General features: G+C 44.6%; 1 protein-coding gene across 1 annotated transcript; it reads left to right on the top strand.

Moving 5' to 3' along the window:
• The first annotated feature begins 32281 nt into the window (after window positions 1–32281).
• RFC3 (replication factor C subunit 3) lies at window positions 32282–66042 on the top strand. The gene is made up of 9 exons (XM_040340417.1): window positions 32282–32535; window positions 36823–36960; window positions 45349–45416; window positions 46221–46318; window positions 48519–48700; window positions 53474–53610; window positions 61353–61451; window positions 61649–61718; window positions 65723–66042. Exons 1-9 carry the CDS (start codon window positions 32449–32451, stop codon window positions 65912–65914), a joined length of 1071 nt encoding a protein of 356 aa, XP_040196351.1. The 5' UTR covers window positions 32282–32448; the 3' UTR covers window positions 65915–66042.
• Window positions 66043–72089: the final 6047 nt, after the last annotated feature.

The raw sequence follows: 72089 nt of genomic DNA, 5'->3' as shown, positions 1-72089 counted from the left end.
GAAGCGAGGGACAACACCGCCAAAGTCCTGAACCTTGTCCACAGAGTAAGCACCACCAAAACACTGTGCGTCTTCGTTAGCACCGACGCCGAAAAGGCGTTCGATCGCGTTAATTGGCAATTTATGTTTCAAACGTTGTCGCATATCGGATTGGGCAGTAAGATGCTCAGTTGGATAGAGGCGACATATACTGACCCATCCGCTAGGGTTAGAGCCAATGGGGTCCTGTCCGGACCGTTCCAAATAAGCAATGGAACACGACAGGGCTGCCCCCTATCACCACTACTATTTGCCCTTACGCTGGAACCCTTCCTACGTCGTGTCAGGCACAACCCGACCATCTCCGGAGTTAAGCTGGGAAGAGGAGAGTACAAGGTGTCCGCCTACGCGGATGACCTGCTCTTCTCCTTAGTTGACCCGATGGTGTCCCTCCCCAGTCTCATGCGAGAATTTGAGACATATGGACAAATATCTAACCTTAAGATCAACATGAGCAAATCAGTAGCGATGGGAGTGGGAATCCCGGACTCATGTTTAGAGCGACTCCGCGGCAGCACTAAACTACAGTGGACGGACACAGCCCTACACTACCTCGGCACACACATCCCCCCGACCCTCGCCCAAACATTTCGTCTAAACTTTCCGCCACTACTAAAAGCTGTCCAAAAACTACTAGACCAATGGACCACCGGCCTTCACTCCTGGTTCGGGAGGTGCAACATACTAAAAATGTCTATACTGCCAAAGTTCACATACCTCCTACAAGCCCTCCCCGTACATATACCAGCAGATTATTTCAAACAAGTCCAGAACGTATTTAGGACCTTCCTGTGGGCCGGAAAACATCCCCGGATACGCAGATCGGTGCTAACTATGCCCAAGATATACGGGGGGATGGCCATGCCTGACATCCGGGCGTACTACCATGCTGCCCATCTCAATCGCCTCATTGACTGGGGTCGACACAGGGACATAAAATTGTGGCCTCACATAGAACAAGCCCAGAGCGAGACTCCACTGCAGACAGCCCCGTGGTGCCTCGCGGCACTCCCCAGACTGGTACGCGACCACCCGCTGATAGGCACCACGATTAAGGTATGTGCTAAATTACTATCCAGAACAGGACCGACACAGGGAGTTTCACCCTTATATCCAGTGCTGGGCAACCCAAACTTTCAGCCAGGTTTACGGGATGGGAGTTTCCAAAACTTGAGGGACCAGGGAATGCTTAGGGCCTCCCACTTTAGTGTGGCCGGCCGCTGGAGAACCCTGACAGAACTGACAGACCCGACTGGAAACTACAGTTTAAATTTCCTGGCAGCAACTCAGCTTCATCACTTCCTTCGCTCCTTGCCACTTCCCGACACAAGGATGCAAACACTGACACCCTTGGAGGAGCTGTGCTCGGGCACTGATGCCCTACCGCATGCCCTGTCCATCTTGTATACCACACTCTTGACGCCACCGGATGGCTACCTAATCCCATGCATAGTCAAATGGGAACATGACCTACACTGCTCATTCTCGACAAAACGAAAACAAAACATATTGACCTTTACCCATAAATCTTCCATCTGCACAAAAGTGCAGGAAACGAACTATAAAATCATGACACGCTGGTACCGCACACCAGCTCTCCTCAGTAAACTATACCAGACAATGTCCGAACTGTGCTGGCGCTGCCAGAGCGAAACGGGTACGTTACTACATATCTTTTGGTCCTGCCCAAAACTGAAACCCTTCTGGTCGGAGGTCAAAAAGATCTCCCAGAAGTTTACGGAACGACAGCTCCCTGACGACCCAGCCTTCTATCTACTACACGCTACTGACATCCCGACCCGTGTGTATAAGAAGTCGATTCTCAGACACCTCTTTGACGCCGCCAAAGCCTGCATTCCACTTTGCTGGAAGTCCCCCGATCCACCGACCGTGGCAATGTGGCTACGTAAGGTGGACGACATTGGAAGATTGGAAGACCTGACCCTATCAAACCAGGACAGACAGGAATCCTACAAAAATACATGGCAACTGTGGAACGTACACAAATACTCAGACGAGGGACAGTCCCTCAGAGGCCCACCGCCCTAGGGCTGAACGCGGCTAACAGCAGCCCCAGCCTGAATGGAGCGGAGGACGATGACCCAAACCCAATATAGATGAATCTGCAAGACAAGCGGGCCCGGAGATGCGGGTGTCCATGCCCGCGAACCCTCCCCCCCCCCCTTTTTTCTTTTTCTACTCTTATTCCCATACTTCCCTCGGGCACTGGTGCTGTCCACCAACCCCCTTTCTACCTCTAACTACTATTTCTTAGAAAACAGGAAAATATGGGCGTATCGGCGGGTCATGTTTATAGGACTTAGATGAATATGACTGTATAACTGATATGCACTTAACTTGCGAGTTTATGCTCACCACTGTATGTTGCACTTTTGCTGTGATCTGTGCGAGATCGCCCGTTGTATTGTATAAATAAAGAATTTTGAAAAAAAAAAAAAATAGCTGTGACCACCACTTTAAAGGCTTTAATATATATAATGATGTAGTGTAGAAAACCCTGATCAGCAGTCATGTATCTGGGGGACATATGCAGGGGATGACTAGGCTGGAGAAAATTTTCTCCCTTGGTCACTAAAAATAAAATATATATTGGGGTGATGGTCCTGAGTGCAATTAGTCTCTCATTCCTCCTCCATTCAGGCCTCAATCAAAATGGGAACGGCATCCAGTGTTAGGTATTATATAGCTACCAGCTCCCCGTTGAGATAAGAGATCCCAGCACCTGGCAGAGAGAAGTCTACCAACATAACCTTTATGGCTCTGACATGTGACTGAGCAAAGAGTGCTGCAAGGGAAGTCAATGCCGGAAGATGGCAAAACTGTAAAATGTGTTGTGTTCATCTGTCGAAGGAAGCTAAATGATAAGAACTTTTTGGGATGATGGTATCATATTATGTATTTTATTTAGGTAAGGCCATATTACAGAGCAGTAGTTATTTTGATTAGCTCATAAAGTAATTCATCATTTACAATTCATCCCTTAAATCCCTATTTTTAACAGCTTCAACTCTTCTGGGAAGTCTGTCCACAAGGTTTAGGATTGTGTCTATGGGAATGTTTGACCATTCTTCCAGAAGCTCATTGTAAGGTCAGGCACTGATGTTGGACAAGAAGGCCTGGCTCGCAGACTCCGCTCGAATTCATCCCAAAGGTGTTCTATTGGGTTGAGGTCAGGTCAAGTTCCTCCACCCCAAACTTGCTCATCCATGTATTTATGGGTCTTGCTTGTACACTCATCCAAATATTTGGTGAAGAGGGGATTATGGTGTGGGGTTGTTTTTCAGGGGTTGGGCTTGTTGGGCTTGGCCCCTTGGTTCCAGTGAAGGAACATTTAAGGCGTCAGCATACCATAACATTTTGGACGATTTCATGTTCACAATTTTGTGGGAACAGGTTGGGGATGGCCCCTTCCTGTTCCTACATGACTGTGCACCAGTGCACAAAGCAAGGTCCATAAAGACATGGATGAGCGAGTTTGGGGTGGAGGAACTTGACTGGCCTGCACAGAATCCTGACCTTAACCCAATAGAATGGTCAAACATTCCCCTAGACATGCTTCTAAACCTTGTGGACAGCATTCTAAGTTGAAGCTGTTATAGCTGCAAAGAGTGTGTCAGCTCAATATTGAATGCTACGGACAAAGACTGGGATACATTAAAGTTCATGTAAAGGCAAGCGTACCAATACTTTTGGTGATATAGTATATATATATATATATATATATATATATATATATATATATATATATATATGTGTGTGTGTGTGTGTGTGTGTGTGTGTGTGTGTGAGAAAATGTGTTACAATGAGCCAGGTTCTTACAGAAGAAGAAGCCCAGCAAGAGGCTTGAATCAAATGGAACTTGGATGATGTCCACAAGCACAGAGGCCTGCCAAAAGGCTTGAATAGAAAGCAGCTAGGAAGAAGGCAAGCAGCACAGAGGCACAGGGGCCCACCAAGAGGCTTGAATCAAAAGGAGCTTGGACGATGGCCACCAGCACAGTGGGCCACCAAGAGGCCTGAATCAAAGGAGCATAGATGATGGCCACCACTACAGGAGCCCACCAAGAGGCTTGGATGGAATGGAGCTTGGATGATGGCCACCAGAACAGAGGCCCACTAAGAATCTTGAATGGAAAGGAGCTTGGATGGTAAACCTACAAGGAGCTATTAGTTCAGACTCCTGATTTGAGAAGGGGAGTGTCACTGTTAGTGTATGAAATCAATGTGATTCTTAATATTCTGGGTCCATTTTACCAATATACATATTAGGATATTGTTAATTTCTCCTTATACTAGCTCATTTTTAATCGGTGCTTAGAGAACTATGATACTCCTTCCAAAAACTACAAACAGATATTTTAACTTTCAATTAGGTTAACATGTACAGTATGTAAACCCAAGAACACACATTTATATTTGTGTTATGTGTATGCATTATTTAGGTACTTAGATTTACTTAGGTGTGGTGACTGCATTAGCTTTTTTTATACATTCTTTAAGGATGCGAGAGCTTCACTAGAACAGGAAAGACAATAATTTGGTACAACACATAAAGTAAGGATGCCAAACCGCCAAAATGTTGACAATGCAAGGCAGTTCCTCAAATCACAAAATACAGACTGAACATAGCACGGTATGTGATTTAACAGCAGAATAAGAAGTATCATTGGCATAAAATGTTCTGTGAAACAACTCAGGGCCTAACATGGGACAGTGGAACGAGGGAATGGTATGTGGTTCAACCTGAGGGAGCGCAGAACACTAAGAACCTATTGATGACATAAAATAAAGGAAGAAAAAAGTGTGTGTAAGGGGATAGCTTTCCCTTTTTTAGGCTTTTTTTCCTTTATATTCATCTTGTCACACTTTTGCCTCGTACACACGACCGGCCGTGTGTATGCTCCATCACAGTTTTCCCGACAGGAAAACCTTGGGGGGTAAAAAAGAGAACACGTTTTCTTTTTTCCCCGCGGGATTCCAGGTGGACTTTTTCCCGTCGGGAAAACCGGTCGTGTATAAGCTTTTCCGAGGGGAAAAAAAAATGCATGCTCAGAATCAACCATGAGACGGGAGCGCTCGTTCTGGTAAAACTAGCGTTTGTAATGGAGATAGCACATTCGTCACGCTGTAATGGACTGAAAGCACAAGGCTGAAAAGCGCAAATCGTCTCTCACCAAACTTTTACTAACATGAGGATCAGCAAAAGGAGCCCAAAGGGTGGCGCCGTTTGAATGGAACTTCCCCTTTATAGTCCCGTCGTACGTGGTGTACGTCACTGGGGCGGTATTTGGCCTGAAAATGTGTATGCAAAGCAGGCTTGAGAGGAATCCCGTCGAGAAAAACTTGGGTTTTTTTTCCTGCCGAGAAAAACAGTTGTGTGTACAGGGCATTTCTGTCCTAGGGCGACAACATTCACTCGCTGTATTAAATTCATGAAACTTTATCACCATAGGGCAGAAAGTGTATTAGGATTACAGGATATCTCCCACTTTTTACTTCTCCATAACATGTGGGGATCAATTCTCTAATTCATAGAGTTGAACTAAGCAGGGCTTATGAACTTAAAACAAGACTGCAGACTGCACTAGACACAGGACAGCAATGTATTTCTTGAAAAATGAATAGGTATGTTTAGCTCTTATCAAACAGATGTAACAAATCACTATTAGTTATATATTTAAAACGCCAAAAGGGAACAAATAATAGAAGTCCGATGCAAGTACAGTACTTTATTTGGATTCCAGTACATTGACAGTCACATGTAGCACGAAAAAATACATCTTCTCTTACAGAAAAAGAGAAAATATGGCATTCTGTAAAAACAACAATATCTATGATTGTGTTAGTGTTCTGAAAGATGGATGATAGATGTATGATTTCATAAGTGAACTATTCTAGAAATGGAGACCTGAAATCCTGAAATCCAGATGTCATTATTAATCTATAAATAAAAAGCGTGGAGCTCATAAAGATGCAGCCTGTAGATATTCTACTCTTCTCTGCACACTTGTATGTGTGACTCATCATACTGAACTCTTTTCTCTTTTATTTTGCTCCGTTTTAGAACATCTAAGCTCAACTGAACTTTTATTTTAAATCAGCTAAATACATTCTAGGTCCATCAAGGCAAAAGGTGTTCATCGGTCAATTTTCTTTCCAGCGGTAGAAAAACTTGTCCCCTGCCAGAAGCTGTGGTACTGTGGTTTCCCAGAGGGTTTTAATTCCAGTGTCCAGCAGCGGGTGTCTCCCAGCTGCCAGCAGATCCCAGTAATCTCTACCTGGTGCTGGCTGCTGGGAGGGTATTTAGTCCCTTTACTAGTGCCTCTCGTTTTAGTGTTTTGCTTTGCTGCCAGATACTGTTTACCATTTATCCTGCTCCTGATCTTGCTCTCGCTCTGCATCCTGCTGCCTTATATCTTCTCCCCTTGTTCCTGATCCTAGTCCTAGTCGCCCCTCCTCCTTGCATCTCCATTGTTATACTGTTTATTCGTGTTTACCATTTTTGTACATATTCATACCTCCCAATTTTTTGAGATGGGAATGAGGGACACCTATCAGCAAAAGTATGCAGGAATATTACACACCCCCTGCTATGCCCCCTAATGGATACTTGTAAAAAAAAAAAACAAGATTGGTTAAACCCACTAATATTCCTTTATATTGGCATTTGGAATTTACAAATGCAGCCATTTTGAAATTGGATGAAAGGTTTAGCACTGGAAAACACATTTTGATAGATAAAAAATTCATTTTAAATACATCTATATAAATCAGACCAAAATGAGGGACAAATGAGGAGGAATGAAGGACAGAGGGACATTGCTCCAAATCAGGGACAGTCCCTTTAAAATCAGGGACAGTTGGGAGCTATGCATATTGTATATAGTCAGTTTGTTAGTTAGGCTTCCTGGTACTTAGGTTGCTAGTTAGGCATTTTAATTATATGGTTACGGTTCATTTGTATCTTCACGTTTGCTGTGTTTCCAGTTTTCTGATATTTGGATGAATTTTGGATTCACTGTAAATAAATACCTAAAGCATACACAGTCTGGTCTCAGTTTTCTAAGTGTAGCCACGCATATCTAGCCATCCATGCTGCTGGTTCCAGACATAACACTGAAGTCCACTAATGACCACATTGGCTGCATTTGGGAACTGGGAGATATGTGATTCAGTCTCCTGTGTAAAAGTTAAAAGTCAGCTACAACAACTATAGCTGTTGACTTCCTCTATTTCCGGAACCTTAAAGTGTTACTAAACACACAACAAATTCAATTTGTATATGCAGAATAGCATGCTTGTTATACTCACTGTGGAACTTAAGGGGTTGATCCTCTGCATTGTGTAAAAAAGTTATTTGATCCTGTATGAATAGATCCTTCCCTCCTGCACTGTCTTTTTGGGGAAGGCCAGCAAACACACAGGCAGGGTAGGCAACCTGCACATGCTTAGATGTGTCTTTTATGCTGGAGAGAACATTTCCTTGTTCTCAGAGATAGACAGGTCACATGATATTGACACCACAAATTTGGGCGTGTATGCAGGCTATAGTAGAAATCTCCTCCTACCTGAACACACAGCTCTGGAAAAACTCTGCAGGTTATCATGTGACCGTGGTATACAGATTAGCCAAAAAGGTACAGTATATAGTAGCAGTATTTTAATGTAAAAAGAAGATTTATAAGCTGTGGGCACTGTAGGTGGGCAGATTAACTATTTTCATATTACTGGGTTTAGTAACACTTTAACTATGTGCACCCAGCTGTGACAGTGAGTGTCGCTGTGCAATGTGAATGGTCAGGGGGTGGCAAGGAGAAGTTCTGCTTCCAATCGCCTAGGGGGTAGGAATGAGAGTGGGAGCGGGGCACCTGTCAAAATTGGGTACCCGCTCCCCCTTTCCTCCCCAGAAGCTCTATTTCACAAACAGGAGCAGGGAAGAAAAGCCTTATGCCGCGTAGACACACGATCGGTTAAACCAATGAGAATGGTCTGATGGACCGTTTTCATCGGTCAAAACCGATCGTGTGTGGGCCCCATCGGTTATTTATCCATAAAGCAATCTTGTTTTAAATTTAACCGATGGATACCTAACCGATAGAAAAAAAACGATTGTTTGTAGGCACGTCCATCGGTTAAAAATCCACACATGCTCAGAATCAAGTCGACGCATGCTTGGAAGCATTGAACTTTGTTTTTTTCAGCACGTCATTGTGTTTTACGTCACCGCGTTCTGACACGATCGGTTATTTAACCTATGGGTTGTAGGCGTGACGGACCATCAGTCAGCTTCATCGGTTAACCAATGAAAATGGTCCATCGGTCCGTTCTCATCGGATGGACTGATCGTGTGTACGCGGCTTGAGAGCCGAACTTCCCCTTTTGTGTGGAACTCCACTTTTAGATGCATCTAGGGGAGGCTATTTGTTGTGTCAAATTGGCCTTGGTGGATAAAGACTAAGTCGGTCGATTTTCATCTAGATAAATTCAGCCCTCGGTTTAAGTACCAGGGGCCAGATTCACGTAGCTTGGGCGCAGCGTAACGTAACCCGTTTACGTTACACCGCCGCAAGTTTTCAGATTTAGTGCCCGATCCACAAAGCACTTACCTGGAAATCGGCGGCGGTGTATCGTAAACACGTCCGGCGCAAGGCGGCCCAATTCAAATGGGGGGGTACCATTTAAATTAGGCGCGCTCCCGCGCTGGACGTACTGCGCATGCCCCCGTCGCAAATTTCCCGACGTGCTTTGCGCGAAATTACGACGCGCCGATGTTTTGAGAATCGCAACGTCAACAAAGCACTTACGCCGGGAAAAATAAAAAATTAAAAAAAAATTAAAAAGCGACGCGGGAAAGACGGGCATACTTTAACATGGTGGAGTACTTTTCCACCATGTTAAAGGTGCACTATCTTTGCGACGGAAATCTAACACTTGCGACGACGTAACGACGGGAAAAACCTTTGTGGATCGCCGTAACTCCTATTTTGCATACCCGACGCTGGTTTACGACGCGAACTCCCCCCAGCGGCGGCTGCGATATTGCATCCTAAGATCCGACAGTGTAAGTCCATTACACCTGTCGGATCTAAGGGCTATCTATGCGTAACTGATTCTATGAATCAATCGCATAGATACTCTGAGAGATACGACGGAGTATCTGAGATACTCCGTTGTATCTCTTTTGTGAATCTGGCCCCAGATTCGCTACTCCATCTGTCTAAAAACATTAGGGTGGCCTATATTTTATTTGCACATCATGGGGAACAATTTTAACTACCGGTATGTACATCTCCCTGATTGGTTGAGAGCAGATATATTTACATTTCTGATTCATTACTTTTACAGGTTCATAGAAGCAGATAGATGGCAAAATAGGATTGGCAAGAGAATGCGGCACTAAACAAAGATCTTCTGAAACAACTTTTTGGTCTGGCAATGGGGAAATGATGTAAAACTCAAATTATGGTTAATGAAGAGTCCTTTCTGACTTAATGCAATTGCTGTGTTTCCAGAATGTCTTTAAAATTGAATTTAATTATTTTGCATGCCTGGATCTTTTAATGAATCCCAGAATTCACAGTGGGTCCGTGCTTATTTTCTTTCTTTCTTAATTTTTTTTTTTAAAGACCAAAAAAAAAGGAACATATTTACAAAATTACTGTATCTAATGCATAAATTAAATAAAAAATCTTAGTACAAATATAAGAATTAATTAGTGTAAAGACAAGTTGTGATCACAGGAAATTAACTACACATTTCAATATTCTTACCGTTTACGTTTCATATGATACAATTTCAAATTATTTTTACATGCATGAACATCTATGAGAGTGTAAGAGTTAAAAAGTTTAAAATATAAGTAAGATGAGCTCATCCAGAGAAAATATGCAGAGTATTTCTTATATCAGAGAATGACAGCATTCACAAATCGACACTGACAGGTTTTAACCTGCAAGTTACAGCACATGTCTTCCAAGAATCCTGAAATATTAACCTCCTGAGGAATGAAAAAAAAAGTCTTGTTGGCTTGAGTTCCATATTGGCCGGGCATGAAATGTTACATGAAGAAAGTGCATGATGGGTAAAAGCAGGATTACTTTCCTCTTACACTGAAACAATGATATTTCATATTGAAACCTTATGATGATGTCATCAACAAGGCCATGATGTCATTTCTCATGCATGTATTTTGTGAACAGCTGTCCAAATACTGCAGGCAGCTTACAAATTTGACAGACTGCATCTTATGATAACACTAGATTACCTATAGTTCTAATTTACAATGGTGGTCTTGTATTAGTGAAATTCTAAAAACAATATTAGTAAAAATCCTACTATTTAAAAAAAAATGGTATTCTGGTAACTGCATTTGTTCAATATTTGTAATGATATTCACAATGTGAATTTCTTTTTTGTTTTTATTTATAATATTTTCTACCTTTACATGCAGACCTAACAATTACAGAAGTGGTCATTTTTTTTATTGTAAAAATATAAAACCTCCAGCATTGTGTTTTTTATTTTTTAAATGCCCCTTGCTTGAATAAAAAGATAACATTTGTTGTAATATTATCTAGACATGTGCACACTGAAATATTTTGTTTTTGTCCGAAAAATGCATTTATTTAGTTATTCCCGAAATTCGTTTTCATTTATTTAGTTTTTCGTTAAAAATTGCAATCGTCCGAAAATCCAATTAATTGGTAGAATCTGTCATTGAAGGCTTATGGTGTCTGTCGAATGTTCAAAGAAGATTCGACGGAGCAGCTAAACTGTTCGATGCCGCAATCGTACATTTCTGGTCAAATGTTCCGCCTACAAGCTATAGTAGAATTCTAATGTTGTATGACTAGTAATAATTATATTTATTAATTATTATTTCTAGTCAACCAACATTAAAAATTTTCTATAGCCTATGGGCGGAGCATTTGACCGGAAATGTTCAATTGCGGCGTCGTAGAGTTTAGCTGCTTGTCGAATCTTTTTAGAACTTTCGACAGACACCATAAGCCTTCAATGACAGATTTGACGTGTGTATGTTTTTCGCTGCTTTGTCGAATCTTCGTCGTTCATGTTGAATTGTCTACCCCAACAGTCAGCCGAATTTCACATTCGTTTCTCCAAGTGCAAACTTCTAGCTATTTTACTGCTCCTCCTCTTTGGTTACAATCAGCCAATAACATTCATCATCATCATTATTTTTATTTTACTTCCCCCACCTAATTCCAGCAGCGATCTTTTCTCTCTATAATGTCAAATCTTTTCTCTCTATGTAGAATAATCTCGGACTAATAGAGTTAAGGTTAGGCACATTCGACCACAGGTTCTATAGATACAGATTATTATTTTCAGCGTCATGTTGAATCTCCTATCTATATCGAACTGTTGTCGCAACGAAAACAAAAATAAAGCATTTTTTTATGTCGGATCTTTCGGTTTTCGGATTCTGCGCTTTCATTATCGTTTGTTAAAACGATAACGAAAATACCTGAAATTCGGACGGAAACTAATGCACATGTCTAATACTATGTGGAAAATAGGAAAAAAGAAACTGCGCTAGGATGCAAACTAACTGTTGGAGTAAACGCAGCCTGAAGTTATTAATATTAAGCAGCAACTAACCTGAAAACAAACAGTGAACAAAAGTGAAAAAAATATATATAGTTGCGCTAGATCTCAAACAACCCTTGAAAGGGGATGGTTACTAAATTACTACCACTCTAAGGCCTCGTACAGACGGGCAAACATGTACGATGAAAACGGTCCGCCGGACCGTTTTCAGCGTACATGTCTGCCCGGAGATTTCTGTATGATGGCTGTACACACCATCATACAGAAATCCGCGCGTACTCGATACGCGGCGACGAGGCCGCGCCGTCGCCACGAAGATGACGCGGCGACGTGCGCGGCCCTGGCAGTTCAATGCTTCCACGCATGCGTCGAAGTCATTCGACGCATGCGAGGGATGGCGGCCGCTCGGACATGTAAGGTAGGTCTGTACAGACGACCGAACATGTCCGACGGACAGGATTCCAGCGGGCATGTTTCTAAACATGTTTAGAAATATTTGCCCGCTCGAAAAAGGCCCAGCGGGCAAATGTACGCTGGAATCCTGTCCGCTCGGCTGTACAGACGACCGAACATGTCTGCTGAAACTGGTCCGCGGACCAGTTTCAGCAGACATGTTCGGTCGTCTGTACGGGGCCTTAATGGTATCAAATATAAAGTGTAAAAAACATACAGTGCAAAACAATAAATGTAGACCATGCAATATGCAAAAAAAAAGTGGCAACAATGAAGTGACCATATAGAAATGCATGAAATTAGAAATGAACATAAGAGTCCATATGTGACTTCAGTGTGAATGTACACCCATGTGATGATCCAAGATGTGAACTGGACTCTCTTCACAGAGTCTAAAAACCAAAGTGAAATCCACCACCATCTAGTAGGTAAACTGCTTACCAGAGCCAATGGTGCCCACAGAGTACACAGGAATAATAACACGCCGGTTGTCCCCTCCCCCCCCCGGCTCACAGGTTGATGGTCCGCTCCAGGGGGCTGCCATTTGTCTGCTGGGAGTAATACACATGCTGGTTTGAGTCCTATGTCATAAGGCATGGGTCTCCAAACTTTTCATAAAAAGGGCCACTTTATTGTCCTTCAGACTTTAGGATGGCCGAATTGTGGCCAGCAGGGGCAGAAAATGTCATGGGCCCAGCATCAGTGAGAATAAATATGGCCTCAGGGTTGGTGGTTGATAGGAGGAGTATTCCCACTATTAGTAGGAGAAATAGTATCCCATCATTGGTATCTGTGTAAGATATAGTGCCCCATTGTTGGTGTCAGTGGGAGGAATAGTGCCTCATATCAGTGGAAGGAATTGTGCCCCAAGGGCTGGATTAAGGCTAGCAAAGGGCCACATCTGGCCTTCGGGCCGCAGTTTGGAGACCCCTGTCATAAGGGACCATTGGCTCTGGTAAGCAGTTTACCTACTAGATGGTGGTGGATTTCACTTTGGTTTCTAGACTCTGTGAAGAGAGTCCAGTTCACATCTTGGATCATCACATGGGTGGACATTCACAATGAAGTCACATATGGACTCTTATGTTCATTTCTAACTCATGCATTTCTATATGGTCACTTCATGGTTGGCTCTTTTTTTTAGCATATTGCATGGTCTACATTTATTGTTTTGCACTGTATGTTTTTTACACTTTATATTTGATATCTATAGAGTGGTAGTATTGTCCACCTCCAGTTCCAGTCCCCTTCTGGGTTGAATGGCAGTAGGAAGGGTAGGAAGGACACTCCAGGGGTAGCAGGACTGGTGTTGGAGCTGGAGTTTCATTTTTTTTTTTTTTTTTTCACAACAAAAAAAGTAAGGTGAGATCTATGAAACCAGATAAGATAAGATGAAGGATTTAAAAACTAAAAGAGGCAAGAAACAGAAGGTAAATGAGGAAAACGTATATATTTTTAGGCAAAGTGGTAGGGAGTGGAAGCACCCTTGTCAGTGTTAAATGGTTTGTCTCATCTTTATAACTGCAAGAGCGCTTTAACCACTTGCTTACTGGGCACATATACCCCCCTCCTGCCCAGGTGAAATTTCAGCTTCCGGCACTGCATCGCTTTAACTGACAATTGCGCGGTCGTGCGACGTGTCTCCCAAACAAAATTTACGTCCTTTTTTCCCCACAAGTAGAGCTTTCTTTCAGTGGTATTTGATCGCCTGTGCGGTTTTTATTTTTTGCGCTATAAACAAAAAAAAACGACAATTTTGAAAAAAAATACAATATTTGTTTACTTGTTGCTCTAATAAATTGCCAAATTAAAAAAAAAAAAAAAAAAATTCTCAGTTTAGGCCGATACGTATTCTACATATTTTTGGTAAAAAAATGTTTTACTAGTACTGGCGGCGATCTGCGATTTTTATTGGGACGGCGACAATATGGCGGACACATCGGACACATTTTTGGCGCCATTCACATTTATACTGTGATCAGTGCTATAAATTTGCACTAATTACTGTATAAATGTGACTGGCATTGAAGGGGTTAGGAAGGGGTTAAATGTATTACCTATATAGTGTTCTAACTGTAGGTGGGGGGGGGGTGGGTGACTGGGGGGTGACCGATCTGTGTCCCTATGTACAAGAGACACAGATCGGTCTCCTCTCCAGAGACAGGACGCTGTCTCTGTGTGAGCCGGCAATGAGAAATGATATGTTTACATATGAGATCATCTCTCATTGGCCACACAAATCGCAAACGGCCACTCTGATTGGCCGTTCGCCGCGATCTGTGATTGGCTGTGTCCGGGAACGCCAAAAGGGGCGGACGTCAATTGACGTCCACTTGGATTTTCAGGTCCGCGCTGTAGCCGTCATTCGGCTATAGTGCGGGCCCCAGGTGGTTAAAAACAACAGACGTACTGACTGGATCACCAGATGAAAATAGAAGAAAGAGAGCCTAATAACGAAACAAATGCAGCCATCACATCTAAGAATTATTAAGCTGCAATATAATACATTTTTGCTTTAGGATTTAATACGGCTGCAAAGTGGTTCTAAAGCCTAAATATTTTCTACCTTAATGCATTGCTTGCATTAAAGGAACACTAAAGGTTTGTTTTTTATTAGATCAATTGATTGCTGTAAGCTAGAGCATTTAAATATCAATTACTTTGTTTTTCCTTTTGACCTTCAAAATACAGTAATCCAGGTTTTAAAATGCCATTTCCTGTCTCTCCTCTTCTTGCTTTCCACCAGCATCTGAGCCGTTTTGCATGGTGGAAAGCAGAATGTGCTCACCCCCTCCCTATGACTACAGCCCTGCGTGAAGATGCTCTCTTATCCCTCACAGGCATGGAGGCTAAGCCTATGGGGAACTGTAGTTCCCATTAGGCCGTGATGTAGCAAGAATGAATGCGCACCGCAAACCAGGAAGTAAGTGAGAATAATGATTCAGGAGTGACGGAGGTGAATAAAACAGCTTGATTTCAACAGGTATCAAACTAGTTATAATGCAAAACATTACTTTTTACTTTATCAGCTACTGTCAGACTTTAATTTAAGAGGAAAATATTTTTGTCTTTACAACCCCTTTAAGGTAAAAAATGTTTAGTCATCAGTATCCCCCTCACCCCCCGCCCCCTTTTACTTTCCTGAGCCCTCATTCAATCCAGTGCTGTGCACGTCTGCAGCTCTTCTCTCCCCTCACTTCCACTGGCTCCCGCTCCTGCCAATCAAAGCCAGAGATGATGGAGTGGGGGCGGGGCCAAGTCTCGCTGTCTGTGTCGGCTTGTTTTTTTGGGGACACTTGCTGGAGGTTAGGAGTCGGGAGTTCTGGTGGGAGACACGAGAAAAGGAGTTAAGTATAAATCTGTATGTTATTTAAAAAAAAAAAAATGCATTTACAGTAAAAGTAGAAAACCACTTCAGCCCCGGAAGGATTTGCCCCCTTAATGACCAGGCCATTATTTGCCATACGGCACTGCGTCGCTTTAACTGACAATTGCGTGGTCGTGTGACGCTGTACCCAAACAAAATGTATGTTTTTTTCCCCCACAAATAGAGTTTTCCTTTGGTGGTATTTAAGTACCTCTGCGTTTTTTATTTTTTGCGCTATAAACAAAAGAAGGCCGACAATTTTGAAAACAAAACATTTTTTTTTACTTTCTGCTATAATACATATCCCCTCCAAAAAAATGAAAAAAAAAATGTATTCATCAGTTTAGGTCGATATATATATATTTTTTTTTTTATACAACAAAGGAATGGGCCCACATGGAGCCCCACAACAACACAGCCAGTTACAGAGGTATATATACAGACACAGATAGTGTACATTTCAAGTGAGTCCATCCAATCTCGGGGCAGCACCTCCGCGGGGGGTGCCCTCCAACGGGCCCGTGGATCCACCAGCCCGCGAGTCAGGTCCATCCGCAACAGGGCCAGGCCACAACAACCCAAAACATCATCATAGCATATACCACTACAGAGCCCCTTATCCATCATTAGCCTACACACCATCTAAGCCGTGCCGCTGCGGCCCCACGGGCCCCGCCCCCTTCTTTTCCGAAAAACATAAGAGAAGAAAGAAGAGAAGGAGGAAGTAGGAATATAAAAAGTATAGCCCAGATGGGCAGGGGGAAAGGATATAAAACGGGAGTGAAGGGGAGGGGGGTAGAAAGCAGGTAAGGTGTGGGGGGGGGATTCACGAACATGGATCACTACAGCCAGAGTTCGATATATTTTCTTCTATATATTTTTGGTAAAAAAAAATCGCAATAAGCGTATATTGATTGGTTTTGCGCAAAAGTTATCGCGTCTACAAATTACCGGATAGATTTAGGGATTTTTTGCTTTTTTGCTTTTACTGGTAATGGCGGCGATCTGCGATTTTTAGCAGGACTGCGACATTGCGTCATTGGACACTGGTCCCCAAATGACACTTTTTGGGGACCAGTGACATTATTACATTGATCAGTACTATAAAAATGCACTGATCAATGTAAAATGACACTGGCAGGGAAGGGGTTAAAGCTTTTGTTAACCAAAAAAAAAAAAAAAGTATCCTGCTCCTTTAAAGCATGTTATATGACACAGTGCTTGTCCTGTGTCATTTGGCCGCCTGTAACACCTAAAAAACCTGGCTAATCCTGCCAGTTTCTCCCCTCCCCTCTGTCAGTTTACGTGCCTCTGTCACCAGCCAGCCTGCTCTCCTCTCTCGGCTCCTGTGTCCTCCTCCCTCCTCCCCTCTCTGTCTGTGTGTAAGCCGCCCCTCCCCCCTCCTTCTGCTCTCATAACACTAACCTGTATACACCATCAGCACTGCCTTCTATTGCAGTGTCCCCCTCTGTGAATGATTTATAAATATAAATGACATAAATACCTAATTTAGGAGCCGATATTGTGATCACATGACCACCTAGCTCTCTCCTCCCCTTCTGATTGACATCAGCAGAGGAAAATCAGCTGCATCTCTCAGAGGAGAAAAGGAGAAAGCGGTCATGTGATCTTGGCAGGAAAATTAGGTATTTGCAGCATTTATTTTTTATAAATCACACACATACTACAATAGGAGGCAGTGCTGATGGTGTATACACATTAGAGTGGCTTAACAACCACTTTAACACTAGGGGGCGATCAAGGGGTTAAGTGTGTTCCCTGGGTGTGTTCTAACTTTAGGGGGAATGAGCTCACTGGGACATGACAGAGATCACTGTTCCCGATCACTGGGAACAGAAGATCTCTGGCATGCCATTAGGAAGAACGGGGAATCGCCTTGTTTACATAGGCAGTTTCCCATTCTGCCTCTGTACACAGCGATTGTGGGTCGCTGGCAGACATCGAGTCTACGGGACCCACTGGGACGCCCCCTATCCTCTTTGCACAGACCGACGTACACATACGGCTGTTTGCGCAGGAGAGCCGACCTGACGTAGTAGAATGACGGCGCCTGGTCGGCAAGCTTGTCCAAACAATCTATTTCCATTGCAGAATGATGCTGCCGCTGCATGGGCTGTATTTGACTGTGGTAGCGTAGCATTAGCTACATACAGTAAGTGGCGCTATATGTACGGGCAACTGCCTGTCTGTGGCATATAAAGAAAGTCGGGCTTAGAGCTTCTCTACGATTTAGGACACACCTTGAATTTTTAACAATGAATGCAAGGCTTCCTCTGATTGTCATTGTAGATATCATGACATTATTCATCCACCTCTCCACTTTGGTCAATCAGAGAAAGCCTTGTATTCATTGATTAAAAATACAAGGCTTCTGAATAGTGTAGAACAGTGGTCTCCAAACTGCGGCCCGGGGGCCAGATGTGGCCCTTTACTTGATGTTATCGGCCCTTGGGGTGCTTTTTTATTCATTGGGAACAATGATGGGCAGAATTCCTCCCAATGACCCCAATGATGGGGCAGAATTCCTCCCAATGATGGGGCAGAATTCCTCCCAATGACATCAATGATGGGGCAGAATTCCTCCCAATGACGGGGCAGAATTACTTCCAATGATGGGGCAGAATTCCTCCCAGTGATGGGGCAGAATTTCTCCCAACGACACCAATGATGGGGGATTTTGTTCTCCTGGTGGCCACAGTCCAGCCCCCTTAAAGTCTGGAGGACAGTAATCCGGCCCTTTGTTTAGAAAGTTTGGAGACCCCTGGTGTAGAAGCTCTAAGCCCAACTCTCATAATATCCGACTGCAGATGGGAAGTGATCTGTACTGCTGCTGGAACGGCAGTGCTGCTTACAATATGCAGCTAATGCTACTACAGTTCATTACAGTTCACACAGGGACCACATCATTATGTAAAGGAAATCATTTGTTTGAAAAGTGATGGCAGAAAAAAGACCAGGTAGTTCATTGAGTCTGCTCGAATTTTTTATTTATTATTATTTATATATTGTTTTTGTTGAACTTTTTTTTTCTGAGCCTATTAGCTGGATTCAGGTAGGGCGGCTTAATTTTGACCCGGCGTAGCGTATCGTATTTACGCTATGCCGCCGTAAGTCAGAGAGGCAAGTGCTGTATTCACAAAGCACTTGCCTCCTAAGTTACGGCGGCGTAGCGTAAATGGGCCGGCCTAAGCGCGCCTAATTCAAATAAGGAACAGGGGGGCGTGTTTTATGTAAATTATCCGTGGACATATACCAGTGTGCATTGCTCCAAAGTACGCCGCAAAGACGTATTGGTTTTGACGTGACCGTAAATTACGTCCAGCCCCATTCACGGATGACTTACGCAAACTACGTAAAAAATTCAAAATTTGACGCGGGAACGACGTCCATACTTACTGTAACATTGGCTAGGCCAGCTTTTTGTTCGACTAACTTTAAGCCGGAAAAAGCCTTACGTAAATGACGTATAAAAATGCGCCGGGCGCACGTACGTTTCTGAATCGGCGTATCTAGCTCATTTGCATATTCTATGCCAAAATCAACGGAAGCGCCACCTAGCGGCCAGCGTAAATATGCACCCTAAGATACGACGGCGTAGGAGACTTACACCGCTCGTATCTTAGCCTAATTTAAGCGTATCTGGTTTCAAGAATATGCTTAAATTGACGGCGTAGATTCAGAGTTACGACGGCGTATCTACTGATACGCCGCCGTAACTCTCTCTGAATCTAGCTATATATGTTTGTCCCAAGCATGTTTGAATCCACTTACTGTTACCTGACTCACTACCCCTTCTAGAAGTCTATTCCAAGCATCAACTACTCTTTCAGTAATCTAAACACTTCTTAAGTCCTGTACATATGATCGGAATTTCCGATGGGATAAAATCCGATGGAATTTTCCACCGGAATTCCGTTCAAGCTGTCTTGCATACACACTGTCCAAAACGCGGTGACGTAAAACACTACGACGAGCCGAGAAAATTGAAGTTCAATGCTTCCGAGCATTCGTCGACTTGATTCCGAGCATCCGAGCATGCGTGTTTTTTTCGGAGTTCCACACAGATGATCGGAATTTCCGACGAAAAAAGAGTCCGATTCTGATCGTGTGTACAAGGCATAAGATTAGTTTTGAACTTCCCTCCTGCTAGTTTGAGGTCATGTCCTCGTGTTCTTGATCTTACTTTCATATTGGAAATACTGCCCTTCTGAACCTTGGGCCAAATTCTCAAAAGAGATACGCAGGCGGAACTGCTGTTCAGCCTGCTTATCTCTGTGCCTAACTTTGGAAACGATCCTCAAAAGGATTTTTCCAAAGATAGTCAGAAGATCTGACATCTGTAAGACACTTACACTGTCAGATCTTAGGATGCAGTACCGCATCCGCCGCTGGGGGCATTTCGAGTCGAAATGCCGGCTAGCGTATGCAAATGAGTACTTAAGCAGATCCACAAAGCATTAAAGCATTGTGGTTTCTGCGTAAGTTACGATTTGCACGCGTTAAATTAGGGCTGGTTTTACAATGTGTAAAGTTAGTACACCATGTAAAACCAGACCTTTTTTCCGATCGCCGCGATTTTTTTTTAAATTTGAATTTTTTTTCCCTGCGCGTATTTTTTTTTTCACCCGTCGCAACTTTATTGTCCCGTCGCAATCCACAAAGCCCGGCGTAAATTACGTTCGCGCGCTGCACGTCGGGAAAATTACGTCACACGCATGCGCAGTACGGCCGGCGCGGGAGCGCGCCTCATTTAAATTGTAATCGCCCCCCGGAGAGGAGGACCGCCTTGCGACGGAGGCACTTAAGTTACACGGCCTGAAATTTCTAGGTAAGTGCTTTGTGGATCGGGCACTTAGGTAGAAATTTAACGCCTGTGTAACTTAACTGCTGAAAGTTAAAGCGGTGGTTCCCCTAAAAATAAAATTGTAACATTGCTTTTCCCAAATAAATTACAATTAGAATCGGCCGGTTTTATAAAAAAATACATACATCGCGTCATCTGTAAGACACTTACACTGTCAGATCTTAGGATGCAGTACCGCATCCGCCGCTGGGGGCATTTCGAGTCGAAATGCCGGCTAGCGTATGCAAATGAGTACTTAAGCAGATCCACAAAGCATTAAAGCATTGTGGTTTCTGCGTAAGTTACGATTTGCACGCGTTAAATTAGGGCTGGTTTTACAATGTGTAAAGTTAGTACACCATGTAAAACCAGACCTTTTTTCCGATCGCCGCGATTTTTTTTTAAATTTGAATTTTTTTTTCCTGCGCGTATTTTTTTTTTCACCTGTCGCAACTTTATTGTCCCGTCGCAATCCACAAAGCCCGGCGTAAATTACGTTCGCGCGCTGCACGTCGGGAAAATTACGTCACACGCATGCGCAGTACGGCCGGCGCGGGAGCGCGCCTCATTTAAATTGTAATCGCCCCCCGGAGAGGAGGACCGCCTTGCGACGGAGGCACTTAAGTTACACGGCCTGAAATTTCTAGGTAAGTGCTTTGTGGATCGGGCACTTAGGTAGAAATTTAACGCCTGTGTAACTTAACTGCTGAAAGTTAAAGCGGTGGTTCCCCTAAAAATAAAATTGTAACATTGCTTTTCCCAAATAAATTACAATTAGAATCGGCCGGTTTTATAAAAAAATACATACATCGCGTCATCTGTAAGACACTTACACTGTCAGATCTTAGGATGCAGTACCGCATCCGCCGCTGGGGGCATTTCGAGTCGAAATGCCGGCTAGCGTATGCAAATGAGTACTTAAGCAGATCCACAAAGCATTAAAGCATTGTGGTTTCTGCGTAAGTTACGATTTGCACGCGTTAAATTAGGGCTGGTTTTACAATGTGTAAAGTTAGTACACCATGTAAAACCAGACCTTTTTTCCGATCGCCGCGATTTTTTTTTAAATTTGAATTTTTTTTCCCTGCGCGTATTTTTTTTTTCACCCGTCGCAACTTTATTGTCCCGTCGCAATCCACAAAGCCCGGCGTAAATTACGTTCGCGCGCTGCACGTCGGGAAAATTACGTCACACGCATGCGCAGTACGGCCGGCGCGGGAGCGCGCCTCATTTAAATTGTAATCGCCCCCCGGAGAGGAGGACCGCCTTGCGACGGAGGCACTTAAGTTACACGGCCTGAAATTTCTAGGTAAGTGCTTTGTGGATCGGGCACTTAGGTAGAAATTTAACGCCTGTGTAACTTAACTGCTGAAAGTTAAAGCGGTGGTTCCCCTAAAAATAAAATTGTAACATTGCTTTTCCCAAATAAATTACAATTAGAATCGGCCGGTTTTATAAAAAAATACATACATCGCGTCACGAGATGCCGAAAGAAGCCGAACGTCGGTGCGGCTCTATACGGCGCATGCGCACCGACGTTCGGCTTCTTTCGGCATCTCGTGATGCGATGGATGCGTCGGTCGGATGCCTGTCCATCAATTAGGAACGCCCACCGCCGGCATCGTACCTGGAAGTGGCGGTGGGAACGAAAACAACAAACGGTATGTACGGACCTTTTTTTTTTTATAAAACCGGCGATTCTAATTGTAATTTATTTGGGAAAAGCAATGTTAAAATTTTATTTTTAGGGGAACCACCGCTTTAAGTTAGGCGGCGTTTTTGAGAATTTGGCCCCTTATTCAGACAAAACTTAGGGGTTGATTTACCAAAGGCAAATAGTCTATGCACTTTGCGAAGTGCTAGTGCACTCTGCAAGTGTAGTTGCTCCAGAGCTTAGTAAACAAGATAAAGCTTCACTTTGCAAAGAATATCCAATCACATGGAAGGAAAATTAAAAAAAATGAATGATAGAAGTCAGCAAAGCTTTTACTCATTTACTAAGCTCTGGAGCAACTGCTCTTGCAGAGTGAAACTGCAGTCAATTTGCCTTTAGTAAATCAACCCCTTAATGTATTTAAAGCGGAGTTCTGCCCAAATTTCTGTTTTTAAAGTCAGCAGCTACAAATACAGCAGCTGCTGACTTTTAAAATATGGACACTTATCTGTCCAGGGCACCCGTGATGTCGGCACCCGAAGCCGATGTGTCCCTCGGCACTCGGGTGGAGGCACCGCCATCTTTGGTAAGGGAATCAGGAAGTAAATCCTTGTGGCTTCACAGCCTGGTTCCCTACTGCGCATACGCAAGTCGCTCTACGCGTCCTCACTGGTCCGTGCTGTCTTCTGGGACTTGTGTGTCTCCCAGAAGACAGCGGGGGGGAATGGAGGAGGGGCCAGACATGGCATAGATATCCGAGTATACTGCGGCTATCTATGCCCAGAAGTGGGAGCAAATACCTGGCTTTGACAGGTATCTGCTTCCCCCTGAAAGGTGCCAAATGTGACACCGGAGGGGGAGAGGATTCCGAAAAGCGGAAGTTCCATTTTTGGGTGGAGCTCCGCTTTAAAGGTTTCAAGGTAAATATCTGTGGAAGGGGCTATAGTCTTACCTGGATTCTTTTGCTGACAATCTTGTCGGAATCCACCTCTTTTCCTTCTCCTCTATTTGATTAATGTGGGCTGGGCTCCGCCCCCTCCCATTCCTCCCCCTTCATCCTCCTCTCACACAGCACGCAGCTCAGATCGATTCTCTTAGAAACAGCCCTTATCTGCACACTGTGTAGCTGCCTGCTATGCTGCAGTTCTTACCTGTGAAGTTTACAGATTAAAAAAGGCTGTGCAGCATAGCAGTTTGTAGAAAGAGGCTGTCTGTAATAGAATCACTCTGAGCTTTGTACTATGTAGGAGAAGGAGAAGGGGCTGTGTTGCCTGTGCCCAGACTGTGCGCAATACTACGATATGAGCAGGGGCTGACTGGCAACTTTTGGCCCAGGTGGCAAGTACAACCCAGAGGCTAATAATGGCGCGATTCAGCCCCCCTCCTGCTCTCCCTCTTCTCTGCCTGCTCCTGACCCCCATCCCAGGCTGAAGCTCCGCTCCAGGTATTCTCTGCTTACTGGGCAGGTCAGGCTGGACAGCGCCTGCTGCACCAGCTCCAGATTCCTGAACTGGTTGGTAGGGGGCGGCCGGGGCTGCAGGAGGGAGCCGGGGAGGCTTGGTTTGGGAGGAGAGCCTCTGGCATTTTTACGGGGCATCAGGCATAACTGCATAACGAGGGCATTAGGCATAACTGCATAACAGGGGCATCAGGCATAACTGCTCCTGGATGCAGTTATACTTACCTGCCATGTGTAGAAGTTTTCCACAGAGTAGACCAGATCCTCCTCTTCTTGGGTCCCTCTTCAGCGCTCCTGGCCCCTCCTTCCTGCTGAGTTTCCCCACAGCAAGCAGCTTGCTATGGGGGCACCCGAGCTGAGCCTCTTCTCTGTGTGTCCATTTAGACATGGAGCCACGGTTTAGCCCTGCCCTGTCTCCTGATTGGCTGATTAAATGTGATTCACAGCAGCGGAAGCCAATGGCGCCACTTCTGAATCTTGGTCAATCAGGAGGGAGAGGAAAATAATGGCAGAACCTCTGACATAAAAAGCGGCAGAAAAAAATGCATAGTGGCTCACGTTACACAAGAGTTTAGGGGAGTTTACGGGTATTTGCTTTTTTAATTTTTTTTTTTTCAAAACATTACCCTCTGCTTATTTTTCATGATAATCAGTATACACTTGAGAATGCCAAACGCTCCTAAACAAGTTTATGAGCATTTAGCATTTTTTTATGCCTGAAAACTCCTCTCAAAAACAGACTTGTGATGTTTTTGTTTTCTGCCCCTAAACTCTGCTTTTGAACTATGCTTTTATAGGTAGATCAGTAGATAAGTCGACCTAACTCAGAATCTACGCCGACTTATGTTTAAGCGTATGCTCAAACAGAGATACGCTTAAACATAACTAAGATAAGACGGCTTTTTCGGATGGCCGCTAGGTGGCGCTTCCATTGCGGACGGCGTAGAATATGTAAATGAGTTATACGCCGATTCACGAACATACGCCCGGCCGCCACAGTAGTTTTACGCCGCTTCCGTAAGGCATTAGCAGGCTTAAAGTTATTCCACCTATTAGGTGGAATAACAATGTTAAAGTATGGCCGCTGTTCCCGCCGCGAGCTTCAAATTTTTTACGTCGTTTGCGTAAGTTGTCCGCGAATCGGGATTTACGTCGTTTACGTCCATGTCGAAATCAATAGGCCCGTGCGGGGTACGTAGCCGCAATGCACACTGGGAAATGTAGGCGCCAAACGTCAAAAACTTGAGGTCAAGCCTCATTACCATTAAACACGCCCCCCCCCCCAACACATTTGAATTAGGCGCCCTTACGCCCGCCTGATTTAGGCTACGCCGCCGTATATTAGCAGGCAAGTATACTGAGAATCATTACTAGCCTAGCTAATTTACGGCGGTGTAGCCTAAACACGCTAAGCTACGCCGCCATAACTCTATTCCTATGTACCTGAATCTACCTATTAGTGTGCACGGACACGCCCTAATGTGCATAGACACGCCCAAATGTGCACAGACACGCCCAAATGTGCACGGACACATAGGATAACATTGAGCTGCTTCTGCAGGCAGGAGGAAAAAAAACGCAGCATTTTTTTAGGTCCAGTGTGCATGGGCCTTAAAATTCCCTTGTTGGAACTGAACCTTAGACAACAATGTTGCAAGAAAAATAAAAAGCAACAATAAATAAATAAATAAATAAAAATACAATAACACATGAGGTCTGCTTATGTGTACTGTATAAATGGGAAAAATAACAAATAATTACCAGTATGATATAATAAAATATAATAGTATAACAAAATTACAAAATAACAAATAATTACTAGTATGATATAATAAAATATAATAATATAATAAAATAACAAATAATTACTAGTATGATATAATAAAATATAATAATATAATAAAATAACAAATAATTACTAGTATGATATAATAAAATATAATAATATAATAAAATAACAAATAATTACCAGTGTAGTGCTGTAGATACATACACGCCTAATATAAGCTGCATTGAGATTCTCTCTAGTGAAAGCAGAACAGACAAAGGACGCAGCATGCAATTGCTCTGATCAGCCTGACATTCACAAAGATCTAATATGCGCAAAGAAAATAATTCTTCCAGGCGTTCCATTATTCCTTTCTGGAGGGTTATTCTGCATTGGCCCCTCCTGTGTTGTATTTAAATGCATCTTGGCAAATTCCACGTATACACATAATACGACACTACAACATAAGACAAATAAAACAGCAGATTATGTATTGTAAAGATGTTGCCTTTTCTACTATTGTTCTTGTAATAATGGATGAAACAGTAGTTCTTTAAAAGTGAAATTGTGCCATCTAGTGGCCGGAAAGAGACATGTCACTACCACTTAAAGCTGTATTAATCCCAAAACCAAAATTTTAATATATTGCACTTACCAGTCATTAGATGTGGCGGCTGCAGGGGCACCTTTAGACAGCAGCATTGTTAATCTGAGGAAGGGGAGTGTTAGATGGACTAGCAGATGTAGCTACACTAACAAAATTAAAGCTAAACTCCAGCTCACACTGCAGTTACACACGCAGTTGCAACAGTTTTTTTTTTCTTTTGGGATAAAGGTTTTACATGAATAGAAGCTGATAATTGCAAGCACCCCTGTCAGTGGTAAATGATTTGTCCTGACACTCTGAAGAGCGGGTAGAGCGGGGGCTCGGTCTGCTGATCAGAGCGGAGTGGGCGGATGTTCTATTGACCAGCGGGTGTAAACCGACTCCACTGTCCATTTACACCCAACTTCCCTCCGTTCTGATCCGCCTAGGCCAAGGGTGTCAAACTCAATTTCATTGTGGGCCGCATCAGCATTATGATTGTCCTCAAAAGGGTCGGTTGTATCTGTAAGATTAGATGTCCAGCACATCCCCTCCCCTTACATTAGATGTCACAAGCCACACCACCATCAGAAGTTGAGTCCCCCACCCTCACTTACATCACAGTGAACCCCCCTTACCTTATGTTGCTGCTGGGAAGAAGATCGAGGCATTGCTTAAAAGTAGAAAGTAGGAGGAGGACCAGAGGAGGGCTGGAGCTCTCCTGCAGCTGCAGAAGAGGTGCGAGGGCCACATAAAATGACCTGGAGGGCCAGATTCGGCCCGCGGGCCTTGTGTTTGACACCTGTGGCCTAGATGGAGGGTGAAAGATCCTCTTATTGTGCTGGCATTGACAGCTGGCACTGATATTAAGTGACAATGGTACTGATGAGCTGCACTAATGAGCACTGGTTAATAGGCCTAGGAGGCACTGATAGAACCCCCAGCCCACCCTTCCTCCCAAACAGTTAACCCACTTCAGCCAGTACACTGAGCTGCATGTATCTGTCCGACTTCCCCAGCAGCATGCAGAGGCAGAGCTTATATGTAGGGCGCTTCCTCTTTGCTTGCAGCGGCGCTGCCCACACTCCTTTCCCACCAGCCTCTCGGGCCGGTGATCTGCCGATATGGTTACAGCTAACGAGATGGTTCCTGTACGGACTGCGCAGGCGCAATCCGTGCCGACGGAAAAATCTCCGAACCTCGGCTGGCATCCAGGGCGACGTGGAATTTGAGGAAAGTGGCCAGTCGGCCTCACGTCCTCACTTCGCTCGGACGGCTCGCTCAGCCTCCTGGCTCTTTTTTTAACATCCTCCGATCCACAGGGATGTTAAAGAATGAGCCTGGATGCCAGCCAAGGTTCGGAGATTTCCGTCGGCAAGGATTGCGCCTGCGCAGTCCTTACAGGAACCATCTCGTTAGGGAAACCTTAACGACAAGCCACCGGCCTCTGGATGACGTCATGTCACCCGGGACGTCAAAGGGAGGAGCGCGCTCAGCCTCAGCGCACTAGTACAGAGGCTGTGCAGCGCAGCGTTCTCTGCAAGGCACTGTATGTAGTGGATGCCCCCGCGGGCTGGCTCACTGTCTTGGGCCTATAATTCAGCTGTCTGGTGAGACTGCAAGGCAATGTAGCAGCTGACGGCCGGACGGTAATTGTGTGTAGAATCTCTGTATTGGATCGAAATTATGGTAGGAGCTGCAGCTCCAATAGCTCCTACGTGATCCGACCCTGGGAAGAAGAGACCCTGGTAAGTCAGTGCCTTGCTGCCCACTGCCCAGCCACTCACAAGCGCTCCCTTCATATGGTGCTCATGGCACTTGCCATATGTGCCATACCCTGAATACGCTACTGGCAATCCTGTTGTGAGTAAGCATGGAACTTGTTTTGGGAGCTTTAAACTCTGTCCGCAATGATTGTAAAATCAAATCCACTACTATTCTGCTTTTCTATTCTATTACAATAATCAATGAGACATAGTTCATGATGATGTAATAGCAGAATGGTGGAAAAAGCATTAGGCTATTTATTGAGCTGGAATAAGTGATTCATTATAGTTCAGCTGGAGATTGGACATTATGCCATGCAACTTTTTGAACTTTCGGTATAGTTGTTATTATAATTTGGATAATTTGAATGTTGTTGATTTCTACTGAGCTCAATTTAGCTTTCCCTGGACCTGCTATTATTAAATTAGCAACCCTAATGTAATTTGTATTGTTGTACTCTGTCTACTCACCTGTGCATTGTGCTCTCCTGACTCCTGCTCTCTGTGTTACACACTCCTGACCCCCGTACTCTGTACTTTACACATTCCTGACCCCCGTACTCTGTACTTTACACACTCCTGACCCCCGTACTCTGTACTTACACACTCCTGACCCCCGTACTCTGTACTTTACACACTCCTGACCCCAGTACTCTGTACTTACACACTCCTGACCCCCGTACTCTGTACTTTACACACTCCTAACCCCTGTACTCTGTACTTTACACACTCCTGACCCCCGTACTCTGTACTTTACACACTCCTGACCCCCGTACCCTGTATTTTACACACTGCTGACCCCCGTACCCTGTATTTTACACACTCCTGACCCCCGTACTTTACACACTCCTGACCCCCGTACTCTGTACTTTACACACTCCTGACCCCCGTACTCTGTACTTTACACACTTCTGACCCCTGTACTCTGTACTTTACACACTCCTGACCCCCGTACTCTGTACCTTACACACTCCTGACCCCCGTACTCTGTATTTTACACACTCCTCACCCCCGTACTCTGTACTTTACACACTCCTGACCCCCATACTCTGTATTTTACACACTCCTGACCCCCGTACTCTGTACTTTACACACTCCTAACCCCCGTACTCTGTACTTTACACACTCCTGACCCCCGTAATCTGTACTTTACACACTCCTGACCCCCGTACTCTGTACTTTACACACTCCTGACCCCCGTACTCTGTACTTTACACACTGCTGACCCCCGTACCCTGTGCTTTACACACTCCTGACCCCTGTACTCTGTATTTTACACACTCCTGACCCCCGTACTCTGTATTTTACACACTCCTGACCCCCGTACTCTGTACTTTACACACTCCTGACCCCCGTACTCTATATTTTACACACTCCTGACCCCCGTACTCTATATTTTACACACTCCTGACCCCCGTACTCTGTACTCTACACACTCCTGACCCCCGTACTCTGTATTTTACACACTCCTGACCCCCGTACTCTGTACTTTACACACTCATGACCCCCGTACTCTGTACTTTACACACTCCTGACCCCCGTACTCTGTACTTTACACACTTCTGACCCCTGTACTCTGTACTTTACACACTCCTTACCCCGTACTCTGTACTTTACACACTCCTGACCCCCGTAGTCTGTACCTTACACACTCCTGACCCTCGTACTCTGTATTTTACACACTCCTCACCCCCGTACTCTGTACTTTACACACTCCTGACCCCCATACTCTGTATTTTACACACTCCTGACCCCCGTACTCTGTACTTTACACACTCCTGACCCCTGTACTCTGTACAATACACACTTCTGACCCCTGTACTCTGTACAATACACACTCCTGACCCTGGGGTCAGGAGTGTGTATTGTACAGAGTACAGGGGTAAGCAGTGTGTATTGTACACTGTACAATATGCACTCCTGACCTCTGCACTCTGTGTCTTAAAGTTAAACTTTAGTCAGAAACTTAAGTCCTGCTAGATCACTTCACTGTCCCCTGTAGCCATGCACCCATAGGGGTTGCTGAATTTAGTGGTTCACTTGTCACCCTGCCCAGCCAGACATCCATCTCTCAGTCACTCAGAGACATAGAACTGTCCATAGCTTTGTTTTTGTTTTTATTGAGGGGATTAAACTTGGATGAGAAATTGGGAATTATGGGATGGCCAGAAATATTCAGTGCAAACTTGCTCAGGACTTCTATATACTCTCCAGTATACACACTCCAGTCTTCTCTCCAGCACTAACTCTGGCTTAAGACCTCTTATCCTTCACTCCACCAGCACTTCCCTTGCTGCAGACTGTTACTCCACCAGCACTTGCCTTGCTGCAGACTGTTACTCCTCCAGACTAGTTAGCACCGTATGGTTAGGCAGCCGCATACCTCCCAACTTTTTGAGCTGGTAATGAGGGACACCTATCAGCAAGTGGTGTAGAGATAGTTCAGGAGCTAACTGTCTTTGGTTCAACAACCAATCCCAGATAGCTCTCTTCAGGCCCTGCGGGCCAGCCTGGCAGCAATGACCTCTCTCCACTGCCCTTCCCACAGTCCTCTCTTCTGTTTCTGCACCCATCTCAAACTGCAAACTCCCAGTACTCTTGGGTAGGGATTAGCTCCGGTGTGTTCGCACACTCCACATGCAGAGCCCGACAGGAAGTTGGCAAGGCGCTGCGCTAATCACAGGCAGGGAGACATTGTCCCGATGCTCGGATGCAGACTTCGGGAAATGTTTCACTGCCTGTGATTAGCGCAGCGCGGTACCGACTTCCTGGTGGGCTCTGCACGTGGAGTGTGCGAACACACCGGAGCTCATCCCTACTCTTGGGCATGCCTCCCCAGTCCTTCTGTGTTCACTCACCAGCCCCCTTGGCTGCGACCAGTTGTCCTCGCTGGAGACTCTTTGAAGTGTTTTCCAACGCTGTCCTCTACTTGCTCTCTCATATACCTCTCCTTCCAGGATCTCTTCACTCCTCCTGGATGCACCCGAGCACTAGCCGAGTGTCATTACCCCCCACTCACTCCAGCATTGCCATTGTTACTTCCTGCAGGAGGCTGCCATTTTGCTGAAGCCCAGAGCCCCTGAACATCAGTAAATCGCTGCATATAATCTACATAACAGACTGCAATGATTTGCAAATTTCTTAAACCCTATATTCACAATAGAAAACATCAAATATGTAAACTTGGTAAATGTACCATTTTTGGAAAAAAGAAATGTGGTCATATTAAAATTGATGGCAGCCAGAGGGGTTGCTAGGGGGGTGCGGGGGGGGGGGGGGGGTGCGGTCCGCACCGGGTGACACCCGCTAGAGGAGTGACACATCCCGTTTTTTTTTTTTAGCTGACATGCCCAGCCTGCCCTGTGCAATCCCAGCCTGCCCTGTACCACCCCAGCCTGCTCTGTGCCACCCCAGCCTGCCCTGTACCACCCCAGCCTGCCCTGTATCATCCAGCCTGCCCTGTACCACCCCAGCCTGCCCTGTACCACCCCAAACAGCCCTATACCACCCCAGCCTGCCCTGTACCCCCCCAAACATCCCTGTACCACCCCAGCCTGCCCTGCATCACCCCAGCCTGCCCTGTGCCACCATAGCCTGCCCTGTACCACCCCAGCCTGCCCTGTACCACCCCAAACTTTTCCATGCCACCCCAACTTGCCCTGTGCCACCCTAACTTGCCCTGTACCACCCCAATATGCCCTATGCCACCATAACTTGCCCTATACCACCCCAACCTGCCCAATGCCACCCTAACTTGCCCTGTACCACCCCAACCTTTCCCATGCCATCCCAACTTGCCCTATGCCACCCTAACTTGCACTATACCACTCCAACCTGCCCTGTACCACCCTAACTTGCCCTATACCACCCCAACCTGCCCTATGCAACCCTAACTTGCCCTATACCATCCCAAACTACCCTATATCACCCCAACATGCCCTATACCACCTTAACCTGTCCTATACCATCCCACTACACCAACCTGCCACTATACCACTCTATACTATCCTAACCTGCCACTATACTGCCCTATACTATCATTTACAGGGGCTGGTTTCGGGTGCGCCCCGTGCTTGTGCGCTGCCTGCTTGGTGCTGGGCAGCCTAGACAGAGGGGGGGGGGGTGACACCATGTTTTACCGCACCGGGTGACACCAACCCTAGTGACGCCACTGATGGCAGCAACACATCTTATTCTTTATACAAAAGACAATTTGTAGTAATGCTCCTGCTAATGCATTCCTTCCTGCACTGCTGAAGGATTGCTGCAAACAGATCATTAAGCGCAACGCACAACCAGCTAAAGTTTGGGGTGAACCTTGACTCATTCTAAGCGTGAACCTCATCCCTACTGATTAGCTCTGCAGATGCTGAAGGGTTGGTGACTACAACACAAGGCCCTTTTATTGAGACTGTGTGGTGTGCATTATGTCACACATCGATTGGATGGTACAGCAAGTGGCATAGATCACCATAGAAACCTGTGCCAGGCATCCAATCACACTCCTTGCTGTGTAAGATGGGCGCTTGCTCTGGGCACCGCCTCCCCTTACATAGAAATAGAAAAGGAGCCCCAGATAATAATAATAATATTAATAACATATGTGCCGTGTCTCCTATCAGACTGTACTGACACAGGGACACAACATGGAGCTGGGCCGGCGGCCATTTTCAAGGAGACCATATATCAGAGAGCGGAGTCTGTGACGATTCTCTCCTGTAATGAAGACAGTGACTTCCTGGAAGACGTCCCCCTATCAGCCGACCTGTCTGTGAGCATGCGCTGCGCACTGCGCATGCTCACGTCAGGACTGGGATTTCGCGGGTTTGGGGGGGATTGGTTGGTTTCGCGCCGGATTTGAAGGTGAAGATCGGAGTCGGTGCTCCGAGTGGAGGAGACGATGAGTCTGTGGGTGGACAAATACCGGCCCAGCCTCCTCGCCAAGCTGGACTATCATAAGGAGCAGGCGGCCCAGCTGAAGAATCTGGTAACTGAGCCTGAGAGATAAACACTTGAGCAACATACACTCTACAATTATCATTGTATACACTGTACAATCATCGTATACACTGTACAATCATCTCATACATTGTACAATAATCATCGTCTCACACTGCACAATCATCATCATCTTATACATTGTACAATCATCACACTGTACAATCATCATCTCGTACACTGTACAGTCATCTCATACATTGTACATTCATCATCGTCTCACACTGTACAATCATCATCACATACTCTGTACAATCACCTCATACACTGTACAAAATATATATATATATATATATATATATATATATTACAATCTTATACACGGTACAATCTTCTCATACACTGTACACCTATTGATGATAATGCACTGTACAATGATCTACACTGTACAATTGCCCATCGAGGATCATATACCGTACAATGTATGGGATAATTGTACAGTATATGGTCTTCTATGTGAGATTGTACTGTGTATGATCCTCTATAGGACATTGTACAATCATCTCATACACTACCAATCCCCTATAGAGGACACTGCCCAGTACAATTGTGTTTTTTTTTCATTCAGCGTGTGGGTTGCACAAGAATACGGACCCGATCCACACATTTTAAGGTGAATGGAGGAATCCTCCCAGCTGTGTCTATTCTGACATCGGGATTCCTCTCCTGTCCGAATACACTGATCAGCCCTGCAGCCATTGACTAAAAGCACTGATTGAGTAGAAATTTTCCAGCAGGATCATTGGTGAGATGTTGACCTCTCATGGACGGGAACGGCCATACTTGGTTGGAAATTCAGACCGTTCTTGTTTAACCGGCTGGATTTCAATCCATGTGTGGCCAGCATAACAATGGAAGGGTCTGATTGTATGGATCCACACTGCGCTGCATTAGTCTTGGTTTAGGATACTGTCACATTATAGTGTGTAATACACTCTGGGGCTTATTTATGAAAGGCCAATCCACTGAAAGTGCAGTCGCTGTAGATCTGAGGGGGACATGCAAGGAAAATAAAAAAACGCATTTTAGCTTGCACATGATTGGATGATAAAAATCTGCAGAGCTTCCCCTCATTTCAGAGCTTCCCTTCAGATTTACAGCGACTGCACTTTCAGGTGTACTTTGCATTAGGGTTGTCCCGATACCACTTTTTTTAAGACCGAGTACAAGTACCGATACTTTTTTTCATGTACTCGCCAAAACCGATTACCGATAATTTTTTTAATGTCGTGACAGTTTGACTGATGGGCACTGAAAGATGGCACTGACTGATGGGCACTGATAGGTGGCACTTATGGACCCTGATAGGTGGCACTGACAGGTGGCTGGCACTGATGAGCGGCACTGACAGATGGCACTTATGGGCACTGATAGGGTGGCAATGATGAATGGCACTGATAGTTGGCACTTATGGGCACTGATGGGCAGCACTAACAGGTAGCAATGATAGATGGCACTGATAGTTGACACTGATGGAAGGCACTGACAGGTGGCTGGCACTGAAGGGTGGCACTGACAGTTGGCTGGCACTGACAGTTGGCACTGATGGGTGGCACTGACAGGTGGCTGGCACTGAAGGGCACCACTTACGGGCACTGACAGTTGGCTGGCACTTATGGTCATTGATAGGTGGCTGGCACTGATGAGCGGCACTGACAGGTGGCAATGATTGATGGCACTGATAGTTAACACTTATGGACACTGATGGGTGGCACTGATGGCACTGACATGTGGCTGGCACGGATAGTTGGCACTGATGGTTGGCACTGAACCTCCAGAGACGGCGGGGGACAGATGCAGCATTGGTCTGATGCTGAATCCGCCAAAGTAAATATGACTTGCAAAAAAAAAAAAAAACATACTTCTCTTTTAATTCTCCATTCCTGCATTACTCTAATGCCGACCAAAAGCTCACAATAAACTTTTCTTGTCAAATTCCGATCGTGTGTACGTGGCATAACTGGTAATTGCGCGGCAATGTAACACTGTACTGAAATGACATTTTATATACATTTTTTTGGGGTGGTATTTGATCACCACTGGTGGAAAAAGAATGTAAATTTTGAGGGGGGGGGGGGAAACACTATTTTTTACTTTCTATAAAACCTATCCAATATTTTTTTTTAACCACTTCTCTACTTTGGGTGTTTTTCAGATTTGGCGTTTACAAGACTAAAACATTTTTTTTTGCTAGAAAATTACTTAAAACCCACAAACATTATATATCTTTTTTTTTCTAATACCCTAGAGAATAAAATGGCGATCATTGCAATACTTTTTGTCACACCATATTTGCGCAGCGGTCCTACAAGCGCACTTTTTTTGGAAAAACATCACTTTTTTGAATTAAAAAATAAGACAGCAATAAATTTGGCCCAATTTTTTTATATATTGTGAAAGATAATGTTACGCCGAGTAAAATGGTACCCAACATGCCACGCTTACAAATTGCGCCCGCTCGTGGCATGGCGTCAAACTTTTACCCTTAAAAATCTCGATAGGCGACGTTTAAAAAATTCTATAGGTTGCATTTTTTGAGTTACAGAGTAGGCCTAGGGCTATAATTATTGCTCTCGCTCTAACGATCGCGGCGATACCTCACTTGTGTCGTTTGAACACAGTTTTCATATGCGGGCGCTACTCACGTATGCGTTCGCTTCTGCGCACGAGCTCGTCGGGACGGGGCGCTTTAAAAAACATTTTTTTTTTTTTTTATTTTTTTTTTTTTATTTTATTATTTTTTACACTGGGAAAAAAAAAAAAAAAAAAATGATCACTTTTATTCCTATTACAAGGAATGTAAACATCCCTTGTAATAGAAAAAAGCATGACAGGTCCTCTTAAATATGAGATCTGGGGTCAAAAAGACCTCAGATCTTATATTTAGACTAAAATGAGAAAAAAAAAAAAAAATTGGAAAATGTCATTTTTTCAAATGACAAAAAAAAAAAATGTTTCTTTAAGAGGCTGGGCGGGACTGACGTTTTGACGTCACTTCCGCCCAGCCGAGCTATGGGGACGGGCGAAGGAGATTTTTCCTTCAGTCTCGTCCCTGCTCAGCTCCCGAACGGTCGCGATCTCCTCCGCCGCTACCGACGGCCCCGGTAAGCGGCGGAGGGCGCGGGAGAGCGGCGGGAGGGGGGGGGGCCCTCTCCCGCCACCGATAACGGCGATCTCGCGGCGCATCCGCCGCGGAGACCGCCGTTATCGTTACCAGAACCGCTGACAGTAAAGATACATACCTCGGTTGTGGCAGCAGCTGCTGCCGTTACCGAGATATGTATCTTTAAAGTTAGGCCGTATATAGTCGTACAGCGGTCTGGAAGTGGTTAAAATACATGTATATTAATTGGTTTGCTTGAAAGGTAGAGTCTACAGACTATGGGATATACTAGTTTCTCAACTCCAGTCCTCAAGGCGCCCCAACAGGTCATGTTTTCGGGCTTCCCATTATTTTGCACAGGTGATTTGATCAGTTTCACTGCCTTAGTAATTACCACAGCTGTTTCATCTGAGGGAAATCCTAAAAAAAACAGGTCCTGTTGGGGCGCCTTGAGGACTGGAGTTGAGAAACACTGGTGTATACTGGCATTTTTAATTATCTCTACTAATGCTGGTGATCAGCCATTAGTATAATATAGTGGGACTGCAATAGTGCGGTGGGGAATCTGACACTAAATGCCACTGAGTGCCAATGTCTGACTGCCACTGAAATCACAAGTGACGCTAATACAGCGATAATACTATACACTGTCACTGTACTAATGACACTGGCTGGGAAGGGGTTACCATCTTTTGTAATGAAGGGGTTAAACGTGTGCCTAATGTGTAATGTGTGCTCCTTTTTACTAAATATTTCTTTGTTTGTTTCTTATCCCTGCTTTGCAGGGATAAGAAATGTAGAGATTGTTCCCTATGTACAGAGCCCTGTGTTGATTGTCAACACAGGGCTCTGGGCTGTGATTGGACACAGCCAATCGGCATGTTCCAGCCATGAATCATTGGCCGGGACCTGCTGACAAATATCTGCCCTGTGCAATCACCACACTTTGTGCAATGTACCCAAATGAGACCAGTAAGACTTGCTGGCCGCCTATCCAGATTACATTGCAGGTGGGACGTCTGGAAGCCTACATACCAAATGCTTACACACTACTTATGTGTATCTTTCATAATTATATCGCACTTTATGTACATATAAATGTCAGAGTTTAATGTATTCTTAGCGTGAATACTGGGAAACGTTCCAGATTTTAAGTCAGTATTGTTATTGCAGGTACAATGTGGAGACTTTCCTCACCTCCTTGTGTTTGGGCCATCCGGAGCCGGAAAGAAGACCAGAATAATGTGCTTGTTAAGAGAACTGTATGGAGCTGGTGTAGAAAAACTTAGGATCGAGCATCAGACAATAACGGTAATTTGTCACTAGTCTTGTCGTGTGTGTGTTTTTTTTTTTTTTTTTATATGCTTTGTGTGCGATCGTGAATAAAAAATGCATGATGTGGAAATGCTAACCTTTTTCAGACACGCTTCATACTGCATTATTTATTCAGTGCACCCAGATGATCTATTTTATCAGCATGCATACATTCAGTGTGGATATGTGTGTGTTGGTGATTATTTTCTGCTGGCATTTTGCAGGATCACGATGTGCTTTGCAGGTCTCACTGCCCTCTGGGTGCTGCATCTACTCAATCTACAGTATATGAATTCCTAGCTTTGCCAAGTGTACATGTTTATGCCTGTGCATGTCTAGGACCAGACAGGTTCTAACCCACACAAACATTTTGGCCCCCACCACTTCTTGGAGAAAATTCTGACATCCAGCATTTCTTGGATGCTGCAATATGCACATTCAGGGCCATGCACTCACTTGGAGGTACATTTTTATATATATACCGTATTTATCGGGGTATTGCGTGCTCCGGCGTATAGCGCGCACCCCTAAAGTGGACCCGACATTCCTGTAAAAAAGATTTTAGTACTTACAGTTTTGGTGTCTTGCGCGGCGGCCTCATCGGGTCCGGCGTCCGTCTGCGGCTTCAGGTGTCCTCTTCGTCGGGTCCGGCGTCCGTCTGCGGCTTCGGGTGTCCTCTTCGTCGGGTCCGGCGTCCTTCTGCGGCGTCCTCCCCGCTCGATCCCCGCTTTCCCGCACCGAGTTTGAATACTGCGCCGGCATATACCGAGCGCAGTACACTCGTGTATAGTCGGTCAGGCTCGGCTACTCTCGCGCTCACGTCCTGTATGTCCAGGACGTGAGCACGAGAGGAGCCGAGCCTGCCCGACTATTCTGTGCTCGGTATATGCCGGCGCAGTATTCAAACTCGCCATGGGTATAGGTGTATATCGCGCACCCACGATTTTGCCCTGATTTTCAGGGCAAAAAAGTGCGCGGTATACGTGTGTGTATATATATGTAAATACACAGCTCTTAAGGCACCTCTGCCCATTGAAATCAGTGGGCAGTGCCGCCAAATCGCCTGCAAAGTGCAGCGACACTTTGGACCTGTTATTCAGCCGCTAGCTAGCGCCTCTAAAACGACGGTAAAGTGCCGGTAAAACTAGTGTTGCTTTACCGCCGACTCCTCAGTGTGAAAGTGCCCTTAATTGAGGGTAAATATGGGAACAGAGGAACATTTAATAATAACATTTCAACTTTTTTTTTTTTTTTTTTTTTCTTGACAGGTTGCTTTGAAATGACTCCATCTGCAGATCAAAGGTCATCACTTTGATCTGCAGATGAATAAAAAGAATGCAAAATTAAACAATATTTCTTTTTATCTTTCTGTTTTAGCCACTGAGCAATGTTGTTGGTAGACATTGCCAAGCTGCTGCTTTTATTTTTTTGACGGCTCCAATTGCTGGGACTTTTACACTTCAGCTGTCAAAGGGGAACACCACTGAGAGCTGAATGAGACATTGCTTGTTAAGCACGCAGTGGCCCTGCTCCTTAACAATCTGTAATTGTCTGCCTTTTTTTTTTTTCTTGCACTTCAGCTGTCGGGGGCATCCCGCTGACAATTGAAAGAACCGAGCCTGAAAATATCTGTTTCTCCTACGCCTTCCAGGACGGCACACCAGAGAGATAAGGGCTCCTCCCACAGGAAACACAATCAATTGACAAGTTTGTTATAAGTTCCCACCCACCCCCTTGCTCCTCAGTATTTTGATTGTGTTTCTCCCGAACACAGCGGCACGTTTGTTGTTTTATATTACCTGGAGACGGTGAGGTCGAAGGGTACCCCTGTTGAGGCAGGTTCAGGGAGGCCGGGGAGAGCTGAACTAACCTGTTGGCTTCGGTCGCTCACAGGTCGCCACAAAGATATGCATGGGCGCTCTGAGCTGTGGTGAAAAAGCCATCGTCCCTCTGCAAAAAAGCCGCCACGATACTGCTCTCTCCTTCCTGGGGGGGTTGCCACTAAGGAGCATTGCGCTCCAAGCCTCTCTCTGAGAGAAACGGGAACCGCGCCACCGGAGCGTGGGCGTTTCCTTACAGGGCAACCCGGAAGTGACGCTTCGGCGTGGAGAGCAGCGTGGAGCGGTGGGGTCGGCGGCGGATAAACCCTAACACAGGTACCGGCAAGCCAAGGACCCAGCCAACCTCCTCATGGAACAGGAGGAGAGGAAGGCAAATGTGACTGCAGGCAGATCCAGGTCGGGGTGTGGTGAGTACTAATCCCCCTTGGAAAGGGAGGAGGAAAGGGAGTGAGAGCTCCTGGCTTTCAGGGGTCTGGGATCCCGGAGCCAGCCAGAACAGGCTGGAGTTTACCTCTCAACACCCTTTCCCCTCCCCAGTACAAACCTGCAGTCCTAGGGGAGGACAGAGTAAAGTGTATATCTCTTGTCTTTAATCTCCCCAGCGGAGCCCAGGAGACCCAAATAAACAATCTCCTGCCGCTACAGGGCATAGCTCCTCTAAAAATAAATGTGTGGGTACTGTAAGGATAAATTCCCACCCAAAGCCCTTTTGCTAAGAATCTTTTAAAAACTTTCCGTGTAGCCACCAGGCAGCCAGTAACTTAAGGTCTGACATAGAGGAGCTTATCCCTAGAGAGGACACATCCTCCCAGGAAGGCCTTGTCTGAATGGGATCTAGTGCCCTTCCCCCCACTTTCACAGTCATTCCCTCTAGTCCAGTAAAGGAAACTAAGGAAGACAGGGAGGTTAAGGGGGAGCTGAGCAGAATAGGACGCCCCATTCACCCTAGTGGATCTGGGGGGACTTCTGCAGGGAAAAATCGGCCTCTGAGGACCTTATAGAAGTCCCTAGAATAATCTCATATAAAGGCCTGAGCAAGGCTCAATCCAGGGTGGTGGTTTTTTATCCACTCCATTAATCCCTAAAGGATTAGAGCCAACTGCCATGAACCTGACAGCTTACAATGGTGCTGTTAGAGGTTTTTAGCCCAGCAAAAACCTACCTCCTAAACTCTTAAAGGGGGGTGGACAGGCACTCATAGGGGACATCTTAAATGTGTATATATATTACCCTTGAGGAGGTTGCTTATTAGTGGCAACATCTTCCCAAGTTCCAACAGGTGTCTGATTGCCTATCATCTCCTCCTTACACTGCTACTATATCTATCAGTGTATAAGAGTTAATCAATAAACCTCTGGTGGCTTAGGCAACAAAACCACCAGGGCTGTATGAGAAGCAGAAAATGTGAGCCTGAAACCCTTAATTAAGAGTTTTTTCTCTGCAAACCTCTGTGTTAAGGCTATGAAAATTAGCCTGTATTTAGTAGGAAGCCCTACAGGTGTCTGATTGCCTCCAGCCTAAGATTGTGATCACCTCTGCATTAGAGATCTAATTGATCGCTGGGTCTGTGCTCGTTAAGACCTTAAAGGCCTGGACTCGCTCCCACCTGTGTGTATGGATCAGCTACAACTACTCAGACTTATGCATGGTAAAATAGCAGCTACCACTATTGTGGTATGATCACACACCTCAGACTTCCATTATTGGAACTACCATATTCCTCCACTGAGGGAAGGATTAGTATCTGGAGTTCAGGCTCTGCCTAGGATAGATTGTTGGCCTGACCGCATCAGAAATGCTATCCTATGGCTCACTAGAAATGCATAATGTTGATTATGTAATGGCACACAGTTGCTTACCAAAACGCATAACATTGATATGTTGGTAACACTTCTATTATATAACCATACACCATTGCTATTCAGAAATGCTCAACATAGTTTACTGATAGTAATATTTCTGTGGGTTATGCGACTTTACAAGGTTGCTAGTCAGAAACGCACAACATTGGAAGTTTATCTTGTGTCTTTTCTGTTATATAAATATCCTATGGTTCATCAGAAATGCATAATATTGCCTATGTAATGTTACACTACTGCTTATCAGAAACACATGTCTTTGAGTGACTGATAACGACATTTCTGCTGGTTATATGACTGTACAATTTTGCTAATCAAGAAAACGCACAATATTGTAGTGGATATTTATGTAGGTTAAGTGACCGTACACGGTGGCTATTCAGATATGCACTGAATTAAGCTTTCAGTTGCTAGTGACATTTCTGTTGATTAGATGACCCTACAAGGTTGCATTAAGTAACACATTAAGTGGTCAGCAACATTCTGTTGGTCATATAACTGTACAAGTTTCTAATCAAAAAAATGCATAACTTTGTATTGCTGGGAATGACACTTCTGTGGGTTCAGTAACCGTATACTGTTGCTATTCAGAAACGCACAGCATTGGGCGTCTGGCTAGTGACTTTTCTGTTGAGTGGCCGACAACATTCTGTGGTATAGCTGTGCAGGTTCTCTAATCAAAAAATACACAGCATTACTGGCAGAAACGCACAGCATTGAGTTTTTATTAAGTGACATTTCTGCCGGGTATATGACGGGGTTATCTTGTTAAACAGAAATGCACAATGTTATTGTTGGTAACGTTTCTGTCTTAGGTCCCATACCCTATTAATGATTTGAAGTGTGTTGGTGCCACTCTCTGGTCATGACTGCAGGTGGTCTAGCACCAGCAATACACAGTTGGGGGACACATATGTCTTTTTGTGTGGTCATACTGGCTATGCCACTGCTTTTTCGTGACCATCGAAAATACGCAAGAGGTGTTAGTAATTTTTCTGTTGGTTATAGGACCGTACTGCGGTCGGTATCAGGAATACACAACACTGAAGCTGTCCTTGTCTTCCTGTTTTTGAACTTATTACCTTAGTTTGCTGTACATCAGAAAAACACAGCATTGGAAGGTGCCCGTATCTTCTGTGTTTAATTACTCAGAAAAACGCCATAATTGCTATTGTCCTTTCAGTTGGATGAAGGACCCTAACCCATTAAGCATCAGAAGCTCACATTGGAGCCTCTGTCCCTTCCCTTTGCTTAGGTTACATGGTATCTTATTACATATTAGAAATACACAACATTCTAAGTTGGATTTGTGTCTTCTTTGTCCTACAGGTGACTGTATATCAGAAAATATAACAGTGAAAGCTGGGTGTGTCTTCCTGTTTTAATGTTCCATATTAAACCTAAGCTGGCTACCCTTCAGAAATTTAAGATTTATGACCTGTAGATCTGTGATATTAATTATATATCTGTCATTTTATTTCAGACCTTATTTTCCATACACATGGAAGGAACAGGATTTCTGATGGCAAAAGATTCAGTCCTTTACATCTAGGCATGCCAGAGACATGCCCTAGACCGGAACCCAGTAGGGTTATAGGACACTAGAAGAAGGTCATAAAAATCACCTATCAGGGTTATAAAAAAGAGGGGTTACGCTGTTAGAAATTGGTTGCTTGAGGATACAACATCAGAGCTTATCTGACTAGTTCACCCAATCCGATAAATTTACAGCTCGGTATGTATCCTTCAGGTCACCCCATTGGACGAACTGGATGTGACTAACCAATATTAGTTTCTTACTCCTACTATAGAACTAACCCTATGGTAGGGATCTGCTTAACTTGGCACTCTCTGGTGCCTGGAGTAGATTATGCACTCAGACGCCGTGTATTTACAAAATATTGTATTTTGTTGGCGTGCGGCACTCACGTAATTTGCCCTGAGAGTGTAGGGCGAATTGTGCCTGCGGGTTGTGCACAGGGGTGCTGTGGAGAGTTGCTTCCCCTGGTACCTTTTGTTTTATATGCCAAAAAATGCAGTGGTTACTCGCAGTTCTTACCAGGCTCCTTCATGCATAGTTTAACGCATCTGCCAGCAGGACTATAAGGAGCTGGGGGATATAGAACAGATTCACATCTGACATGTCAGCATTCAGATGGGAAGAGAACCAGAAGTTGGAAATGACCAGGGGGTGATTGGACTTACTTGCCAACAGGCTTGCATAGCAGCCGTTTTTGACCTGTCTAGCAGTGTGCGTTGGAGACAGGGGGTTGGTCGGCACAAGTGGGCGGGCGCAGGAGTGAGCCACGCCAAGACATCCTGTGGACCTGACACTGACCAGTAGGTGTCCTCTCTATAGAGGCACATGCATTCTGATGAATGGGGGGGGCAGGTGAACTGAAGGGGAACCACCCCTCCTTGAAGGTGCAGGAACACACCAAATGCCCTACTTGGGTACATACCTGCCCAGTCATTTGAGTCCAGGGAATAAGCTTTCCATAATCTAGTATCCTTGAGTGGGTTGATTTCCTTGTTTCACCATGACTATGGCGGACAAAAAGGGGACCCACAAGGATTGTCTGTCAGGAGACCCTTTTTTTCTAAACCATTCTCCTGAACAGACCACTGGCTTGTAACCAGATGTTTTTTCTTGGTCGATCAGAGTAGTTCCTTGTGCCACAGAACAAATCTCTGATTAAACTTTTTGATGGTCCTATGCAGCAATTGCAGACATTATTGACCGCGATGGCTAGAATATTGGCACAGCCAATCCTTCTATCTTAAATAATTCACAGGCTCTCAGATTTTTCTTTGAGAGCACATGCCACCTAGGTCCTGCATCCGAAATGGAGACAGGGACATAGGTGGAGCGGACCTGCAGGTCAATTACATGATCCAGCTAGGATACCTTCATCACACACTAGGTAGTGTAGGTGGTGAAACAAAGTCAGACTCTGACACTTAGCAGAAAGACCTTGCAGGCAAGGGTCCCACCCTAAAGTAGGCCTGAGTTCTTTTATATCCTCTCTGGTGTGCCGTCCTGGAAGGCGTAGGAGAAAACCTACGTTAGATCTACCGGTAACGGTATTTCTACGAGCCTTCCAGGACGGCAGGCCTACTACCCACCCTATGTAAAGAAAGGTAAGCTATATGCTAAATGGTAAGTACCGATGGGGTGCCCCTTGTGAACCAGTTCAAGATTACTTTATTAAATACTGAGGAGCAAGGGGGTGGGTGGGAACTTATAACAAACTTGTCAATTGATTGTGTTTCCTGTGGGAGGAGCCCTTATCTCTCTGGTGTGCCGTCCTGGAAGGCTCGTAGAAATACCGTTACCGGTAGATCTAACGTAGGTTTTCAGGCATCGGAGCATAGCTTAGTACCGACACCCATACTTATACCAGTATCGGTGCAACCCTAATATCTACAGTTTATAATTTCGCTAATGTGCTGCGCTAAACCACATAATACATTATTTGTGTGCCTTGTTGCACTCCACCCTACATGTTGCGTCTAAATTACTTTTTCAAGGGATTAAAATGGAAGGCCCAGCATCACATACCCAAAGCAGTCTAAATGCAAATAAACACCAAATCCTTCAGACTAACATCAACCCATCAAGGCATTTTGATATATGCATAACTCCTCCCAAGAGCCAGCCCCCTGCTTACATCAGATCTGTGGGATCTTGAGAGGATTACTGAGGCAGAGTGCTGTGATGTTTTCATGTGCAGCATCCTGCCAGCCATTCCCAGCAGCCATGCACTCTTTTTACATAAAGAAGTACAGAAACCCAGTGATGAGGTCAGTGGGTCTAAATGTATGTGATGAAAATGAGAAGGCTTTATTTAAAAAACTACCTTTGCGTGTTGATGGGAAGGGCGAATGTCCAAAGAAGATAAATCGTAAGCAGATTAAGCTTTAGTCCCCTTAGTTGCTGTTTAACCTTTTCGCTGATAAGGACTTAAAGTGGCATTCCTGCCTAACACTGTTTAAAAATGCCCCCACCTCCCGCTACCTATGCTGCTTAACCTGTGTGAAGAAAAGTGTATGTTTATTATTATTATTATTATTATTATTATTCCTTTCTGGTCACATGATCACCTGTGTCGGTGAACGGCGGCTGCCAGGGAGAGAAGGGATTTCTGGACAGTGGCTGGGAATTCTTGAAACTGTGACATCACTCATAGGCTCCCCTGCCCCATCTGCTGTTGGCACTCCCTCCTCTCCCCTGCAGCTGCTGCTCACTGACACAGGGGAGCCAGAGCTGCAGATCACATGACCAGAGTGGACCTAAAGTAAGTATACATACCACTTCTTTTTTTTTTTTTTTTTTGTGGATGGCAGCATAGATGAGTAATAGGAGGGGGTGAAATATATTTAAACATTGTGTTCGGATGGAATTCTACTTTGAGGCTTATGTGAGAACAGAACTGCTTCCAACAGACCAGCTCAGAAGGCCTGATGTCTCTGGCATGCCCTTCTGCTATATGCACCATGAACTTATAGCACATGGGTCCTATAGATTCTGCTGAATAGAAGAATATCTGCAGTCAGTGACCAACCAGCACCATTGCCGTGAAAATGGAAGGCACGGACATGGTCTGACTGCTATATCCTGTCTGTTTGCATTTACTATGACCATATTCCATGCATTTAATGCATATTGATTTTTATTCCATCAGACGCCTTCTAAAAAGAAGATTGAGATTAGCACCATAGCAAGCAACTACCATTTAGAAGTGAATCCAAGGTAAGAAAGACTATCTGGTTTATCATTTCTGAATGTTGAATTGTTGTTGATGTTTAATTGAAATAACATTTATTTAGATTTTTTTTTTAGTCTTGTGACAAAACCTCCGGAAAAGAGTCGCCCAATTCCCATCCCCCCCCTTTTTTTTTCTCTGAATCCTCTTTTATTGTATCCTTGCATTGGCTGCCGGTCCGCTATTGCACCTTATTTAAGGCAGGATATATCATGTTTAAAATTGAGAGGCCTGGCCCCAAGCTATCTCTGCTCTCGTTTTCATAAACAAGCTTTTGTTAGATCACTCAGATCTACCGGCAGAGATCTCCTCTACATCTCGGTGCCCAAGAAGATCCGGAGTGGTGGTCATGCCTTCTCCCACCAGGGTGCTGTATTATGGAATAGCCTCCCTGTCGAGCTCCAGGAGGCCCCTACTATCCCGGTCTTCCGCGAGTTACTGAAGACTTGGCTTTTCACGCAAGCCATTCCTGCGTAGCCTCTCTCTTCCACCCTTTCTGCCGCTCTGTGCTGCTTTTGGTTCCTGGGTCCTCTGCTATGCGCGTCGGGACCCTTCGGTGGAAGACCCGCTATATTAAGATACCTCTCAACTCATTGTTAGGGGAGCAATGTGGAAGGTTATAGTTATGTCATTATTTCAGTTGACTAGTTTAGTTGTGGAGGAAGCTTGTAACCTAATATACTTGGCCTTTATCAGGGATTATTCTCCTGTTTCCATCCGTCAAGGATGATTCTAACAAACCTATTATGATTTGGAATAACCCAGACTGTCTGTAATTGTTTCCTTCACAGTGATGCTGGAAACAGTGATCGTGTTGTTGTTCAAGAATTGCTAAAAAATGTGGCCCAGTCACAGCAACTTGAGACGAGTACACAGAGAGATTTTAAAGGTTTGTATCAAGGCTAAAATATGGGAATCCTATCATTTGTTTAACCTATTAAACTAACATTATTTTAGGTGCCTGAAAATGACTTTGCTTGTGAACAAGTTGTCAATACTAAAACCCTGATCATTAGCACATTCTGTACTTGGGTTCTGATTCTGAATAAAATTACACATGTATCAGTTCCAATAGTGTCTAATTTGTGATATTTTCCACCTAGTTTAAGTGCTTTCTTTGCACCCTCTCTACACACACAATCCTAGAACACATTTACACACCCATGGGCACTTGACTGCTTTCTCATACATGCATAGTATACATACGTACATGGTCTGCTGTTTCATACCTCTTTCGCAAATTGCACATTCCACATATATGATTTGTTGTCCAGCACACTCCCCTGTTTGATCCAGTCTACCTCACTTCCTTATTAACCACTTCAACCCCGAGAGGTTTTGCCCCCTTACTGACCATGCCATTTTTTGCGATACAGCACTGTGTCCCTTTAACTGACAATTGCGCGGTCGTGCGATGTTGTACCCAAACAAAATTGATGTGTCTCCCCCCACACAAATAGAGCTTTCTTTTGGTGGTATTTGATCACCTCTGCTTTATTTTTTGCGCTATAGACAAAAAGACCAACAATTTTGGGGGAAAAAAACAATATATTTAACTTTTTGCTATAATATCCACAAAAAATAACTTATTCCTCCGTTTAGGCCAAAACGTATTCCTCTACATATTTTTGTTAAAAATCACAATAAGCGTATATTGGTTTGCACAAATGTTACAGTCTACAAAATGGGGATAGATTTATGGCAATTTTTTTTTTTACTAGTAATGGCGGAAACTGCGACATTGCGGTGAACAGATTGGATGCTTTTGACACTTTTTTTTTTTTTTTTTTTTTTGGGGGGGGGACCAGTGACATTTTTTTGCAGTGATCAAAAATAGCCACTGATCACTGTATAAATGTCACTGGCAGATGAGGGGGCGATCAAGGGGTTAAGTGTGTCTCAAGGGAGGTGTTTCTAACACTGGGGGGAGTGTACTGACTGGGAGCAGAGAGAGATCACTGTTCCTGATCACTAGGAACAGACGATCTCTCTCTGCTCCCATGTCAGAACAAGGATCTGTTTGTTTACACTGACAGATCCCTGTTCTGGCTCTCTGTGGAGCAATCACGGGTGGCCGACGGACATGGCGGCTGCCGGCTATGTGCATAGGCGACGCCACGTTGGCACGCCTGCTATAGCTATTAAACGAATCGACATACAGCTACGGCGATTTGTGCAGCAAAGCCAACCTGCTGCAGTATAACTGCGGAGGCTGGTCGTCATCAGATCAGAAACAGAATATGCTAATAAATATAATTCACACTGCGTATGATCCATCCATTATTTTCGGACCCCCAAACCAATCCAATTTTTATAAGTGAATGTTATTTTCATTGCATAAATTAAAATACAGACCGGAAACCGCAGGGTTGTCCAGCCCACAACCTCTCTATCTCCCCACACAGCAAATGCCAGGGTTGCCATATGATATTTTTTTTTTTTTTTTTTTTTTTTTACATCTGTCCATGAATGTTTAAGAGCATGCATGTCTGCATGTCTGTATCAGATTTTCACACAGATTTTACAAACTGCCTGTGAATTTAGGCAAGGTTCACACTACTACTGGTGGTTGTGGGTGTGGGAATCGCAGCTGTTTTAGCATCCACAACTAAAACGCACTGCTATTTACAGATGAATGGGACTGCCAGTCATACTATAATGGCACCCCCTTGCACCTAAATATACAGTATGTGCCAGATTTTCCGGCCCCTGCAGTTTAAATATGGTGCAGGAACCTTTTTCCTGCATGAAATGCATGCACACCAGCCCATGTAAATGCGGCCCAAGACAATGTTGCCCGGGAAGGTCAAAGGGTTGGACACCCCTGGCATGGCACTACTTACTATTAATTAATTTTCGGGTCAAGAACACATTGATTGTAAAATAATTTTATTTTTAGTAAGTTATGCTATGCCCTTTTGTATTTTAATAAATGTTCAATGTATGTGGGGACACCTGTTTAGGTATTGACAGCAGCTCACGTTTTATTTTAGGGTATTTCAAGAGGTGGCAGCGCATAAGTATTTCTAGTATTTTCATTACATGTACATTTTGATTTATTCTAATTTCTTTTTTATTTCTCCTTGCAGTTGTATTGCTAACAGAAGTGGATAAACTTTCCAAAGACGCTCAGCATGCTTTGAGAAGAACCATGGAGAAATACATGGCTACTTGCAGACTCATTCTTTGTTGTAATTCTACATCTAAGGTCATTGCTCCAATACGTAGTAGATGTTTGGCAATTCGTGTACCATCTCCAAGCATTGAGGAGGTAAAACTTCAGTTGATTGGGAATATTTTTTTTTTTCCACAGCAGGATCCTGTAATTCCTTATCTTGCTACAATGTCTAAAGCACTTTCATTGCTAAACATTGTGGCTTGTTTACTAGTTATATTTGTCCAGTGCCTGCAGAATTGTGATCTGTCACGTTGCAAAAGCAGTGATGAAACCTGGTGTTTTTTTTAGGCAGCTTAGCTTCTACAATCGTATCATTTATTGCACAAGTGTCAAACAAAAGGCCTGCGGGCCAAATCCAGGCCATTTCATGTGGCCTTCACGCCTCCCTTATCTCCGCCCCCACCTGGTGTCAGCAGCAGAGAGGGACAGGACTCCTCCATCAGATCCTGCACTTCTCTGTCTAGCCCTCCTGGCAGTAGCACAAGGCAAGGGGGTTCAGATATATGTAAGGGATAGTGGGTGGGATGCTCGACTTTTCCATGGTGTGGGGGCTCCTGACATCTGATGTAAGGGGGGTGGGGTGCTGATTCAACCGGCCCTTTGAGGGCAACCATAATGCTGATGTGGCCCTCAAGGAAATGGAGTTTGACACCCCTGGTCTATAGGTTTTATTTTAAGCCTGGTTACATACTTTCTGCCTCGCCGAATGAAAGGTTACACCAGGATTCACTGTTCAGACTTCTGGAAACTGAAACATGATTGTTTTCTAAAGATACCTACACCACTTAGTCTCTTTGCATTGCACAATAAACCCAAATAAAAAGGTCTGTGTTCATTTCCGACCTACTTGGCTTCCAGTAGATTTTACAGGAATTATAAAATCCACAAGAATGGGGGTGCCTCCCTATACAATTCCCCACATTATGGAATACATGTTAAAATGTTGAGATGATTTTGGAATAGATATATATAAACCAGCAGCCCACTCCAAGAAGTGTGGATGCACCACATATGCACATGTAAAACGATATACCATATATACGCGAGTATAAGCTGACCCGAATATAAGCCGAGGCACCTAATTTTACCACAAAAAAAATGGGAAAACATTGACTCGAGTACAAGCCTAGGGTGGGAAAATGCAGCAGCTACTGAATAAACAATGCCCATTTGCAGTCTCTCACTGTGCCCATTTGCAGCCATACCTTTCATTAGTAAAACAGCGTGTCTGCCGCTGTATAACCTAATCTGTCTGGCCGTCCATTGTAAGAAAGCCCTACTGCCTCCTCGTCCGTCCATGATAGAGGAACACTGATGCAATGCTGGAAACTGTATCAGTGTTCCACCTATCAGACGAGGAGGCGGCAGGGCTGTCTTACAATGGACGGTCAAACAGACTGGGTTACCCAGCGGCAGACACACGCTGTTTTACTAATGAAAGGTACAGCTGCATATGGATTACACAGCGGGAGACACGCTGTTTTACTGCTGACTTGAGTATAAGCCAGGGGGTAGTTTTTCAGCCTAAAAAATGGGCTGAAAAACTCGGCTTATACTCATAGATACATAGTTAGTCAGGTTGAAAAAAGACACAAGTCCATCAAGTTCAACCACAAGAAATAAAACAATAATAATAATATCGTACAATCACATATACCCAATTCTATACCCACAGTTGATCCAGAGGAAGGCAAAAAACCCCAGCAGAGCATGATCCAATTTGCTACAGCAGGGGAAAAAAATCCTTCCTGATCCCCCCGAGAGGCAATCGGATTTTCCCCGGATCAACTCTACCTATAAATGTTAGTACTCTGTTATATTCTGTACATTTTAGGGAAGAATCCAGGCCTTTCTTAAAGCAATCTACTGAGCTGGCCAGAACCACCTCTGGAGGGAGTCTGTTCCACATTTTCACAGCTCTTACTGTGAAGAAACCTTTCCGTATTTGGAGATGAAATCCCTTGTCCTCAGTGTTGACCGTAAAGTGAATAACTCAACACCAAGTTCACTATAAGGACCCCTTATATATTTATACATGTTGATCATATCCCCCCTTAATCTCCTCTCAAGTGTGAATAAATTCAGTTCTTCTAATCTTTCCTCATAGCTGAGCTCCTCCATTCCTCTTATCAGTTTGGTTGCCCTTCTCTGCACTTTCTCCAGTTCTCCGATATCCTTCTCGAGAACTGGTGCCCAAAACTGAACTGCATATTCCAGATGAGGTCTTACTAATGATTTGTACAGGGGCAAAATTATATCTCTGTCTCTGGAGTCCATACCTCTCAATACAAGAAAGGACTTTGCTCGCTTTGGAAACCGCAGCTTGGCATTGCATTCCATTATTGAGCTTATGATCTACCAAAACCCCCAGATCCTTCTCCACTACGGATCCCCCCAGTTGTACTCCCCTTAGTATGTATGATGCATGCATATTCTTAGCCCCCAAGTGCATAACTTTACATTTATCAACATTAAACCTCATCTGCCACTTAGTCGCCCAATTAGACAGAGCATTGAGGTCGGCTTGTAAATTGGAGACATCCTGTAAGGACGTTATTCCACTGCATAGCTTGAGTATATATGGTATACAAAGTAGGCACTTTGTCTACAGTTGTTTTGTTAACACTATAACAAACTCTAAAAGGTCATATAGCATAAACACTTGAGTTCTAAACCTTATTTCATTCAAATTCAGACAAGTTCAAGTCCATGCATATCAAATGGACAATTAAACCAATTCCTCTTAGTATTGTAGCCAATGTTTTCATATTTCACCACGTGCCGTTATAAGCGATATTCTGCTTATCTATCATCTAGTAAATAGGTGCTCTTTCCTCAGCCCAGAAGTAAGTGTTATTCCACGTACACACGATCGGAAATTCCGACAAGAAAACCGTGGATTTTTGTGCGACTGAATTTTGGCTCAGACTTGTGTTGCATACACACGGTCACACAAATGTTTTCTGAAATTCCGATCATCAAGAACGCGGTGACGTACGACGAGCGAGAAGGATGAAATTTAATAGGCAGTGCGGTTCTTCTGCTTGATTCCGAGCATGCATGTTTTTTTGTGCGTCGAATTGCATACAGACGATCGGAATTTCCGACAAGAACTTTTCTTGTCAGAAAACTTGAACCAGCTCTCATATTTTTGCTGTCAAATTCCGACAGAATTTCTCTCTCCAGACCTGTCTCTTTCTAGATGGACTTTAAATGGGGTAACATTTTTGCAGAACATCTTGCAGGGTGCACATCCCAAACCCTTTCCTGAACTACAGCAAGAGTTCCACCTCCTACCATCAGAGCACATAAGAATATCCCACTGTCTGAGTAAAGTTCCTCTTCCCTTGTATACCATTTCCCCCAAGACATGGGAATACCTTACAATAGAGAAAATCAAAGGCATATCACACTTCTATAACCTTCTACAACGTAAACTTGAATTTACTAAATTACCTGCACAGTTTCAATGGGAATCTGATCTCTCTCATTCCTATTCCACGACACAATGGTCCTCCGCCCTTGGCGCCTCCTACAAAACCACAAAATGTTCCACTCTCTGTGAACTTGCGCAAAAAATCACTCTCCGTTGATACATGACCCCAGCTAGAATCTCATCCTTCGACCCTAAAGCCTCCAACCTCTGCTGGCGGTGTAAATCCGTCAAAGGAGATTTGTTCCATGTCCTATGGGCCTCCCATAGGATTAAACCGTTCTGGGTGGAAACTTTCAGAATCTTGTCCACAATTATTGCAACTACGGTTACTCCAACTCCAGAATTGGCTTTACTGAACCTCACAATTGAAGATATCCCCTCCCCCTCCAGATATGTTACAACTCACATTCTTCTAGCATCCAGATTATGTATAACCTGGATGTGGCGTTCGGAGGCGGTCCCGGTAGTCGCCCATACAATTGACCTGGTTAACCTGCACTACTCTTATGAAAGTATTATGGCCGCCAATAATGGCCAAACCGGAGAAATCCGGAAGGCCTGGTTGCCATGGTCCTCCGGACCTAGAGCTGTTCCACTGCTTTGACTCACCCAAACCTCTGCATACATTTCTTGACTGAGTAATATGTGAACCCCCACCCCCCACTGCTTTTATGTAATAGTGTTGAACTGGGCTGACAATTCTTTCCAAGGAGATTTTGACCTCTTAATACATGTATAGCTGGTGCTCTCTCCTCTTGGGTCACAAAAGTGCTCCCGTTTGGGGTGACCCGTCAGGAGTGAGGACCTCGACTACACAACTGCAAAAATTTACTACATGTATTACCGCTGTTGGTTTGTGAGATATGCTATATGACTATTGTATCATTGTTGCTGCACATTGTTTATATCCTGTATCTAGCAAATTTTTGTATTCTTTTGCTAAATTTAATAAAAATAATTGAAAAAAAAAAAAAATTCCTACAGAAAAAGTCAGATGGAGCATACACACGGTCGGAATTTCCAACCAAAAGCTCACATCGAACTTTTCTTGTCGGCATTTCCGATCGTGTGTATGCGGCATAAGACAAGTAGTCTATACACTGTGATGTCTGCTGCTGGATTAAGCGAATGGATCTTCTCCACCTCCTAATGGCTGAAAAAAAATGCCCAACTGCTCCTAAACGTCCGTTTACCATCTACAGTGTACATGAGGCCTACAATTTTTAATGGGCTTTTTAAACCTTTTACCATAAGCCAAAAAAAAGTGGCAGCCGTTATTTAGGAAGAACATATTTCTGCCAATTGTCCTCGCAGGCTTTTCTGTCTCTGTTCTTGTATAAGGTGCATTTCTTGCAATGGTCATATCTCTGTGCAGAGTGTTGTGTTCCTGTTACCCTGCAGTACAGATCTAACCAAGGATTTCTTTGCAGATCTGCACAGTTCTGTTTAGCGTATGCAAGAAAGAAGGACTGTCTCTACCACAGGAACTCGCTCGAAGAATTGCAGAAAAATCTGGAAGAAACCTCAGAAAGGCTCTTCTAATATGTGAAGCTTGTCGTGTCCAACAGTATGTAAACCTTTTTAACTGAAGTGTTTTTTTGGTGTATACTTTGAATCGTACAAACCCAAAATATCCCTACCCATCCCCTTTAGCAGTTGCAGAGACTAGATGACATTTTACAGAAATGTAAAGTGGGTTGCATTTTTCATTTTGAACCCCCTGATGGCAGTGCTGCATCAGTGAAGAAATGTCTGGGATTTATTACACTTCTCATCTCTACTCTGACAGCACTTTTACATTTGGATATGCAGATTACATTATAAAATGCACAGTACGTGCTGTATATTTTCCTAGAGCATTTTAGTGCCACTTTTGCTTGCTGCAGACATGTAATAGGCTATTGTCCTCTGCTGTCACAGTAGGATAGGATAATTGGCCGCAGTTCTCTTTATCCTGGTAGCGTTTTTCTTTCTTGTTTTCAGAATAAGTTCATTTAGGTAATACCTGCAAGAAATGTTACATTGTATACAGCACTGTAAATGATCATTCTAAAGTTTAAATTTTTCCCTTGATGCATTCTATGCATTAATCTCCACCGCTCGTCTGCCTCCTCATCCCCCTCGGCTGCCACATTCGGCACTTTTCGGGGCATTAGGGGGAGGGGGGGGCGCAACAGATACCTGGTTTTGACAGGTACCCACTCCCACTCCTGGCTGACTTAAGTGTTTCCTAGTGAGGTGTTTCGAACTGGAAGTACAGAGAGATTGCTCTTCCTGGTTACTAGGAAGTCAGAGGGAATGTCAAAATCCTCCCCCTCACCCTTGCAGCCGGCCTATTCACAAAGTGCAGCCCAATTCACACAATGGACAGTAGAAAATTAGCTGTAAAGCTGCCAAGATGGCAGCTCCGAGAGCCGATTCAAGATGAGGACATGGCTGTATGCCCAGACAGGTAAGTACCCTAATAGTAAATGTCAGCAGCTACAGTATTTGTATCTGCTGACTTTCTTTTAATTTCTTTATCGTACATCACGGGACACAGAGCGGCATTCATTACTATATGGGTTATATGGAGTACCTTCAGGTGTAGACACTGGCAATCTCAAACAGGAAATGCCCCTCCCTATATAACCCCCTCCCATAGGAGGAGTACCTCAGTTTTTCCGCCAGTGTCTTAGGTGTTAGTCATGGTTTAGCTTGCCTCCACATCCTTGGGATTAGGTGAGCTAACCGGTTCTGTCCAAAAAAGCCTCAGCGCTAAAGTGGTCAGTAACCGGACCCCAAACCCTTGGGGTATAGCCCATAATGCTTTTCTTTTTAGAGAGCTGGACCCTGGGCCCAGAACTTAGAAACCTTTGGGTGCCTAATGTTTCTGTTGCCAGAGTGCTATATGGGCCCAGGACAGTGGATCCTTCATAGGAACCCAGGGCCTGAAGGTCTAGACATCCCCACCGAGATGGGGGAAGATTGGGCCTCTTGCTTGGCAAAGTCCTGCGGCATGGAGCAGGTAAGTGAGGGGAAAAACTTGCGGAACTTGGTTCTTAGCAGGTTTTTTCTGGGGGGTCACAGGGGACATGCCTAAAGTTATGCACTGCATCTGGCAAACTAGTCACATATCATAAAGATAGGATGGCTCTATATGTATTATTCCCCATAAGATGTGACCTCCCTTGTAGTGTTGGAAAAGCATTGAGTGGGGCCTGTGATATAAAAGTATATGTGTGTGTCAGAGAGCTGTGCTTACCTGCAAGCCTCCAGGCGATGCTCCATTCAGTCTTCCTCCTCACGGCCTGCAAAGCAGGCAAAACGCCGACCTCCTCATGGTTCCAGGCTGCAGGCTGCAGTTTGCTGGAGCAGAGAGGTCCCTTCCTCCCAACCCCACCCCCCCTGTCGGGAGGGGCATTTCCTGTTTGAGATTGCTGGGGGGGAAGGGCGGGTCAGTGGCTTAAGGAAGGGGCGGCCCTTCCTTGTTTGTTCCATATAGCTCATTCAATACTTTGGAACTGAGGAGGAAAGACCAGAACGGCAAGCACGGGGCGCCGAGGACACACAGTGGCCAGAAAGAATATTGCAGTCTTCAGAAAGACTGTTTTCAAGCCTAGGAATAGGCTGTTTCTTTTCCATCTCATAGTTTTTCTTGCAATACTACTCAGGGGGACAGAATGTTTTTTCTTTCCTAGATTTGAAAAAAAAAAAAAAAAAAAAGTGTCATCTAGGGGAGAGGAAGCATTTTTTATCCCCCAAACAGGTGTTTGGGCATTTAACTATTTATAAGTCCCAGGTACCAATAAGTAGCAGGTGTACCTCGGTATTGTACCATGGCATCAAAAAACAAGGGTACAAGAGGTGGGGATTCCCCCAGAGAGTCTGAGGTCTCGGACAATGCTATGCCGCTGCTTTCCCCACAGGGAGCCTTGGGGCCATCGGGATCTGGGGCTGGAGCTGACGCGGGTCAGTCCAACCCTAAGATGGTCACGGAGGAGGTATTACTCACCTCTTTAAAAGAGATGCAGAAAAGCATGGGTAAAATGATAGCCGCAGCTATGCGGGGCAGTAAGCGGAATAGATCTCCGTCGCCCGAGCGCGGACCCTCAGAAGAGGAGGTCCTTTCCTCAGGGGAATTGGACAACCTCTTGGACAAGGACCAAGTAGGTTCAGGGATCGAAGATCCGGATACAGAGGAGTCTGGGGCAGTCTCCCTGAGGGAGAGCTGGTGGATTCAAGGATTGTCGGACTTGGTCCATAGGGCATTCAACTTGCCAGTACCAGATCTCCAGGTATCGACGGTTTCAGCTTTGGGCTCACTGAGGGCGCCTCAAAGCAATGCTGTGTTTCCGATCCATCCTCTATTAGAGGGAGTTTTGTTCCAAGATTGGAACAAGCCAGATAAGATCTTCTTACCACCTAAGAAGTTCTCTGTCCTATATCCTATGGAAGAAAAATTTTCCAAAAGATGGGCTACTCCTGCAGTGGACGCAGCCATCTCATGTGTTAACAAATCGTTAACATGCCCTGTAGAAAACATACAGGTGTTCAAGGATCCAGTTGATAAGCGCTTGGAAGCACTACTTAAGAACTCCTTCACTACTGCAGGGCAGTAGTACAGCCAGCTGTGGCTGCGATTGGGGTCGCTCAAGCATTATCGGATCAATTTAAGCAGATGCTTAAACTTATTCCTGCCCAGCAGGCAGAAGAATTTTCGGATGTCCCTAAGGCCATATGTTTTACGGTAGACGCAATCAAGGATTCTATCCAGCAAGCGTCACGTTTATCGTTATCCCTTATCCATATGAGAAGACTCTTATGGTTAAAAAGCTGGGAGGCTGAGCCCCCATGCAAGAAGCTCCTGGTAGGGTTCCCCTTCCATGGAGGACGACTCTTCGGAGAAGACCTAGATAAATACATTCAGACCATTTCAAACGGCAAGAGTACTCTCTTGCCAACTAAGAAGAAGGTTCAGGGGCCTGCGTTTAAACGACAGTATTCCCCTGGGCAGGGGCCCTCTAATGCCAAGCAGTATCGACGGCCTCCTGCAAAAGCAAACTTCGGCTTCAACAGCAAATCACAAGGACAGGCTGTTAGAGGCAAAAGGCAGTGGTTTCGCAAACCAGCAAAACCAGCCCCCAAGCCAACCTTATGAAGGGGCGCCCCCACCCACGAAGGTGGGGGGAAGGCTGCGACTCTTTTCAGAGATTTGGGAAGCCAGCATTCCCTACGAGTGGGTACGGTCTTCCGTGGCCACAGGCTACAAATTAGATTTCCTAAGGTTTCCTCCTCCTCATTTCCAGGAGTCGAGGATTCCAAACGATCCGCCTCGGATTCCGGCCAGTCCTGGAACAGGGGCTGGGTTTCTACTCCAACCTATTCATCATCCCCAATGGAGATGTCAGGCCAATTTTGGACCTAAAGATGGTAAATGCATATCTAAAGATCCGCTCATTTCGGATGGAATCCGTGCGGTCAGCAGCTGCCACACTCCAGAAGGACGACTTCATGGCGTCCATAGACATAAAGGATGCCTACCTTCATGTTCCAATTTATCAGCCACATCAAAGATATCTACGCTTCATGGTGGCTTCGCGTCACTTCCAATTCGTGGCGCTTCCCTTCGGGTTGGCTACGGCCCCCCGGGTGTTCACGAAGGTCCTAGCTCCGATCCTAGCCAAGCTAAGGATCCAAGGGGTCACGATCCTAGCATACCTGGACGACCTCCTAGTCATAGACCACTCGTCTCCCGGCTTGGAGCGAGCAGTGGCCCTCACGGTCCAATACCTCGAGAGGTTCGGCTGGGTCCTAAATCGAGAAAAGTCAGCTTTCCAGCCCACAAGGCAGTTGGAATATCTCGGCATGAGATTAGACACAGAACAACAAGGAGTGTTCCTACCTCTGAGGAAGGTAAAAGCCATCAAGGAATTAATCCTACTGGTTCTAAGCAAGAAAGAACCGACTATTCGCCTATGTATGAGGTTACTAGGCAAGATGGTGGCCACGTTCGAGGCGGTACCATACGCCCAGAGCCACACTCGCATCCTACAGGCAGCCATCCTGTCAGCATGGAGCAGAAGGCCACAGGCCTTGGATATCCCGTTGCCGCTCTTATCAAGAGTCCGACAAAGTCTGTGTTGGTGGTTAGACCCTCAGAATCTACTGAAGGGGAAGTCTTTCAGCCCAGTGGCTTGGAAGATAGTGACCACAGACGCCAGCCTGACGGGCTGGGGAGCAATTTTGGATGGTTGCACTCGCCAAGGTACTTGGGCAAAGCCAGAGAAGCAGTTGCCCATCAACATCTTGGAGCTCAGAGCTGCTCGACTAGCCCTCAGGGCTTGGACGTCAAAATTGCAGGGGTTCCCGGTGAGAATTCAATCAGACAATGCCACGGCCGTGGCATACATAAATCACCAAGGGGGAACCAGGAGTCAAGCCGCTCAGAGAGAGGTGAGCTTGATTCTCCTATGGGCAGAGGCGCATGTGCCCTGCATATCGGCAATATTCATTCCAGGAGTGGACAACTTTCAGGCGGACTTCTTAAGCCGCCAGACTCTATGGCCGGGGGAATGGTCTCTGCATCCACAAGTCTTTCAAGCACTCTGCCAAAGATGGGGAGTGCCGGACGTGGATATCATGGCATCGAGACTCAACAAGAAACTAGACAGGTTCATATCCCGCTCAAGGGATCCGATGGCCTGCGGAACCGATGCGTTGGTTTGCCCTTGGCATCAGTTCAAACTTCTTTATGCGTTTCCCCCGCTCCAGTTACTACCCCGCCTGCTGCGCAGGATCCGGGTGGAACACATACCAGTCATCCTGGTAGCTCCAGCATGGCCCAGAAGGGCATGGTACTCACTCATCCTAAAGATGGTAGTGGGAGACCCTTGGACTCTTCCTCTACGGCCAGACCTGCTATCGCAAGGTCCGATCCTCCACCCTGCCTTACGGCATCTAAATTTGACGGCCTGGAAGCTGAATCCCTGATTCTCAGGGGTAGAGGTCTGTCTCAGAAAGTAGTCTCTACCCTAATCAGAGCCAGGAAACCGGTCTCTAGGGTGATTTATTACAGGGTCTGGAAGGCCTATGTAGGCTGGTGTGAGTCCAAGCGATGGCTTTTCTCGCAAATTTACCATCGATAGAGTATTAAGTTTTCTCCAGCTAGGAGTGGATAAAGGATTGGCATTAAGCACAATCAAAGGACAGATTTCTGCTCTGTCAGTGTGGTTTCAGCGGCCGCTGGCCACCCACTCGCTGGTTAAGACCTTCCTTCAAGGGGTCTTACGTATTAGACCTCCAGTTAAATCCCCGCTTTGTCCGTGGGATTTAAATCTTGTTCTGTCAAGTTTACAGAAACAACCGTTTGAGCCGTTGGCTGAAATTCCTTTGGTTCTACTGACAAGGAAGTTAGTATTTTTGGTTGCCATAGTTTCCGCAAGAAGAGTTTCGGAGCTAGCGGCCTTATCCTGTAAGGAACCATATCTTGTTTTTCATAAGGACAGGGTCGTTCTCCGCCCTCATCCTTCCTTCCTACCGAAGGTCATATCCAGTTTTCATTTGAACCAGGATTTGGTATTACCATCCTTCTTCCCTAAACCTTCCAGAAAGGAAGGGTTGCTGCATACCTTGGATATTGTCAGGGCCATGAAGGCCTATCTTAAAGCTACAAAGAAGATCCGGAAAACAGATGTGCTGTTCATTCTACCGGAGGGGCCCAAGAAGGGGCAGGCAGCTGCAAAGTCCACCATTTCTAGGTGGATTAAGCAATTAATCACTCAGGCCTACGGCTTGAAAGGGTTGCCTCCTCCAGTATCATTAAAGGCTCATTCTACTAGAGCCATGGGCGCCTCCTGGGCAGCACACCACCAGATCTCTATGGCTCAAGTTTGCAAGGCGGCAACCCGGTCTTCTGTCCACACGTTTACAAAATTCTACAAGTTGGACGTAAGAAGGAATACTGATACTGCCTTCGGGCAGGCAGTGCTGCAGGCTGCAGTTTGAGACCCTCGGATTCCGGGGGCTCCTCTTTTTTGAGTTAAATTTAAAATTTAAAATTATTTTTCTCAACTAAGTTGGATTTATTATGATTTGAGTATATCTCTAAATTAAATCCTTTTGTCTTGGAGATGTTCTCCCTCCCCTCATTGTAAGCATTGCTTTGGGACATCCCATATAGTAATGAATGCCGCTCTGTGTCCCGTGATGTACGATAAAGAAAAAGAGATTTTTAATACAGCTTACCTGTAAAATCTTTTTCTTGGAGTACATCACGGGACACAGAGCTCCCACCCCTCTTTTTTGAGGACCATTTTGGGAGGCATACTGCTTGCTACAAAACTGAGGTACTCCTCCTATGGGAGGGGGTTATATAGGGAGGGGCATTTCCTGTTTGAGATTGCCAGTGTCTACACCTGAAGGTACTCCATATAACCCATATAGTAATGAATGCCGCTCTGTGTCCCGTGATGTACTCCAAGAAAAAGATTTTACAGGTAAGCTGTATTAAAAATCTCTTTTTTTGGAGGGTGGCAGAACTCTGCTTTAATCTAAAAAAAAAAAAAAAATCCCCATCATCATTCCTACCCCCACATCCCTAAACGATTGCGTGGCTGAGTCGCAGATTCAGTGCTATCCCCGGCTGCAGCACCACACTCCTCTCTTCCTGATCTCACAGGGAGCCATAGGCTCCAAACTCCTGAGTGTCTGCCAGCACGGGTGTCCCCTTAGCGTGTGCCTTTTTGAGGGGGCACCTAGGGGAAAAGGAGCAGAGAGTGCTGGCGGGGGACCACCAAAGAGAAGGTAAAGGATCACACTGTTGGGGGGGTGCACCAAAGAGTAGGTAAGGGACTTTTCTGTGCAATATCATTGAACAGAACAGGCAAGAGTAACCTTTTTACACCAAAAAAAATGCATTTATAATGGCTTTAAGGTGAATAGAGTGCAGAACATGGTTATTTTTACTTTTTGCCACATAGACAATGAGCTTGCTGACTAGGAATCTGTGGGCAAATCTAGTTTTCTGCAACGCTGACAATATTACCATTCACAAAATGTACACTTATCCAAACAATAACTAATTTTGCTTCATTTGAAATTTAATAGTTTTTTGCATCCAACTAAATTTTTCTGTAATCTGGATAGAAAACATTCAAATGCCTTGCACTGAGCTTTTATGTGGTTAGGTGGTAACTTTAAAACAGCAATATAATTGTTTGAAAAGGCAGGCAAAAGAACACAGATTTGGTGCCCTGTTTCCTTTTTAAAGGTCACACTATAATGTTTTGAGACACCTGTTGGTTATATAAACTGTTATTTCTTGAACAGGTATCCCTTCAGTTCTGACCAAGACTTACCGGAAACGGATTGGGAAATTTATGTGAAGGAGACTGCAAACGCCATTGTTAATCAACAGACGCCACAAAGGTCCGCATACGGTTATCTTTTTGACACGTGTTTCTCGATCTGCTAAATTTTTAAACATATATATATTTTTTTAAGACCATAATTCCGAGTGTTGGCATATCCAATTGCAACTTTTTTATTGCTGTACATCTTTTCTATGTTTAAAATTGTAATCTCCTCCTTGCTGTGAAGTCATAAACACTTTATTATTTTCATAGGTTACTTGAAGTTCGCGGTAGACTTTATGAGCTTCTGACACATTGTATCCCTCCTGAAGTTATAATGAAGGTATGTTCATAGACTTCTATATCACATATATAACTTTTGTTGGTACATGATATACAACATTTTATACATTAATGCATTAGAAATTTGAGAGGGAAATGACATAAAACTTACTCGGCTTATTAGCAAGCATCAAGGGATGTTTTCTCGCATAATGTTGCTGCTTCATTGATTGGAGATAAATTGGATACCAACTGACACATACGCTAATTAATGAAAACAGCCTGAATTCAACTTGTGTAATTAAAATTACCCTGATTCATTTCTAGAAAATGCTCTTTTGGGTACTTATGGCTCCAATCCCACATGCATAGCAGAAATTAAAATCCCAGCATTGCTGGATGGATTTCCTTATGGATGTTCTTGTTTGTATTGCCATAGTTCAAATAATCCCTACGTTTTTAGTGGGTTTGAGCCTGGCAATATTTATCTTGGATAACCAATTTACCAAGGGAGGTTAATTGCATACATAAGACTCTGGCAGATCCAAGCAGGTACAAAACCTTTTTTAGTATCGTATATTTGCACACACAGCATCACCCTGAACATGTGTTTTAGCTTTGGGCTGAATCTGGAGATCTTTTAATGGCACCATGCAGTCAGTTTCTGCACTTGAAACTGACTGCATAGTGTGAACTAGAGCCATTGGAATACATGGAAAACACTGTGCATGCATTTTTAGTGCAGAAAAAATGCACACAAAACTGTACAGAACGGAGTCTGGTGTGAAGTGGTCCTTAATGTTCCTTATGTCTGTGTCCTTGCCCTGGCTCTGTGTGAAAGAGGTACCGATTGACACCCTCTGCTTTATGAGGCATTTGGGGATTGATTTACTAAAACTGGAGAGTGCAAAATCTGATGCCACTTTGAAATCGCACTGCTTTATTTGAAGTAGCGTGATTTCAAAGTAGCAAGGTCAGCGCAACAAATAATGCAGCTGCTGACTTTTTTAATATTAGGACACTTGCCTGTCCTGGAGTCCAGGGCCGTCCGCAGCAGAGGACGAGCGATCGCTACCTGTCGCTCTGCTTTAGACAGGTATCTGCAGGGAGGGTTCCGATCAGCGGAAGTTCCACTTTGGGGTGGAGCTCCGCTTTAAAATCACACCTGAATTCGGCAAAAGTAGTGCAGGGACTACTTTTGCAAATCGGTGCGGCGCTGCAAAATCGGTGTCGCACCGATTGGAACAGTGTCATTGCCGCCTATAGGCTGCGACTTGTCATGCGATTTGATCTCTCAAATCACATGACAAATCCCTCCAATATGAACCTAGGCTGAAGCTGATTGGTTTCTATGCACAGCTGCACCAGATTTTGCACTCTCCGGTTTTAGTAAATGAACCCCATAGTGTTTGTGCTTTACACGGAGCCATGGTGAAAAAGTGTATTGAAGACCGTGGGGTGGAAAGGAGACTGCAAATCTGATGAGTAGGGCTACATTCACAAAGGTACATATCTGCGGAAATACCACATCTAGATGCATTAACACTGTGCTATGGCTGCATACAAACAGGCTGATCAGCTGTGGCCCTAACTCGGTAGAAATGCAGGCCCTGGGCTAAAATTGTTTTGCTTCTATAGTCAGTCAGTGGTTCTATTCTCATTCTCTAACCCAGTGGTTCTCAACTCCTGTCCTCTGGACCCACTAACAGGCCAGGTTTCCAAGATAACTGAAATAGATCATAGGTGATAGCATTTGCTGCTCAGTGATTGCAGTGTTCTAGTCTGCATCTCCCCAAGGTAATACATAAAATCTGGCCTGTTGGGGGGTCTTGAGGACAGGAGTTGAGAACCACTGCTCTGGTCCCTGCTGGTGGTCGCACACAGTGTATGCATTCAGAATTTACAACTGCCCACAAGAATCTACAGATTTCTTGCCAGTCGCCGGCCTTGGCTATTTGGCTGTGTGAGGTTCCGTTCAAGATGGTGTAACTCCAAGTGCAATTGTGATGCGACTTTCATGTGACTTTTTTCAATCTTTGACACTTGAGTTGCAGGAAAGTCACATCAAAGTGGTGCTGGAACTTTTTCAAAGTCGCTGCGACTTAAAGTATCATAGATTGGAACGGGTGCCATTGAAATAGATGGGCTGTGACATGTCATGCGACTTTATGGGGTGGATTTACTAAAACTGGAGCGTTCAGCTCTGCATAAAACCAATCGGCTGGCAATTTTTTTTTTTTTTGTCAAAGCGTAATTGAACAAGTGGAAGTTAGCAGCTGATTGGCTACTATGCACTGCTGCACCAGATTTTGTACTCTCCAGTTTTAGTAAACAAACCCCTATGTGTCCAAAGTCACATGAGAAGTTATTCTAGTAAACCGGGCCTGATCGTAATCTTTGAATTGCAGATCTCTAAAGGGTGTGTGTGTGTTTTTTTTTTATATTAACCGTTTGCCGACAGGTCGGCTCGGCTGCGCGAGATCATGTAATATTACGTCATCTCGCGAATCAGCCAATAGGGGCACGCCGCCGGAGGCACGCGCGCACGCCCCCTGGTCGGACGCGTGTCCCGGCGGGCGCGATCGCTCATTACAGAGCGAGAACCGGGAGTAAACACACAGCTCCCGGTCCTGTCGGGGAGAAATGCCTGATCGTCTGTTCATACAATGTATGAACAGCTATCTGTCATTTCCCCAGTCAGTCCCACCCCCCCTTCAGATAGAACACACCTAGGGAACATACTTGACCCCTTCCTCGCCCCCTAGTGTTAACCCCTTCCCTGCCATTGTCATTTTTATAGTAATCAATGCATTTTTATAGCACTGATCGCTATAAAAATCGCTGATTGCCGCCATTACGAGTAAAAAAAATAAAAAATAAATAAAATGCCATAAAACTATTTTCATAATCGATTAGTTGGCCGATTGTTTAGATTAATCGGATAATAAAAATCATTTTTACATTTTTTTGGGGTCAATTTGTTGTTGGGCAGATTACAAAACACAAATTCTTGCAAAAACACATTACTTGCTTTTCTGCAGCTTCTCCATTGAAGTATATTGAACCAAAAAAACAAACAAAATAGCACCGTTTTGCGTTAAAAAGTCCTCACCCTTTCTAAATGCGCAGCAGCCGAAAAAAAAAATCATGGATGTGAACGTGTTCCATTGGAAAACATGTAAATGAACTGTAGTGTGTTTCTGAAAAAAAGCACCAAAAAACAGAGGTGTGAACTCAGGCCTGAGATGTTTACTAACACAATGGGGTTAAAAAAACAAAAATAAGTACAAAAAGGAGCAAATAATCGCTATTGTAAGGGGTTAATTTTTTTTACTGTGGGGACAGTGAAAGTAATATTTACAGTAGCGATTTGCTTTTTTGTACTTAAAAGGCTAATTTTAGTTTTTTTAACCCCATTATGTTACTGGCCGATTAATCGATTAGTCGTTTCGGCCCTAAACCGCTTTTAACTTTTGCGCAAACCAATCAATAAACAGTTATTGCGATTTTTTTTTTTTTTTTTTTTAATGAAAAATATGTAGAAGAATACGTATCGGCTTAAACTGAGGAAAAAAATAGTTTTTTTTATATATTTTTTTTGGGGATATTTTATTATAGCAAAAAGTAAAAAATATTCATATTTTTTTTTCAAAATTGTCGCTCTATTTTTGTTTATAGCGCAAAAACTAAAAACTGCAGAAGTGATCAAATACCACCAAAAGAAAGCTCTATTTGTGGGAAAAAGACGCCAATTTTGTTTGAGCCACGTCGCACGACCGCGCAATTGTCCGTTAAAGCGACGGAGTGCCGAATCGCAAAAAGTGGCCCGGTCATTGACCAGCAATATGGTTCGGGGCTGAAGTGGTTAATCAGTTGCAGCATTGAACCTAAAGTCAATATTTGTTTTTAAGCCTATTTTTAATGGTGCCTAAACTACAAAAGGCCACACTGAACAAGTCAACCATGTCAGCGCTCCTTTCTTTCTTTTTTTTTTACAAGTGTCATTTATGCTGCTTTTAAATCTTCATTGCTAACATTTATATGTATTCTCTGTTTACTATGCAGTCACTGTTATCGGAGCTTCTCAATAACTGTGATGGGCAGTTAAAAGCTGATGTGGCGCAGATGGCGGCTTATTATGAACATCGGCTGCAGCTGGGCAGCAAAGCAATTTATCACCTGGAAGCCTTTGTGGCAAAGTTTATGGCCATTTACAAGAAATTCATGGAGGATGGACTGGAAGCAATGATGTTCTAGCACAATTGACTTTTTCACTCTTCTTCACATTTTATAGACTTGTTGTTCTTTAAATATATTGGCACTTGTACCTTATTTTTCCTGCTTGGCATTTGCTGCCTTATGTATAGTAAATATCTTTTGCCAGAGGTATGTTTCACCTTTGAGGATTTATTACGGTTTATGCTTCGTGGTAATGCCAGTTGATGAGAATGCATGAGTCTTTGGTGAATGATCAGAAAGAAATGTGCTGGAGGAACATGGAGGCTGCCACTACGTTCTTCTAAAATTGCTAGCTGTCATGCTAATCCATCTATTTTAATACTTTGTAAATTAAATGTAACCGGGAGGAGTTATTACTTGTTTTTAGCTAGTATATCGGAAGTATTATAAAATAGACCCTGCCAAGCAACTAGTACTGTACAGTGAAACCTTGGATTACGAGCATAATCCGTTCCTGGAGAATGCTTGTAATCCAAAGCACTCTTGTAGCAGAGCGAGTTTCCCCATTGGAAAGAATGGAAACTCAGATGATTTGTTCCACAACCATTTATTCATATAAAAATTATTACTTTTATTTTAATTTTTTTGTTCAATCAGCAGATTGAAGGAAAAAAAACGTAATGTCCTTATCCACACACTTATTGCGGATGGGAGAATCCTTCCCGCTAAGCTGTTGTATTCCAGCAGCAGAGAGGCTTCGCCGCTGTCAGAATACACTGATCAGCATTACAGGCTACAGCATGCGATGCTGATCGAGCGGGGAAAATCTGACGGGTTGGTTTTCCAGAAGTCAATCAGTGGATCCATGTATCGGCACTGTGTGATAATTTTTTTTTAATTCAGACAGTCCCTGCTGAACCTGCCGAATTTGGATCCACGTATGGCTGGCTTAAAGAGGAGTTCCAGTTACCTATGGGAAAAATTAGTCTGCAGCTACAAAAACTGTAGCTGCTGACTTTTAACAAACAGCCACTCATCTGTCCCTGGATCCAGCGGTGTGCTCACCCCCAGTCGGTCACAACCGCTGTCTTCAGCGCCGGCATCTTCGCTTTGAGCACCTGGCTGCGATAGCTTGCGGCTTCACAGCCGGGTGCCCACTGCGCATCTGCAAGTCGCGTTGCTTCTTGTGAATGCAGTCTTCTGTTGGTGTCCCAGAAGTTTGCAGGGAGGAGAACTTCAGTTCCCGTGCGCCGCTTCCCTCTGAGTGGGTACCTGCTCCCCGAACGAGGCCTTAAAGGGGAACTTTCCCCTTTTGGGTGGAGCTCCACTTTAAGTGTTTCTTTTAAAGTGCATGTAAATCCTCACATAAACACAGTGAAGTGAACAGCCTCAGATGATACACAGCAATGAAACAAATCTCCCTACATACGTTTTACTTGTATATCTGTTGCCTTCATCTTTATATACTGTTTTGAAAGTTCAGAGCGTGTTCGGTTTTTTATTGTTTAGCACTACAGTGAAGCCTGGACATACAGCCAAGACAGCTGATTGGAGGAAAGGCACACTCCCCCTCTCCTCCATAGATGGAGACTTTCAGCTCTGTTCATTTAATAGTTCAGCTCTGTCTTAATCTATTTATAGCAACCTCCCCTGACACAAAACCTCGGACTGCTTTTATCATATGTGATGAAGAGTTATCAGGGTGATAGAAGAACGGAAATGCAAAATGTAAAATATAATCAGCGCAATAAAACACATACAACAACAAGCAGCTGAACACTAGGATTCAATTAATAAAATTCCTGAGCATAAATATAAAGTAGGTAGTGCAGCGCTAAAAGTCCAATAATAGAAAGTCCAGAATAGAATCTTTTCTAAAGTGACTGGTGATGAGTAAAATCATGCAGGTGCTGTAGCGTGGTAATGAGTAGAAACACCTCCACCAATGGTAGTAATGGCCGCTCACCTCACCAATATGACCCTCTGTTAGATAAGGTCATAAACAGCATTCCCATATGGGTATCTCCAAAAGGGGGGTTACTCCAGCAATGATATAAATGGTCTCCAAGGGAAGGTCAGCTTTCAAGCATCAGATCATCGGAAAGCACAGACTACCTGCACTGTGCAGCCTCCAAAACTTTGCAAATTACTGCATAGCTATGAGGAAGGAGAGACAGCAGCAGAAGAACGGAGCAGGAGACAGCTAGGGACATAGTGCTTTGAAGGGAGATAAGAAAACGCTGCCGATATATGTGCCCAGCTCAAATTTCATGAATCGGGTTTACATCCTCTTCAGGTGTGTAGAGCAGTTTCCAGATAAAAAAACAGACAAGCTATGCAGTTTATAAAACTTCTACAGAAGAAACTTGTTTTTCTACTTTGGAGAAGATACTGTGGGCTGTACTCTAGGCTCAGAAGCAATACTTGGCTGATGGCAATCTACTGTGCAGTTGACAGTTTGTCAATTAGACAAAAGCAGCTGGTTTTTGGTGCAATATATGCTCAGTGGAATGTTGGAACATGATAAATAGTTCTGCCGATTATACTGATTAACAAGCAACCTGGGTGTACCCTTATAATCCTACCCTCATCAGTGAATCACTTTTTTTTGCCAGTGTCCTTGGCTAATGGACCTCTTCCCATGTATGGAGAAGGTTTTTTTTTTTTTCTTCTCTATGCTTATTTTGGATTCTTCAATCGACTCTTCACTGCTGCTTCTATAAAATTAGAAGCAGTGCATGCATGCATCAGTGTAACTTTGGCTATACCTTGGGAATTATAGCTAGGCCTCATGCTGTGGTGATGGCCTGCAATGTTTCTTCAGGCACTGGTTTCTGCTTGGGTGCTTGTCTTGGCACCTAGTTAAACACCTTGGTTATCTGCAGGGTGCTATACAGGTCTAGGGCCACAGTGCATTCCTTTTGGTTCCCAGGCCCTGATCACCACTGCACAAGGTTGAAGAGTTGTAGATTGCCCCATTCACTTGCTTTCACTGACAGACCTAACTGAGCAGTGTGCCCCCAGAGAGCAGGAGAGTGACACTGCCGAGCACACATCCATCAGCACAATTGTGTACAGTACACTCTTCCTGCAGCATACAGCAATAGGAAAGCATTAGTCTTTGCACAGATCCAAATGCCCTTCAACTGGCTGGTCTCCAACCCATAGAGAACAGTCGATAAGTGGTTTGGTGATTCATAGACACACTTGGGTAGCTGCAGCTCTCTATATTTGCACTGGGTGGCAGGAACAATACAATATGTAAAAAACAAAAGAGGGTGCAATTGTCCTAGTGGGAAAGCTTTATTTAACCACTTCCTTACTGGGCACTTAAACCCCTTCCTGACCAGAGGACTTTTTGCGATTCGGCACTGCGTCGCTTTAACTGACAATTGCGCGGTCGTGCGACGTGGCTCGAAAACAAAATTAACGTCCTTTTTTCCCCACAAATAGAGCTTTCTTTTGGTGGTATTTGATCACCTCTGCGGTTTTTATTTTTTGCGCTATAAACAAAAATAGAGCGACAATTTTGAAAAAAAAAAAAATATTTTTACTTGTTGCTATAATAAATAGCTCAATTTTTTTTTTTTACGTTTTTTTTATCCTCAGTCTAGGCCGATACGTATTCTACATATTTTTAGTAAAAAAAAAAAAAAAAATCGCAATAAGCGACTGGTTTGCGCAAAAGTTATAGCGCCTACAAAATAAGGGACAGAATTATTATTATTATTTTTTTTTTTTTACTAGAAATGGCGGCGATCTGCGATTTTTATTGGGACTGCGACGTTATGGCGGACACATCGGACACTTTTGACACGTTTTTGGCGCCATTCACATTTATACTGCAATCAGTGCTATAAATATGCACTAATTACTGTATAATTTTTTTTTTTACTAGAAATGGCGGCGATCTGCGATTTTTATTGGGACTGCAACGTTATGGCGGACACATCGGACACTTTTGACACGTTTTTGGCGCCATTCACATTTATACTGCAATCAGTGCTATAAATATGCACTAATTACTGTATAATTTTTTTTTTTACTAGAAATGGCGGCGATCTGCGATTTTTATTGGGACTGCAACGTTATGGCGGACACATCGGACACTTTTGACACGTTTTTGGCGCCATTCACATTTATACTGCAATCAGTGCTATAAATATGCACTAATTACTGTATAAAATTTTTTTTTTACTAGAAATGGCGGCGATCTGCGATTTTTATTGGGACTGCGACGTTATGGCGGACACATCGGACACTTTTGACACATTTTTGGCGCCATTCACATTTATACTGCAATCAGTGCTATAAATATGCACTAATTACTGTATAAATGTGACTGGCAGGGAAGGGGTTAACACTAGGGGGTGAGGAAGGGGTTAAATGTGTATCCTAATTAGTGTTCTAACTGTGGGGGAGGGGGGGGTGACTGGGGGGGGTGACCGATCTGTGTCCCTATGTACAAGAGACACAGATCCGTCTCCTCTCTCCCCTGACAGCACCGCTGTCTGCGAGAGCCGGGAATGAGAGATGATCTCATATGTAAACATATGAGATCATCTCTCATTGGCCGCACAGATCGCCTAGGAAACGGCCGCTCCGATTGGCCGTTCACGGCGATCTGTGACTGGCTGTGTCCAAGGGACACGGCCAGCACAGCAGTTCCCCGCTGCGCGCTCGGGAGCGCGCGCGGGGAACGCGAAAAGGGGCGGCCGTAAAAACACGGCCTCCCAGAGAAGTAGAGCCACCCGGCGGCCGTATATAGTCGTACGGCCGTCGGGAAGTGGTTAACAAGAAACATATAATAATTTGCACTCGCGGTTCCCTTAAATGCAGGCATGTCAGCCATATCCTCCCAGCAGTCAAATCCAAATTAGATGAACAGGTACCTGCACTGTATAATGGGTTATATGTCTTGTGATAGCCTCCAGATCAGCAGGATAAGCTTCATCCCGCAGCCGCTGGCAAGCATAGTGTGCCGGTGACTTGTCAATGTTCCACTGTGGGGAAAGTTCCTTCACTGACTGCGCAGGCTTCCCGACGGAAATTCCCGAACCTCGCCCGGCATCCAGGCTCATTCTTTAACATCCCCGTGGATTGGAGGATGTTAAAAAAAGAGCCAGGAGGCCGAGCGAGCGAAGCGAGGACGTGAGGCCGACTGGCCACTTACCTCAAAATCCACGTCGCCCTGGATGCCGGCCGCCGTTCGGGGATTTCCGTCAGCAAGTTTGCACCTGCGCAGTGCTTGAAGGAACTTTCCCGCATCAGTTCGCGCATGCGCTGGAATTTCCAGGACACCTGGAACCAGCACGGCAGATCACCGGGCCTACTGCACATGTGCCCAGCGCTACGCTAGATCGGAGACCCTCTCAAACAACCGGGGGACATTTGGCAGCAGTAGGGCAGGAAGTATTCACAGGTTGCTGTGGCACTTGGTGTGCAGCCCAATGTGCCCATTCCTCACATGAGAGCTCTGCTCCCATGGCACCTTCCCTTCCTGGTGCTGCATGGTCCTAGGCCAAATACAGAGAGGTGAAGCGCAGCCACCCGGACACTTCACTCTTCTGGAAATGGTGGGTCGGCAAGCCCTGTGCGTTTATCTACCAGTCTCCTGTCTGTGATAGACTGGTAGATCGTGTGCAATGGGTTGCCGACCCCTGCCATAGACACTCCTAAAGCTTGTGGCCAGCCTTCCCAGAAGAAGAGTTTTAATATGCAAATTAAACAGCATTTTATTAAAGCCAAACTTTGCTTGATAAACAATGTTCTTTAACAAGGAACATGCATTCCATATTAAGAATTATGCTACCAAAATGAGTATGTGCTGTAAATTGCCTCCAGAATTGCTCCTGTTTCTTCTTGCTGGAGGCTGCCATTTTGCTGAAGCTCAGAACCCCTGAGCAACAGTAAATCTTTAGGTCGTCAGCAGACAACCCTCTAGAGCAGGGTTTCTCAACTCCAGTCCTCAAGGCGCCCCAACAGGTCATGTTTTCAGGATTTCCCTCAGCTGAAACAGCTGTGGTAATTACTAAAGCAGTGAAACTGATCAAATCACCTGTGCAACATAATGGAAAGCCTAAAGACATGACCGGTTGGGGCGCCTTGAGGACTGGAGTTGAGAAACACTGCTCTAGAGGCTCTAAATTTTGGCACAGTGCCAACAATGGAGAGCAACTGAGCATGTGCAGAGTAGGGTGAGACAGTGTATTATTGCATTTTAAACCGTTAAGACACCTATTTTTAATGTTTT

Source organism: Rana temporaria, chromosome 2, assembly GCF_905171775.1.
Source record: "Rana temporaria chromosome 2, aRanTem1.1, whole genome shotgun sequence".
In the NCBI taxonomy this organism is placed as follows: Eukaryota; Metazoa; Chordata; class Amphibia; order Anura; family Ranidae; genus Rana; species Rana temporaria.
Note: the sequence above shows the minus strand (reverse complement) of the source record. Positions and strands in the feature narration are given on the sequence as shown.

Excerpts from the sequence above, each read along its gene's own strand:
- RFC3 (XM_040340417.1), top strand. The coding sequence starts at position 32,449 with ATGAGTCTGTGGGTGGACAAATACCGGCCCAGCCTCCTCGCCAAGCTG. Across the intron at positions 32,536-36,822 it reads CGGCCCAGCTGAAGAATCTG|GTACAATGTGGAGACTTTCC; the intron begins GTAACTGAGCCT and ends TTGTTATTGCAG. Across the intron at positions 36,961-45,348 it reads TCGAGCATCAGACAATAACG|ACGCCTTCTAAAAAGAAGAT; the intron begins GTAATTTGTCAC and ends TTATTCCATCAG.